At 42.2% G+C, this 71,662-nt stretch overlaps 3 protein-coding genes and 1 long non-coding RNA gene across 9 annotated transcripts; 1 reads left to right on the forward strand and 3 right to left on the reverse strand.

The window, feature by feature from the left end:
- Positions 1–11,915: 11,915 nt before the first annotated feature.
- On the reverse strand, positions 11,916–16,310 carry LOC142848906 (uncharacterized). The gene is made up of 3 exons (XR_012910486.1): positions 16,186–16,310; positions 15,386–15,508; positions 11,916–12,461 (listed from the first exon to the last, which is right to left on the reverse strand). It is a non-coding gene; the product is annotated as an uncharacterized LOC142848906 (long non-coding RNA).
- A 381-nt stretch (positions 16,311–16,691) lies between these two features.
- C4H7orf25 (chromosome 4 C7orf25 homolog) lies at positions 16,692–33,278 on the reverse strand. 6 transcript variants are annotated; one of them, XM_075970162.1, is made up of 3 exons: positions 33,122–33,228; positions 32,499–32,747; positions 27,713–29,604 (listed from the first exon to the last, which is right to left on the reverse strand). In XM_075970162.1, exon 3 carries the CDS (start codon positions 29,343–29,345, stop codon positions 28,080–28,082), a length of 1,266 nt encoding a protein of 421 aa, XP_075826277.1. In that variant the 5' UTR covers positions 29,346–29,604; positions 32,499–32,747; positions 33,122–33,228; the 3' UTR covers positions 27,713–28,079. The 6 variants fall into 6 exon arrangements, 5 of the variants coding, with proteins under 5 accessions (XP_075826277.1, XP_075826279.1, XP_075826276.1 ...); XR_012910403.1 differs by lacking the exons at positions 27,713–29,604; positions 32,499–32,747 and adding an exon at positions 16,692–16,782 and having other exon boundaries at positions 33,122–33,270; XM_075970164.1 differs by lacking the exon at positions 32,499–32,747 and having other exon boundaries at positions 33,204–33,278.
- Positions 33,279–37,761: 4,483 nt separating this feature from the next.
- On the reverse strand, positions 37,762–48,541 carry Psma2 (proteasome 20S subunit alpha 2). Its single transcript, XM_075970167.1, has 8 exons — positions 48,431–48,541; positions 46,763–46,839; positions 46,026–46,158; positions 43,807–43,929; positions 42,473–42,554; positions 39,834–39,907; positions 38,114–38,171; positions 37,762–38,023 (listed from the first exon to the last, which is right to left on the reverse strand). The coding sequence occupies exons 1-8, from the start codon at positions 48,469–48,471 to the stop codon at positions 37,907–37,909; spliced, it is 705 nt and encodes a 234-aa protein (XP_075826282.1). The 5' UTR covers positions 48,472–48,541; the 3' UTR covers positions 37,762–37,906.
- Positions 48,542–48,651: 110 nt separating this feature from the next.
- Mrpl32 (mitochondrial ribosomal protein L32) lies at positions 48,652–51,470 on the forward strand. Its single transcript, XM_075970168.1, has 3 exons — positions 48,652–48,827; positions 50,175–50,356; positions 51,035–51,470. Exons 1-3 carry the CDS (start codon positions 48,704–48,706, stop codon positions 51,287–51,289), a joined length of 561 nt encoding a protein of 186 aa, XP_075826283.1. The 5' UTR covers positions 48,652–48,703; the 3' UTR covers positions 51,290–51,470.
- Positions 51,471–71,662: the final 20,192 nt, after the last annotated feature.

Genomic DNA, 71,662 nt, shown 5'->3' on the forward strand with positions numbered 1-71,662 from the left:
ACTGGGCAATCTAAAGGCTAGAAGCCATGTGATGACAATAGAGGATGCTCCATAAATGGCAAGCAAGATCAAACTACAAAAGCTCTTTCTTTTACATTCACCTCCTCCTGTACCTGCTTAGGACTCAGTCTGACTCCTTCTCCATTGAAATGGAGTAGATGCTGATGAACTCAAACGAAGCTGAGCATGGAAAGAAGAGGGAAGTCATGGAGAAGGACCAGGAAGAACTCGTCCTAGATATGGGGCCCATATGGAAATCTTTTCAGCAGCATATTGAGATTCTTACACGTGTTGCTTTGGGAGCATGTGACTGTACATGATAGCTTTATAAACTGCATTCTGCATTGCCCAAAAGCCTTCTTGATTGTATCTAAGACAGAAACAGCCTATATTCCTGCTTGTCTGCCAGGCTAGATATTCCCAGAGATGGTCCACTCACCCACCCACTACGGGTCACTCTAGGTTTCCTGGCCTGTGTGAAGCCCATTCTAAAACCCATGTTAATGAACCACAAAGCCATCCGCCACCCCTACATGCCAGTTTATCAGTCCCCACAGCAACTCTGCTGACCTAGGAACATGGGGAGCCACATTTGTAACCCCCATAAGACTAAAAAAACAAATATTGTTCAGTTGAGCCATAACATGACAAGTTGGGGGTAACAGCAAACAAAGATGCAAATACCTACACAACAGAGACAAGTCACATATTCACACCAATGTTGTAGGAGCTGCGGGTCTCTTCCCACAGCCCGGCTCCTGGCCTCTTGGCTAGCTTATATCCCTAAATAACAACACACAAATTGTATTCTTTTAAACACTGCCTGGCCCATTAGTTTCAGCCTCTTAACCCATTTCTAATAATCTATGTAGCACCAGGAGGTGCGCTTACCAGGAAAGATTCAGCATGTCTGACCTGGTGGCTGGCTGCATCGCGTCTGCCCTGGAGAGAGCTGCATGGCGTCTGTCTCAGAGAGCAGCAGCATGGCATCTGAGCTCACTTCCTCTTCCTCCCAGCATTCTGTTCTGTTTACTCCACCCACCTATGTTTTAACCTATGAGGGCCAAGCAGTTTCTTTATTTTTTAACCAATGACCTTCCTCCATCACACCAAGAAACACAACAAATCACCTACCTCCAGATACATAGAACACATTGGAGGAAAAAAAATCACAATCAATCAGGCTAACATGCCTTCTGTGCCTTTTGATAAATAAAAACGGCACCCATAGTTCATAGGGAGTGGCACTATTAGAGATGTGGCCTGGTTGGAATAGATGTGGCCTACTTGGAGGAGGTGAGTCACTGTGGATAGGCTTTGAGGTCTCAGAAGCTCAAGTGTAGATAGACAGGGATTGTGCTCACTGGGTCCCACCTCTTACCGAGGAGCTATTGACAGTTGATAGATACTGGAGGCGGGAGAACATTCTTCTTTGAGGGTGGGTTCCCTGTGTTTCAATAGATGATATCACACACATGCACATATGGAAAAAGCTAACTGGACTTAGTGGATTATCAAAAGGCAAAGGAGGAGAAAAAGAAGGAGGAGAAGGCAGAAAAATAATGAAATATGAAGTTTGGAGAGGGACCTACTGAAGGGGAATTGAAGAAAGGAATGAGGGTTGGAAATGGTGACATTACTTTCATGTTAAAGGACTCTGTCTTAAGTCAGACAACTGTAAGTCTGTAGTCCCAGGATTCAGGATGCTGAGGCAGGAGGATTACAAGTTCAAGGCCAGGTTGGGCTATATAACAAGACCTCTTATACTTGCTCCCCAACTCCCATCCCCTCCATCCTCAGGTATTTTACAGGTTGTGTTTTATATTTTCCAGAATTTCTTTCACTCTTGAAACATTTCAGTAAATTTTGACAGTCCAATAGATAATCTGTAAATTCTCAATAATTGTTTCTCAGGCCTCCTTACTCTCCAGCCATTACTCAAACCACAAGTGTTTTCATTTTTACCTTGAACTTCCTAGCATCTTTTTCCTCTATATTCAATATTTATCAGCTAACCCAAGATTTGTCATTTGATAGTCTGTGTACTGAAAACACTGCCAATTAACTTATGTAAATGCATCTCAATTCTCAGTATGATAAAATATGTACTTTGCTCTGACAAAATATCATATACAATTAGTAGAACCTGCACATTAAAATAGGAGTTGTCAAGCATGGTGGCATATGTCTTCAATCCCAGAACTCTAGAGGCAGAGGCAGAGGCAGGTGGATCTCTGTGAGTTAGAGGCCAGCTTGGGCTGCATAGCAAGTTCCAGGCCAGCCAGGGCTACCTAGTAAGACCCCGTCTCAAAAAAAAAAAAAAAGGAAAGAAAGAAAAAGAAAAACCTATAGAAATAAGACTAAATTATCTCCAAAATATAGTGCATTTAACCAGAGAATCAGATGGCTTTATTCTGTTCTGATACATTAATAAGCATAATCAGTTATAAAATTTCTGCTCTGTATAAATAAATATGTTCAATAAATCTGAGATTTAGGGGATGGAGAGATGTCTCAGTAGTTAAGAGCACTTGCCCTTCCAGAAGTCCTGAGTTCAATTCCCAGCAACCACATGGTGGCTCACAACTCTTTGTAGGTGTGTATGAAAATCTCAAACAACAAAAAACAAAAATAAATGACTAATTTACAAAAATAATAATGGCTTCATCTTTATTACATCTCCCTTGGTTGTCTCCCAGAACTGGAAAATGAGACCCTATTGCTCATGACACACCACATACTGGGCATAAGCCTTGAAATAATTGAGGTGTAACTGACCTGGAAGATTCCTTCTTAAGGACAAGTTCTCATAGTGTCTGGTGGTGCTAAACAAACTGCCCATCATCCTTGTAAGCCCATGGAAGGCCTCAGATCCCTCTTTAAAAGACAAAGAAAAATGACATCCTGATGAGTGTTGACTTAGATGCTTTAAAACATCCCTTCTTCTGGAAGCTGTGTCTGTAGGAATTACATGAGTGCTTGCTTACTTGTGGTAGAATGAAACCACTTCACCCAGCCTAAACAAGAAACCCCATGCTGTGATCTCTTCTGATTTTACTTTTATTTCTCCTTCTTTTAGGAATACAGTATCTTCCGAGTCTCATCTTGGATACAGTGGCCAACTTCACCAACTACTCTGACCGTTGAGTTTGTCCCAAGCTACCACAACTACATCAAGAACAATTATCCCTGAGAAGTCTCTCAGTCAATACAGAGTAAATGGCCTAAGTTAAGGTCCAGTATGCAGGCTTTAAGTGTACTCTATAGAGTAGTAAGTGATCTTAGACCTAAGTGCTGGAAATAAGAGTGTCTCCTTGAAATATAGGCACACGTGAAAGAAAGGTAAGTTATTGTTTTTCCTTGACTATACCTATCCATTCATAGAAATTCTAAACATGTCCTTGCACAATTACAGTGGCACCTTGGAAATGAAGATAAGGATTCAGAGCATAAATAAGTACTATAGTCTCACTTTTCCTGTTTCCTGGAGCAACAGAATGGGAAACTACTCAATAACAGTTCTGAACTGGCCTTAGTAAGTAACAGTACCATAACTGTACTTTTTGTTACCAAGTCTGAACACCTGAGTTTAAACTCTGTGGTTCTGCGTGGTCTAAGAAGAATGCCAACTCCTGCAAATTGTCTTCTGACCTCCACAATGCTCCATAACATGCCCCACAACAAGTAAGTAAACAAGTAGGTAAGTAAATAAAGGTAACAAAAACTAAAGAAGCCCTCTAGCTTAGGTCTTGGATATTTGTCTATTAATTTTGATCTTACTAAATTACACTTTTGTTTTTTTAATTAACTTACCCTTACTTACTTTTTTATACAAAATCTATTTTGTTCATATTCTTTCTCCTCCTCTAATGCCTCCCAGGTCCTCCTCCACCTCCCTACCCAGACAACTTCATGTCCTTCCTCTCTCAAAAAAAAATAAAATAAAATAAAAGGAAAGTAAAATAACAAAACAAAAAACACGAAGACAAAAAAAAATGTCAAAACAAACCAAAAAGCATTATAGAAAAAAATTGTTTTTTTAAGGCCTTTCAGGGAAATTGTCTATTGCTTATCAAAAGTTTTACTGGGTTTATTATTGGGTTTAGCCAAAGGCAGTCTTCAGCTGCTGGTGGTAACACTGGTAAGTCAGATCTTGGGGAAAGGGATGGAACTTGTTCTTACAAAATCCAACTGAGACTCCTACCGTCTGCCTTCCATCCTTGCCAAGGGTAATTTGGTATTCCTGGTTACTTTGGAACGAGGGTTGGACAATGGTTTGGGTTCCATGTAGTAATTATCTTGTTGGCAGAAATGACAATTCCACAGGCATCTGTGACATTATAAACATGGAAAAGCATGCTACATTGCAAAGGACAGCACCCACAACAAAGAATCATCCAGATCACAAACGTCAATGATTGCAAGATTGGTAAGTGCTAGAATCAAATTGGCACAGCATCTGTTCACTAAGGCTCTTCAGCTCTGTGAGCAAACACATTTAACACCATAAGATGAAGTAAAAACAAGAAAATGAGGCTAGGAAATCACAAGCATTTTAAAGTAAACAGAGCAACTTCCTGGGATGTAAGCTTTCAGGCTATCTGGTTAATATAAAAAATGCTTCTTAGGCCAAAAGCATTGACTTAATTAGAGTGATTCCAAATGTTGGCTCTTGTTCTCTGCCCAAAGTAACCGTGCTAATTTGTCCCAAGAGAAGAAGGAGGAAAGTTTATTCTCTTATGAACCTTTGAAAAGATTCTCTAGACTCTTCCTACTAAAACATGGTTCAGAAAACAACCTCAGAAATGAAGGCATTCTAGTCCCACCCCCAGACTTTGAAATGAATTCTGTCAAGAAGATCAACAAACCAGGAGACGATGTGTGCACTGATATACTGTACAGACATCATAGCAAGCATGTGTGCTGCGATATAATTTTAAGTTTATAAATGTCCAGGGACGGCTTGCTTTCATGCTTTTAAAACTCTAACACACCAGACGTGAATTTGCAGTATCGGACACATATCGGCGTAATTTCTGATCTGTTTTGTTTATATAATGACTGTCATTTAAAGGCCAGTGAACTGAAACACAAATTAGTTCACATTCTCCCTCAGTTAAATAGTTAATGATCTGCAGAGACGTTCCCAGGAAGATGCCCTTTAGAGAAGCTCTGTGGTCCTTTCATAGCGTGAGTCATTACAGTCCTGACTGACCCGCTTTGCATGAAGGATATTTAAGGCCCAGTGGTGGGTGTGGCCACATAGAGTCCTCTTCTGCAGAAATATCTCCAGCATTCCACCCATGCACCCATATGCGTAAACAATGTACATATAGACCATACTTTTTGCCTGTGTCCTCAAAGTACAGTGCCTCTTTGTTGGGACCTAATGGAGTGCCCTACTCACCTCTCCTGTTGGTGACCTTTCTTGCCCTTGCTGTTCTGGGTTTCTGAGAAACTTGCAAGTTCCATGCTTCCTGAGTACGCATTGCCTTGGCCCTAACCTGAGGATCCGGCGATGAGGTCTCCATCCTGTTGACCCACCTGTCTGGGTTAGGTATAAAATCCCGTTGGTGATGTACAATAAAGGGCTTCTGATTCTGCAACATCCAGAGTGCGTGTTTCATTAATCCTGATGTCCTTAGCTCAGAATCGGCATCCAGGCTGCACTGGTGCGGCACCTTTTAACAACTTTGTTCCTTCGCAGACCATGTACAGATTGTGGATCTAAATCATTAATTTACCCCCAAAGGGATTCAACAAGAAGCATAGGCATATATGCCTTCACGCCCTCAGGACTGGCTCACCCATGTCCCCTGACAACAGGGTCAGCCCTAGAGTGCTGCCCAGGCAAGGTGCCGTGCCCTCCCTCCCATGCGCTACAGCTGGTGAGGGGCAGCGCCCGTTCTCCCACTCGGTGGCCCCAGAACCAGTTCTCTTACGTGCCACAGGTGGGCAAGAGGAGGGAGAGTATTTTTTTCCTCATCCATGCCACGACATGGTGGGAGGGAACTGAACACGACACACGACTAGTCCTGCTGTTCTCATGACCCACCCAAGCCAGCTCACGATTACACCCGTCAACAGGGTCAGCTCTGTTCTGCTGCCCGGATGAGGTATGGAGCCTGCTCTCCCAAGTGCTTCTTCCAGTGGGGGGCAGTGACAGTTCTCCCCCTCCCATGACCTCAGGACCAGCCAGCTCTGCCACCTGCCACAGGCAGCAAGGGGCTGAGGAGGGGGGGGGGGCGGTCATCTCTCCCTCTCCCACTCGCCACCACCACATGGCCGGTGAAGGGTTGGGCACGTGATCACCTGTGTCCCTGTCAATGGGGTCAGCTCTACTGTGTTGCCCAGCTGAAGTACAGGGCAACTCTTGAGTGTTGCAGGCCATGAGGGGCAGGGTCATTTCTCCCACACTCGAGACCCAGGAGCAGCATTTTCTGCCTGCAGTAGGTGGTGAGAGGCGAAGGGTGTGGGGTCAAAGGGGTATCTCTCCCTTGCCGGTAAGATGTGACAGACCGTGGGGCTAGCTCTCTCGAGTCTTCAGGGCCAGCTCACCGGCACTCTTGCCAGCAGGGAAGATTCTACTGTGCTGCCCTGAAGAGGTACAGGGCTCACAGCCCTATCCTCATGGCTCTCCGTGGTACCAGGAGCCAGACATCAACACAGACTGAGACTACAGCAGAGTCACAGACACAGATGTCGCCCCTGGCAACCGTGCAGGCCAGGACGACATGAGGTAGCAAGAGAAAGGGGGTGCCCCAGTCCCATCCCTTGCCTCCTGCAACAGGCAGGAGAGCCAGCCTCGGGGGCATAAGAATGGAAAAGCTGGCCCTACCCCTCACCAAGTGCAGCAATCCGGAGAGCTGGTTCTGTACCTCTCCGGGGTGAAACGGGAGAGCTGGCCCTGGTGGTGTGGGTATGAGTGAGACCGACCAGAAGGTGTGAAGGCAGAACTGGCCCCGCTCCTTGTTGTCTGCTACATTGGGAGAACTAGTTGGGGGCAGTGCTGGAGAACTGACCTACGTGGTGAGAGTGAGAAAAAGCTGGTGGACTGGCCAATCCGCAACCACCCTGGCCCAGAACCTAGGGTGATGAGTTGGCCAGCCCCAACATCCACCCCATCTATGATCCGTTGGAGCACATGAAGGGGCAGCACCTGCAGATCCAAAGCTACAGGATCTCCAGAACACAGGATATAACAGGATATCCAAGGGGAGTCCCAGTGAGTGCCCAGTATCGATAGTGTAGCAGAAGCCAGAAGCCTGAACCAGATGCATGGCCCAGTGCAACGAACACTCGCAAGTAAAGATGTATGGACTAGAGGGTAAACTGTGTGACTTACTGGGCCACACGACAGCTTCCACACCGAGACCTTTTTTTTTTTTTTTTGATTGGTTGGTTTGGCTTTTCTTTTAATTTTTGTTTTGCGGAGAGGTGGCGAGGTGGCAAGGGCAGAGGGCAGAGCGAGAGGACGGAGAGATGAGGGGGTTCAAGATGCATGATGTGAAATCCACAAAGAATCAATAAAAAGCTTTAAAGAAAAAAGTATACTATTGGCAAATGGATGTTTTTGAAAATGGTTCCACAGTTTTTCTCGTGGGTAGAAGGAAAGTAAACTACAGCATATGGGAACCTCTCTCTCTCTCTCTCTCTCTCTCTCTCTCTCTCTCTCTCTCTCTCTCTCTCACACACACACACACACACACACACACACACATAAGTCATTGTATTTTTATTTTTAGAGACTTAGCTATATAAAATTCCATCTGCAAAATGAAGAGTACTCCTAATTTTTTTAAAAAAAAAAGAAAACATCTGAAGGACACGGGAACAGATGACTAGTCAGGTGTAGTTCAGATACAACATCCTACAATCTGAGGGAACCAAGAGTGAAATGATAAATCAAATGTGTCAACAACTATTAACAAACACATAAAAATACTTACCTTAATAGTAGTCAATTAGAACTATGTTTCCACTATGCTATCATGAAAAAGCATTTAAAATTTTTACTACATTTTTATTGTGTGTTGATGTGGGATTCTCTTCTGTAAGCTGTGAATATCATTGGTTAATAAAGGAACTGCTTTAGGCCTATAGCAAAACTATAGGGGAACAGAGCTAGGTGTGCAAAACTGAATGCTGGAAGAAAGGAGATAGAGTCAGTGAGAAGCCATGTAGCCCCACCAGAGATAGATGCCAGAACTTTTCTTGGTAAGACACAGCTTCGTGGAAATACACAGATTAATAGAAATGGGTTAAATTGGTATGTAAGAGTTAGCCAATAAGAAGCTAGAGCTAATGGGCCAAGTAGTGTTTTAAATAATATAGTTTCTGTGTGATTATTTCAGGACTGAGCAGCCGGGACCCAATGAGCAGCCTTCCTACTAAAGTGCATAGAGAGCGTATATGTCCCTGAAACAACATGCAGGTGAAGGTCAAAGGACACACTGGAATTGGCTCTCGCTCTCCACCATCAGAATCCTAGGGATTAAATGCAGGCTACTGGGCTTAGCAGCAAGCTTCATTACTCCATAAGCCATATCACTGGCCCACATTTTTTTAAAAAGTATTTTCAAAAGCACAGCTCTCTGGAGCGTAATAAAATAGACAGTCATAAAAGTGTGTAAAAAGGCTCTCAGAGGATAAGATTTTATGACCAATTGGACAATATGTACAAAATCTAGGTGATAAAACAGAAATAATTAAAATAGGAACACCACATTTCAAACTTCTTTTAGGAAAATAATTTTTAAAGGCACACAATTCAAAGTATAAAACTAAAAATTATTTAAAAGACTTTCCATCAAGGAGAGAGTGAGTTACTGAAACCGTTTTGCCTACGGAACTGTTTTTCTAGGTTCAAGCACCATCACTCTTAGAAGCTTCTGCAGCCATTGTTTAAGAGGACTTGACTATTGCTCAAGTCATGGACAGACCTCAGAGCCAACTAGCCTTCTCCTTATGTTTTCCAAGCACACATAGTATATGGGTTACAGAATTGTGGAGGCTTCCACAGAGGTTTTAAAGGACGTCGGGATAACATGGTCTGATTCCTAGGAGAGAAATTTCTTTCCAGGGGAAAGAAATACATGAAACTGTAAACATGAAGTCTCAGCCACAGTAGTAACCCCAGGATGCTGGAAATGCCAGAAACATGGATGATCTGTCCAGGAAGGCTGCAGAGAAGAGAAACTTGAGCAAGTAAGCTCCTTATGAAAAAAAAATCACTTGGCACCTAAAACTATCGGAGCTCCCATCAGGACATTGAATTTCTAGGTATCTTTGTAAAGTCTCCTTTTTCCATCTCTTGTTTTAGTAATTTGAATAATATCTTTCTTTTGACTAATTTGGTTAGAGGTTTGTCAATTATTTTAATTTTTTTCAAAGTGTTGGCTACTGGTTTCATTGATTCTTTGTATTATTTTTCCTTTCTACTTTTTTCATTTCAATACTAATCCAAATCTAATTACCTATTTCTCTGTACTTTTCTGTCATTGGTTACTCTTGTTTTTCTGAGACCTTCCAATGCATTTTTAAGTGATTGATTCATATCTTGTGTTTTTGATATGGATACATGGGGCTACAAACTTCCTTCCAATGACTGCCTTCATTGTGTGTTATATATTTTGCTATGCTCTATTTTAAATTTCTTTCTTGATTCTTTCCCTCACCCAATTTTGATTCAATGGCATGCTGTTTAGCTCCTATAAGTTTGCAAGCTTTCTGTCATTCTTGTAGTTACTGTTGATATCTAGCTTTAACCTACAGTGCACAAAATATAGGATGTGATTTTTAAGTTATTTGCATTTTAGAGGCTTGTTTTGTGTCCAAATCAAGACATTTTGTGAAAATTCTTTCGTGGAAGAGTGTGATGTTCTATAGATATCTCTTAGGCACATATGGTTTATGCTGTCATTTAACTCCAGAGATTTGTGCTGTGGGACAATGGTCTGTACCCTGTCACTTGTATTTTAAATAAACAACTGATTGGCCAGGAAGTATAGGCAGAGCAATCAGACAGGAAGTAGAGGCAGGGCAATGAGAATAGGAGAATTCTGGGAGAGGAAAGCACAGTCTGCAGTTGTCACCCAGACACAGAGGAAGCCAGACACAGAACAAGCAAGATGAGAAAGCCTCACTGATGAAAAAGGTATCCAGCCATGTGACTATCACAGACAAGAATTATGGGCTAATATAAGTTATAAGAGCTATAAGAAGCCTGATCTAATAGGCCAATCAGTTTATAGTTAATGTAGACCTCTGTGTGTTTCTTTGGGGCTAAAAGGCTTTAGGACCAGGCGGGACAGAAACCTCGGTCAACATTTTTGAGTTCAGTTTTTTCTAGATGCGTTTACTTTTTCTAGTGGGGTATTCAAATCACACACTGTCTATAGTTTTAAGTCTAATATTGTTTCTTTTATGAAATCAGATGCTCTTAGCTTGGATGCATATATATTTAGGATTATAATATCCTGTTGTTTTTTTCTTTAATGAATATAGAGTCATTTTTAATCTCTTCTGATTAGCTTTCATTTGAAGTCTATTTTGTCAGATATTAGAATAACTATATTTGTTTGTTTCTTAATTCCATTTGCCTGGAATACCTTTTTTCATTCTTTCACCCTAAGGTGGTGGGAGATAATGGTAAAGGAGGAAATATGGAGAGGGACAAATAACACTAAAGAACATTTGAAAAACCATATGGAAACCTACTGCCATAGAATCTTTCTAAAATATATACATACATGAAAGAAATCTAAATGGAGATACCATCTAACGGAGGAGGAAATCCCCCAACTAGACATTTTATGCCACTAGCTAATAACCTCCAATTCCAGAAATTGGTTACATCTTATTGAATTGTTCAATAAACGGGGCCTTATGGACTGCCCCCCAAACAAAACATCACAGGCTATTGCCAAGGCTTTTTGCTACTTTCCACAGCCTAATGGTAAGGTCCTATTGCTGAAGATACAATTTTACTTATTTCAGCAAACATAGAGAAATAAATGTTGGTGTCTAACTGTGAAGCTTCATTCTTACTGACTAGCATTCATCATACTGTAAAATACTCTCCACATGATAGAAGAAGAGAAATGAGCATCAATATCATCCAGCTACAAACTCTGCAACCTGCAACACTGACCTGCCTGCAAGATATGCTGGTGTAATAGTGGCACAAATGTTATTGAAGTAACCAACCATGTTTTCATTGGATTTAAGCCCCACTCCATGAGATTGAACCCATACCTGACAATAATAAAGTCACTGACCAAGAATATGAGACTAGATAGGTTCCAAGGGTCAGCAGTAAAACCTACTACTATATTCTGATAAAGGAACATAGCAATGAAATGGCTTCTAATGACATATTGTTATGTCCATGGATCAGTGCCTTGTTCAGCCCACATTGGAAAAGCTTCTTCTTGCAGTAGATGGAAATCAGCAAACAGATTCACAAGTATACAGTGAGCAGAGAGTGAGAGACTTTGGAGCACTCAAAGAATCTTAATGGAAAGTCTTCATAGACCTATCCTCTAAAAGTTCATGTACATGCATAGAAGAAGAGACAGAAAGATTGTAATAGCCAGATGTTGTGGATGACACCAGGGAAACAGCATCTTCCAACACAAAAGGACTGATGATACACACATGAGCTGACAGAGACTGTGACAGCAGACACAGACAGGCAGAGGTTCAAGCCAGATGGGGTCCCAACACAGCGAGGGAAAAGTGAACAAGGAGTCTTACCCTAACAAGGAGGCTATCTATAATTTGTGCCTACTGGAAAATGGAAGATCAGTTTTCTTTAATAGAGTCCCACTAGATTTACCAACCATATTCCATGGCAGGCCTCATGCCCAGGGTAGCTGATGAATACAAAACAAACTCAGTGATGTTTTTGTGGACGTTTTATTTCATGTTGCTTTGTTTGGGCATATATTTTTTTGTCTTATTGATCATTTGTTTGTTTATTTTTTGTAACTGGAGGTTTCTTGCCCACCCATGAGTTTCCAAATAACCACTCTGAAACTTAATATTAATTAAAAACTGTTTGACCCATTAGCTCAGGTTTATTATTAACTAGCTCTTACAACTGAAATTAGCCCATTTCTATTAATCTGTATTTTACCATGAGGCTTGGGGCTTGTTACCTCACATCTTGTTTTCCTGGTAGCTGCTGGCATCTCCCTGACTTTGCTCTATCCCCTCTGTATCTGGGCTACATCAATAATCTGTATTGTTTTCAGTCATTTGAATTGTCCTGACCAAGCATGCAAAAGAAAATTCTTTGTACCTAACTCTGATGGTTGCCTCTCAGGAGTTGAGTGATGGCTGCTTTTCGTTGAAGACACTTTACACATAGGACGCAAGACTCAGATGATATGAGCTGGAGCTGACATGAAAGCCTTTTTCCTATGATCTATCTTCTGTTCCAAGCATTACTATGCAAGCTGCCAAGGGAGAGAAAGAATTAAACAATCCCACCCTACCGCAACATCCACAAACCACAACAATTACCAGCACGGCAAAGTATGCATAAAGGTGCAAAAAGTGGCACTCGCCTGATGGTGGCAGCCAACAGGCGTCTAATTGGACGTAAGGCCTACTCAGCAGGAGGGAAAAACATTCCTGGTACTGGAAACCTAACCACCTTCCTGGGACTAGTTTGATCACAATCCTTAGTAAAGAATTTACTACTGTCACTTTGCTAGACTAGCACAATTGCTTAGTACATTCTAAATTTATATTATCCTTGTAAATGGAGACTGCTCGTTCGTTTCCCAGCCACCCAGACCCGAATAATCATACAAAACTATATTAATTAGCACACTGTTTGACCAATTGCTTAGGCTTATTCCTACGTAGCTCTTACATATTAAGTAAACCCATTTCTATTAATCTGTGTACTACCTCAAGGCTGTGGCCTACTGGTAAGTTTCCAGTGTCTGTCTCTTTCATCAGATACATACTGTCTCCTTGACTCTGCCTACTCTCTCTATAATCCTTATACCCACAGATAGTGGAAGTAACAACCCCTCGTCAAAGAAGCCTCTCTTTACAGTAAATGGATGCCATCAAAGAAAACCACAACTGGTCAGAATGCAGAGATCAACAGATCATGGGAAGTCTAGCCCCAAGGGATCCATCTACATCAGTTCCTGAACATGAATCATATTGTAAAAACATCCATCCTACCAAAAGCCAACTAAACATTCAATGCAATCCCCGTCAAAATTCCAACACAATTCTTCAGAGAAACTGAAAAAATAATCTTAAATTTCATATTCCAACACAAAATCAGCAGGACAGCTAAAATAATCATGAGTAATAACTGATGGAGATAGCCTCATTTCTGATTTCAAATTATAACACAGAAATAAAGTAACAAAACAGCACAAAAAAAGATTCATTGAAGAATAAAATAGAACTGAAGATTCAGACACAAGGCCAAGCACCACTCGCAGATGATTGTTTTACAAAGAGGTCAGCAATCCACATTTAAGAAAATACAGACTTTCTAACAAATGGTGCTGGTCCGGCTGGATATGCCTATGTAGAAGAATGAAACTGGCTTCATATCCATCATCCTAAAAACAATTCTAAATGGATCAAAAACCTCAGCATAAGACCTAATGCCTGCTAAATCCGATTAAAGATAAAGTATGGATTACACTTGAACTTATAAGTCTAAGTAAGGAAAGGGCTTGCTGAACAGGAACTAGCACAAATCATGTAAAATTAAAAAGTTTCTATACAACAAATAATATACCTAAGTGAACAGTCTAACCGAGAGCTGGTATATAGACTATGCAAAGAACTCAAAAAACCCTTAGACATAAAGAGAACAAATATACAAATTGAAAAATAGGGTATGGAACTACATCGAGAGTTCTCGAAGGATGAAACACTAAGAAATGCTTCTTAGATGTTCAAGACCCTTTGCTATCTGGGAAATACAAATTAAAACCACTTTGAGATTTCATTTCGCCTCAATCAAAATGGCCAAAATAAAAAAATAAATAAATAAAAATGACAGTATGCTGGCTAGGATGTAGTAGAGTGGTGTGCAGTGGCTTACCCGAGAATGGGGTCCATGTGCTCAGGTTTGAGTACTGGGGTCCCCAAAGTAGTGGCACAGCTCGGGAGGGTGCGGCCTCATTAGAAGTACACCACTGGACAAGGGTTTTGAGATTTCAAAAGACTCATACTATTCCCTGTGTGCTTCTCCCTGTCTCCTAAGATGTGGGGTGTCACTGTCCCTGCCACTGTGCCTCTGCTCTGCCATCAGAGACTCCAACCCTCTGAAACCATAAGGCCAATTCAAAGCTTTCTTTAGTAAGTTGCCTGGGTCGTGGTGTTTTGCCAAAGCAACAGAAAAGTAACTCAAAGTACTAACTGGAATGGGCACTATCACGACCAGTGTGGAAGTTTCTAAAGAGCTGACGGGAGAGCTACCACACATCCAGCTTTACTTTCTCTTTCGTACTCACTGCTCGCTCATCACAGTAGCTAGAAAGTAAAAGCAGGCTAGATTTCCATTAACTGATGAGTTAGCAATGGAAATGCGGAACATTTAAATAATGCAATAGTATCCAGCTGTTGAGAAGATAAACGCATGGAACGTGCAGGTAAATGGACAGAATTAAAAACAATCAACCTGATTGAGGTAAGTAGAAGTCAGAAACAGCAGATTCTTTTCTCGTTTGTAGATGTTAGCTTTTAAGTTTTCACTGTGGTTTCTGGGTATTTAGAATGCTCGAGGTTAGGTACAAAATAAGGGATCATAGTTGGAGGAGATGGCCTTTCATGTCAAGGGAAATAGGAAGAAACGATCAGGAAGGATTAGATGGCATGGGGAATCGGAAGACAGCAGAGGAGGGCAAGTGGACGGGAAAACTAACAATAGAGGCCTTCTGAAAACCCACATGCAGATCTACACTGTAGAAGTTTCCATGGTTACTCTATAATGAGATAGCAATATACTAACGTCTCACATTACCAAATAAAAAGCTCAGTACTGGGACTGGGTTAATGATTTCGGAGTTGTTGGTCACCGGGGTCGCTTAGAACCACATCCCCACCAGGCAGTGGTGGCGCATGTCTTTAAACCCAGCACTCGGGAGGCAGAGGCAGGTGGATCTCTGTGAATTCGAGGACAGCCTGGTCTACAGAGTGAGTTTTAGGACAGGCTCCAAAACTACACAGAGAAACCCTGTCTCGAAAAACAAAAAAACAAAAGACAAAAAAGAAAGGAAGGAAGGGAGGGAGGGAGGGAGGGAAGGAGAGAGGGAGGGAGGGAAGGAAGGAAGAGAGAAAGAAAAGGAAAGAACCCCTGCCCCAAACCCTATAGAACACTGGCAATGTAGTTAGTTACCCTCCAGACTTGACAAAGACATTGCTGAAGATATCATATACTCGAGTCATATTGTTGATGGTAGACACGGATAAGCAGATTCACTGTAGTATTTTCTCTGTACGCATTTGACATTCTCACCAACTGAAAAAATCAAAATGCTCAAAGTCCCCTCAAGACTGAAGAGATGGCTCAGTGGTTCAGAGGACAGGCTGTTCTTTCAGGGGACTCAGGTTCCATCCCCAGCACCCACGTGGTGGCTCAGAACCATCTCCAGTTACCATGGATCTGGTATCGTTTTCAGACTACTCCCAGGGGGGACAATAGGCACCAATGCAATACACAGGCATGCATGCAGACAAAATACCCATACACATAAAGTACAAAGGCTTAGACCTTGGGCAAGAGGGGGGCCTAGAACAACAGATTGCCCTAATAAAGAAATTATATTAACTGATGTTGCAAAATAGAACAAATGATACTTATGTTTTTTTTTAATTTTTGTAAATTCGATTCTTTCTTTAGCTCCAGGGATAACCAGTTACAAACAGCTCTCACAAGATAACCTTGTAATGTTATCTGCTCTAAATTGACAGAGATTTTGGTGACAAGGTCTACCTCAGACCACCGGGTTTGATGATGCTGTCAGAACAGGGCCATTGGTCGGAAAAACGAGGCAATGACTGGCACAGACGCTGAGTGTGTGCTAGGACAGGCGACTAAGCTATACAGAAAAGGCTTAGAGCGCCCCCATGTGGTCAGTCAGGGTTAAGGCAAAGCCACGGCTTCTCAATATGTAAAAGTGATTAGTGCTTCCTGACCTCTTTATTCCAAAGGGCAGCTACATCTGCTGGTTTTTCAAGACCATTGCTCAGTCTCACACTCTTACAGATTTATTAAGATCTCCGTCCTCAATGGTAATAAAAGATCAGTTTCCAAGACATCGTTTTTGAAAAAGAGTAACAAACAGCCCAATAATTTTCAATAACAGTGTTTCCAAAGCGATTGAATAATTTCTGCTTATGGTTTTTATACATTACATTTTTGCAGATAGTAGAGTTTATAGGATAGACACAGACTCAATGACACACAACCACCATTACAGTGGGTGGCAGTGTTAAAGGGGGATGTGAGTAGGGTTAGGAGAACAGAGAGAAACATTTTTAATTAACTACTTATAATTAAACAAAAGAGTTTGATAAAAAAAAAAAAACTAGCAAATCTCAGTGTTTGAGCTTCAGAGGAAGGGACAACATGGCAGGAAGCAGAATCAGGAAACACCCACTTCCACGAAGGGGAAGACCTCCTTAGGGAAGAAGGGAGGACTCACCTGAGCTGCTGCTGTAATTACCCAATGACTTAACATCTGAAAAGCACCAGGAACGCAACAGGATTCTGATGTCAAGGCTATAAAGTAGCTAGGAGGAGAATTAGGAGGGGGTTACTCCACAAATTTTAGAGATTGCTAAAGCTGCGGAGATTTTAATTACATAGCAAAAGTGGCCACGAAAAGGACAAGAAAAAGATGTATGGAGACAAGAAGGGGTTAAAAGAGATGTGGCTGAAAAGTATAGTACAAAAACAAAAACAAAACCCCCCTAAAGTATAACTGAGCAATATATAAACAAAAGCAAAACCGTCATAAGACATAAGCAGGCATGGACATTAAGGAATACAAACTAAGAAGAGAAGAGGGTACTGATGGAGGATAACGCTGAACTGACGTGTGAAGTGCTCAGGTCCCTCTGGCTTCAGGAGTTTCCTCATGGTCCTGGGTGGGAAGCCAGTGGTCTCTGCAGTGTCAGTGTTCTTGGGGTTCTGATGCGAGAGAGAGGCCTAGGGAGCCCTGCACCGTCTCGTGACTTCTGCTCCTGCAGGTGTGTGCAGAGCAGTATTTCCCTGCACCGTCTCGTGACTTCTGCTCCTGCAGGTGTGTGCAGAGCAGTATTTCCCTGCACCGTCTCGTGACTTCTGCTCCTGCAGGTGTGTGCAGAGCAGTATTTCCCTGCACCGTCTCGTGACTTCTGCTCCTGCAGGTGTGTGCAGAGCAGTATTTCCCTGCAGTTTCACTGCTTCCTCCTGGTAGCTTCCTTCAAACCGTGCAACACAAACACACTTTGACAGTTGGTGTTGCAAGGTGAGAAGGATAAAAACTACAATTACGCATTGGGGGGCTTTTCTGTGAACCTAGTTTTCAAATAACAATTTCAGCTGACCCTAAGAAATGTGTCCAAATTAAAGCATCACATAAATTTGGTCAGCTGCACTGACACATCTTTAATCCCAGCACTCAGCAGGAAGATCTCAGGAAGTTGGAGGCCAGTATGGTCTGCATAGCCAGCTCAAGGCCAGTGAGAGCTACACAGTAAGACACTGTCTCTAATAATTAATAATAATAATAACAACACATTATACTTCCCCTCAGTCCTTTGTCTGAAATTCTCAGAACCACAAAGCACTTGGAATACATAAAACCAGTCATAAGCATGAAGAACTGAAGCAGACTGACTAATTATTCCCACTCTTTAACTCACCACAGTTATTACAAATACATGTTTTGTTGCTGATCTATGACTATGGTCCCCAGATACTTTTAGGAGTGTATAATACATTCTATCGTTTTCCTAAATCCAAAATGATCTGATTTCCAAAATATATCAGGCTGCAAAACTTTTGAATTACAGATTCGTGGACATGTTCTAGCAAAAGAATAAAAGACATTATTACCTACATTCTTTTGGCCACTAACTATTCTTTATTACTTGACTGGCACTGGATTCTTCAGGCTCCTTTTAAGGAATTTGATGCCTCCTAATCATCAAAGACATGCTTCTTGAGTTCACTGTTTTTATTTTGTTTCGGGTTTGGCAGCACTGGGGACTGCACTCAGGGCTTCTGGCTTGCTAGGCAAGCACTCCGCCACTGATCTACAACTCCAGCCCATGGAACCCCGTTTGGAAATTGCCTGATAATTAACTCCCTTTGTTTGGCTGACAGCCCATCAAAGGGATGCTTTCAATTTCTTTTTGCTGTCTAATAGAACTTTTTCAACATTGTTCCCAGACCTTAAAAACTTCCTTGGCATGCTGGGTGGTGGTGGCACATGCCTTTAATCCCAGCACTCCTAAGACAGAGGCTGGTGGATTTCTCTGAGTTCAAGGCCAGCCTGGTCTACAAGAACGAGTTCCAGGACAGCTAGGACTCTTCCACAGAGAGACCCTGTCTTGAAGCCCCTCCCCCAAGAAAAACAAACAAACAAACAAAAGCCTTCCCTGGCAGAAAGATCTTTTATCAAAGTAGAAAAACAACCCGCTGCCCTCCACTCCTGCCAACTCATCAACAGAGAACTAATGTCATCTGAAGCCAGAGGCCTGGTCTGTAGGGAAGTATAAATCAAAACACGTTCTCCTCTCCAAGTTGTTGGGTTTTTTGTTGTTGCTCTTTGGTTATGGTGTTTATCACCGCAATAGAAACTATAAATAAGACTGTGTTTAGACATAGTCATAAAAACAATAGAGCATTGGAACAATGAGACAGTAGATCAGTAGAACAAACCTGAAGACCCAGATATGAATACACATTTAACTTCAGCCATTAACATTTGAAAAGGTGCCAGAAACATATGCTGGAGAGAAGAAAGCATCATCGACAAGTGGTGCGGGAAAACTGGATGTCCATCCACACACAGAAGAGTGAGATTAAACCTGTATCTGTGAACCTTCACAAAATAAACACCAACTGACCAAACACTTAAACCTAGAACCTTAAACAATGAAACTGCTAGAAGGAACTACAGGCGGTGCCCAACATGATACAGTTGTGGAAAAGCACTTTCTGAATAGGACTCCGTTTGCCTAAAAATTAAGGCCAATGATCAACAAGTAGTACTTGATAAAACTAAAAATCTTCTGCGCTGCTAAAGAAACAAGCAACAGGGTGAAGAGGAAGCCCACAGAATGGGTTAAAATCTTGGCCTACTGTACACCTGACAGAGAATTATATCAAGGGTATATGAAGAGTTCAAAAGACAAGGAATGAATAAAACTGATGACCCACTCAAAAAACGGACCTGGAACATGCACATAGAGTCCTCAGATGAGGAAAAGAAATGGCTAAGAAATAATTTCAAAAATGCTCATCATTGTAGTTAGAGAAATGCAACTCAAAACAACTTTGAGACTTGATCTCACCCCAGTCAGAATGGCAAAGATCAACAATGCCACCAGGAATAAATGCCGGCGATGATGTGGAGGAAAAGAGAGCCCTCGTTCGCTTTTGCTGGGATGGAAACTGGGGCAGCCATTATGCAAATCAGTGTAGAGAATTTTCAAAGAGGTGAAAATAAACCACATGACCCAGCTATACCACCCCTTAGCATACGCCCCCACCTTTGCACCGTTAGCTGCCCTAAGCAAGCCGCTTCATCTGGTACACACCCTGGCAGCTATAATGCTCTCCCAAAGGCCTGAAGCAATGCTGCTAGTAAGCACACACTGAAGCTTCAGAAACGATGAGCCGAAATATCTTCCCTCCTCTCAGATTGTTCCCAAATATTTTGTCAGTGACGGGAAGCCAGTGCCCTGCTTCTTAACGATTTATTCAGAGCCTCCCATTTCAGAAATCCTAATAAGTGACCTTTCCCGTGACAATTTCTTTGCCTTCTTTTTTTCTCATTGGGTTTTTTTGTTTTGTTTTGTTTTTTGTCCAAACAAGGAAATGCTTTCCACACAATGACTTTTTATTCAAAGGAGGACATGGGAGATTTTCCTCCACTGCAACTCATTCCGAGCCCTCCTCCCCTTCTCGCGCACCAGAGAAAATAGTTGGACAGCAAATCTGAAAGAACACTGAGCTTTGCTAGGCTTGTCTCTGTCCTTTTCCCAGCTTTCCTAGGGCAGCATTTTTCACATCTCCTTAAGAAAAGTTCTTCCCATTGCATGCCCTATACAATGCCTGCCTCAGTCTGGAGTTTAGAGTCTGGAAATGCACTAGCTGTAATGTGACCTGCAGGTTCCCACTCAACCGCATGCAGTGTTTGCTAAATAGTGTTGTAACCAATTTGAATATTTCTTTTTTTTTTCAAATTTGATGGGGACTACTTCAAAACTCCAAACCCATTTTAAAATTTTGCTATTGTATATATTTTATATATAAACATAATTATAAATTCTATTGACGTGGGATTCCCCTCTGTATGCTGTGAATACGTTTTATTACCATTGGTTAATAAAGAAGCTGCTGGCCTATGGCAGGGCAGAATATAGCAAGGTGAGGAGGAAAGAAGGCAGAGTCAGGCAGATGCCATGTAGTTGCCTAAGGACAGCAGAACCTTACCGGTAACCCACAACCTTGTAACAATATATAGATTAGTAGAAATGGCTTAATTTAAGATTCAAGAACTAGCTAGACATATGCCTGAGCCATTGGCCAAACAGTGTTGGGATTATTCTGGTCTGGGCATTCAGAAAACAAAAGCGCAGTCTCCGTTTACAATAATTGATGCGCAATTAATAAAAAATCAGAGAGGGAAATTAGGGTTCAACCTGAAGGTCAGAAAAGCAAATTAGCCAGCTCTTACCTCAAACTCAGTCCAAAAATGGCGATCCTGCCTTCAGAAATCTCAGAATAAGACTGAGCCTGAGAATTGTCTCCTTCCATTTTATAATCCTTTCTAGTTCTGGGATTAAAGGCATGCACAGCCCGGTTTCTATGGCAACAAACTAATATGGCTACTGGGATTAAAGGTGGATGTTACTACTGCCTCATGTGTAAGGCTGACCAGTGGGGCTGTTTTACTCTCTGATCTTCAGGCAAGCTTTATTTATTAAAATACAAATGAAATGCCACTACATCCTATGCATATATGTAGTCTTGTGCCAGCTCTCTCTCTCTCTCTCTCTCTCTCTCTCTCTCTCTCTCTCTCTCTCTCTCTCTCTCTCACACACACACACACACACACACACACACACACACACACACACAATCATGCATACCACACACACTGCATAAACTACCTCTCTAACTGGTGGTACCAAGTGTCCTATGCTTCTCAATTGGAATTCAGCCAATCAAAAGCATAATCTTATTGGAATCGGTGAGGTTTGGGGAACAAGCATTCTCAAACTATTCATGTTTCTGACACACAACTGATAGCGATTGCCTGAGTCCAAGTTTTACAAAAGTTTTCCTTCGCTAGGAAACTCCCACGGGCCTGTTAGGATTAGGTCTCTGGAGAACACCGCTGGAACTTGGGTCTCTCTTGGGTTTCTTTTTCTAGCATTCGAAACGCTACAACCCAGTTTCCACGCTGTCACTGGACAAAAGGATGCTGGATCCCCTCAGAGAGGCCACAGGCTTTCTATGGCTCTGGTTTCAAGAACACCACATCCTTGCACAGCCTCAGGGATTGTGACCTGACTGGGGTGTTGAGGGAATGAAGACAACACAGAGACGCCCAGAAAAGCTGGGTTTGAGAGGACTGGGCTCTCTGATGGTGAAACTGCGGCACCTCGGAAGCTCAGTGTGTCTATTACACGGAGCTGAACAGGCAGGCAGAAGTCCTGGAGCAAGACGAGGTTTAGAGCAATTAGGGGGCAGGGCTTATGGTGAGTGGGGAGGACCAAAGCCAGGGTTTTGGTATGACCGTGTCCACGGCAACCAACACACATTCACTGAGAACTTCCTCTGCTCCCTGCAGGGGGCCTTAGGTTTCCACAAGACTACTCTTATTCTAACTCAAGCTAAAGGCTAATTCCTGCTTGGTAGGATTAGCCAACTGTTAACGGTGGGTAGCCTGCCCTCTTTCTCCCAGGAACAAGACTCCCATAGATGAAGTTTTTTACTTTGTTTTGCTTCTGTTATTTTTAATCTGAGATGTGTATTCTCAAAAAGATAGTGTGTTACATTTTCTGTTTTATACTATGTTCTCAGATTTGAACATAAGACCTATGTTCACATCAGAGAAATTAAATTTGAAAGCATCCACAATTCAGGGATGCTCAGACAACCAGCCCACTAAAGCAGAAGCTAAGCCAAGCCTTCCTTCCACGTGAGATATTGCAGCTCCATTTAAGGGGTGGATCATAAACCAAGAGCCAATTGATATTTAAAACTAACTCTTACCTGATGAAGCTGACTCGACCAGAAATTTTCTTTACTCATATACCTCATTTGAAATTGATTCATCTTGATTTACTGTAGCAGTTACCTTTCTTTCTTTCTAATGTGTGTGTGTGTGCACAGAAACATGCCATTGTGCAAGGGTAGAGGTCGTAGGGAAACTCCTAGGAAGAGTTGCCACCTCCCACCCGGTGGGGTCAAGGTCAAGGTATGTCTTGCTGCTTGGGCCACTGCACCTTACTCCAGTCTCGTTGGCCTGTGAGTTTCCATGTTATTTTCCTGTCGCCTTTTGTCCTTCTGTAGGGGGGTCAGGATTCCAGGTGTGTACTGCAGCATCTGGCTAATGTAGGTTCTTAGATCAAACTCAGATCAGCAGCCTGCACAACTAGCAAGTTTACCGGCTGGTCCACCCGCCCCCCCCCCCGCCCCCAGCCTCAAGGAAGTTTATTTCTTACTACTTAAAATTACGTTGCTTTACTTTTCCAAAAGCAGATTTTAAAGCTATCTTTCCAGAATAAGGAATTTTTTCAACATATTTTTTTCTCTGCCTACTGAAGTAGAATAAGGTAGAAAAGTCCAATTATTAGATACTGGTTTATTTATTTAGCAATTTACTTCAAGCACTACTTGTACTGCCCATTTGCCAAGTCTGACTTCAGCGCTACCTGGAACAGAATGACCTGGAGGACCAGCTGAAACAAGGAGCCTTGGCCCTTTACAGCTGCTGATTGCCACCCTGCCCTGTAGCTTTAGAACAGCACTTCTCAACCTGTGGGTCGCGACCCCTTTGAAGGTTAAACAATTATTTCAAAACTGGTTGAACATCAGATATCCTGCATATCAGATATTTGCATTAAAATTCATAACATTAGCAACATTATAGTTATAAACTAGCAACAAAAATAACTTTATGCTGGGGGGGGTGTCACCATAACACGAGGAACTTTATTAAAAAGAGTCGCAGCATTAGGAAGATTGAGAGCCACTGCAAACATAAAATGAGAACGCAGCTGGACCTGGCACCCCAAGCCTTTCAGGAGCTGTCCTGGCTTCCGTCCACCAGTGACATCTCCTCTCTTCCACTATCGTTGGTGTCAGGGTGCTCATCCCAGAAGGACCCCCGAAACACTACCACTTTTCCTGGTACAACTGTAGGTTGTTTTTGTTTCTTTTATCTTCAATCTTCGCAATGCTTCAGACATTATGAAGACATTTGCTTTAATTTCTTCCTAACATGAGTTGGCAGTTTTTAGCTGGGATCTGAGCATTCCTGTTGGAATTGTCATCATTTTTACACTGTGAATTGATCTTGTTTGTCAACCTGAGTAGGCCTTTGGTGTATGAGGTAAGATGTAGGGAACCGTTCCAGAGAGAGCAGTTTGCTCATTCTAGGACCAAGGGCCTCACTAAAGGACCACATCTAATTCTTGCACTTATTATATTGTTAAAACTGTAGCCGGGCAGTGGTGGCGCACGCCTTTAATCCCAGCACTTGGGAGGCAGAGGCAGGCGGATCTCTGTGAGTTCGAGGCCAGCCTGGTCTACAAGAGCTAGTTCCAGGACAGGAACCAAAAGCTACGGAGAAACCCTGTCTCGAAAAATAAAATAAAATAAAAAACTATAATCTCTAGATGCCAGGAGAGAGACAAGGGTGTTCAGCAGGGTCACAGATGTTGTGGCCCCTTCAGAAAGCAGTGTCTTTAGAATGCCGTGGCTCTTCACTTTCTAGCTGGCAGAGATTCCAGGTTCTTAGGACCTGATCACCAGCAAACAGAGACAGCAATCACCCTTCTGGAAACCAAGTTTTTCTTTATATTCCAGCCCTTCCTCTATGCCTAGCAGCAGATGGCAGGCCCTCAACGAACACCAAATGAAGTTAACATCATGTCAGTGCTGCTTCAGACACAGCACATGTCTATGTGGTCCCTGACTCACTCCGGTCTCAGCTAACCGTCATATCTTCACACAGAGCACGTGTCTATGTGGTCCCTGACTCACTCCGGTCTCAGCTAACCGTCATATCTTCAGACACAGCACGTGTCTGTGTGGTCCCTGACTCTCACTCCGGACGTGTCTATGTGGTCCCTGACTCTCACTCCGGTCTCAGCTAACCGTCATATCTTCAGACACAGCACGTGTCTGTGTGGTCCCTGACTCACTCCGGTCTCAGCTAACCGTCATATCTTCACACAGAGCACGTGTCTATGTGGTCCCTGACTCACTCTGGTCTCAGCTAACCGTCATATCTTCAGACACAGCACGTGTCTGTGTGGTCCCTGACTCTCACTCCGGTCTCAGCTAACCGTCATATCTTCACACAGAGCACATGTCTATGTGGTCCCTGACTCACTCCGGTCTCAGCTAACCGTCATATCTTCAGACACAGCACGTGTCTATGTGATCCCTGACTCTCACTCCGGTCTCAGCTAACCGTCAGATCTGCAAACACAGCACGTGTCTATGTGGTCCCTGACTCACTCCGGTCTCAGCTAACCGTCAGATCTGCAAACACAGCACGTGTCTATGTGGTCCCCGACTCTCACTCCGGACGTGTCTATGTGGTCCCTGACTCACTCCGGTCTCAGCTAACCGTCCTATCTTCAGACACAGCACGTGTCTATGTGGTCCCTGACTCTCACTCCGGTCTCAGCTAACCGTCCTATCTGCAGACACATCACGTGTCTATGTGGTCCCTGACTCTCACTCCGGTCTCAGCTAATCGTCACATCTTCCTTAAAATATTTTCTTTGAACTACAGGTTTTTGCTGTTTTCCTGAAAGAGATCTGATATGCCAAACTTACCTACCTTTTATAAAACTTCCATTTTTGGCTGGAGAGATGATTCATAGGTTAAGAGCATTAACTGCTCCTCCAGAGGTTCTGAGTTCAATTCCTGGCAACCACATGGTGGCTCAAACCCATCTATAATGGGATCTGAGGCCCTCTTCTGGCCTGCAGGCACACATGCAGACAGAACACTGTATACATAATAAAATAAATCTTAACAGAAAAAAATAAATATATATAATAAATATAATTTACTAATATATATACTATAATAATAAAAAGAATAAATTAAAAAATAACCTTCCACTTCTCTGGCCTGGTTTTCTACCAGGCCCTCACAGTCATTCTTTGATCAGACATTTTTGATTTACATACTTATAAAGCTTCACCCCTGAAATAATCAAGCATCATTCCTTCTTGACTTCTGACCCCAGATCAAGAATTACTCCCTTACTACACTCATAGTATTTCGGGCATAAATTAACACATGATATATTTACCTTTTGCCTCCATCCTAAGCATTCCTCATAATTATATGCTGTTTTATACCAAATTATTCCAAATTATTGGTACTCACTAGTGCTAAATATTTTAACATCTTTAATCAATGGTTTTTAACCTTCCTAACACTGAGACCCTTTAATATAGTTCATGTTGTGTTGAACCCTAACCAGAAAATTATTTTCATTGCTACTTTGTAACTGTAATTTTGCTACCTTTATGAATAGTAATGTAAATACCTATAAATACCTGTGTTTTTTTTTTTCTTGGATTTTCGAGACAGGGTTTCTCCATAGCTTTTTTGGTTTCTGTCCTGGAACTAGCTCTTATAGGCCAGGCTGGGGATTAAAGGCGTGCGCCACCACCGCCCGGTAATACCTGTGTTTTCTGATGGTCTTATGTGACCCCTGTAAAAAAGTCATTCAACTCCCAATGGGGTCAAAACCCACAATGCCTTAAAGAGGTACAGAAAATTGTAAATTTTATTTCTAAAACTATGCAACACCTCCCCGCATTAAACTTGAGACCTAATTTTCAGCTCTTCCTGAGGGAAATATGTTTAGTGATCTTTTTTCCCAGAGAAGCGCCACTCTAAATTTAATTCTGTATTCATATCAGTGTTCCTAGATCCTGAGAACGAAACCTCATCTCGACGTGGTTGCTTGAAATCGAGTTCCTCTCTTGTGAGTCAGCACAGCTGGAACAGACCAGCAGTGAGGCTGCCAGATCAAATGCCAGCACTGATGCCTACCGGTGCTAAGGACAATGCTACCCTCAGATTCGCAGTTTTTAAGAGTTTTTAGGAAAAGGATAGGCCTACTCTGTTAACCTGTTTGATTGTAAATGATAAAATATTGAGCACACTGTAGTCACAAAACTTATTTTTAACTAAAGGCAGCTACCACTCACTACCCTTGCCACCATTTCTTTGTTTTTTCCCATCACCGTTTCAGGAGGGAGGTGATGCAATGATCACGTTGCTACCTATCAGCTAAAAGAATAAGGTAGTTTTTATAATTCAAAATACTTGCAACGTAGGATTGTTTGGACTTAAAAGTAAACTGAGTTTTAAAAAATACATTTTTCAAGTTGCCCAAATTAATACTTCCCCTTCAATGTTCTCGTTTAGGAAGACAGTTGCCTCCCTTCCCTCTTCACAGCAGTATGCTGGCGAGTTTCAGGTCAACTTGATGCCACCTAAAGCCATCTGAGAGGAGGGAGCCTCAACTGAGAAAATGCCTCCATACTATTGGGCTGTAGGCAAGTCTGTGGAGCATTTTCTTAGTGATAATCAGAGAGGACCTAGCCCATTGCGTGTAGGGCCACCCGAGCTGGTGGTCCTGGTGCTGCCCAAGCTGGTGGTCCTGGGTTCTATAAGAAAGAAGACTGAGCAACCATGGCCTCTATATCAACTCCTGCCTCCAGGTTCTCTGAGCTCCTGCCTTGGCTTCCTCAATCAACGGGACTCAGGATGTAAAAGCCAAATAAACCCTCCTTTCCTCTCCAACTTGCTGCAATAGTAATCCTAGCTAAGACAAGTGGCACATCATAAATAGATTTAATGGATCAAAGTTCACTTTCATGCCCGTGAGTTATAAACTAGAGAAACGCCCACCAGACTGTGTCGGACGCAAAACAATTGTTTTAAAAATTAAATATTTTAAAAGTATTCTCTATTTCCTATAAGAATTTTAGTTTAATTTTTAAAGTTTTTTTCTTCTCCCACCACCCCACCTACCACCCCATACTCTCTATCCACCCGACTTCTAATTTCTACCCACCCGACTTCTAATTTCTAAAATTTGTAATAGTATTAGTTTTAATTTTTTTTTAGCATTTTCTTTTCACTACTAACAAGCAGTGACTTTAGGATCTGCAATAACTATTACCTCCTACTTCCAATCGACGTAATTGATAAATAAATATAATGAAAAGCAGGCCTCGGAGTTTTCTCCAGATTATTTAATGAATTCAAGAATCAATGTAGCCATATTCCATGAAATGCAATCACCTGTAGTGGAGGCTGAGGCAAACAAAAGCATCACAAGATCGCTAAAAGCCTACGCAGCCGCAAGTCTGTTCTTCCCTGCTATAATGGAGCTTGTGATGGAACGCAGAGATAAGTAAGATTGTCTCTTGAGTTTTTTCTAATTCATAGACCTTAACCAGACAAAACACAAGAAACTTCTACTTAAACATGTGAGTTCTAAATATTATTTTTACTATAAACTTTGTTCTCTCCATATAGACGGGAAGGCCAGCCTTTGGTATAAATAATGTATTTCCACGACAACATGTAAAGGAACCACTAGCGTGCACTGTCACTGCGGAAGTCTTTCGGTACGGGCACGGCGAAGGCCTCTTTGCTCTCAGTAAGCGCTCTGGGCTGATGGATGAAGACGCTGAACTTGACACCCTGGTTGTTGGCAGCTCTGACAAAGCCGCTATTGGCAGTCATCGTGATGGCTTTCAGGGTGTCTCCTGTCCCAAAAATCGTTAATGAGCGGCTGTTAATTTTTGAGCTTGCCACCAGCCTCAAGGCGCGCTCAGAAGGCTGGTCTGGGACCACGGTGACTCGCTTTATTAGCATAGCGGCCCTCTCTCTCTCTCCTGGGCCCCCTAAGGTGTCTAGAATAGACTGAAAATCCTTGACAGCAGATTCACAGGCAAACAGCTCCTTGTCCTTCATAAACGCTTCCAGTTGAGGCAAGACCTGCTCCTTCCTCTCCTGCTCGGCTTGCTCTGTGAGTACTTTCTCTTTGAAGACGAAGTGGCAGCCTCCATAGCTCATGGCAGATACATACGTGATTAAAGTAGTGATGTCCAGGTTGACTCTTCTGCACACGTCCACCTTGATCTCCGTGGGAAATGCAACGCGCGCCAGGACGTTGTCTCGGTCCACTCTCGTCACCTGCAGAAGTTCTTCGTCCTCATCGTCGGGCTCGCTCTCGCTCAGCTGCTGCTCTTCAGGGTGGCTTAGCAGAGAGTTGACTGCGACGATGTCCCCTCTGACAGAGATGCCCATATCTCTCAGCTTCTCTGCCATGGGACTAGAGACACTATTGTAAAACGCAAACACGATGTGAGGGTTGCTATACTGCACCGGCTGCTGGCGGCTGGCCTGCAGGAAGTCTTCGGCCTGCTCAATGATGCTTTTGTCGCCATACTGGCCCCTGCCCAGCCAGATGTTATGCAGCGCTTCGGCCTTCCGGCCAATAGCTTTGACCCACGTGTGACCGCCATTCGCTACGACATCCACCACAAGAGTCTGCTTCTCTCCCAAGGTGTCTGTGTAGCCAAACACACGGAGAACGCTGACAACTTCTTCCAGGTTTTCTGCCGATTCCACGATGGCTTTCAAGTGTGTTAGGTTTGTGCTCTGTAAGTGGGATTCTTTAATAGCTACCTTCCCAGCCTCTATTTTCTGTAAGAATTTCAGCTCGGCCTTCAGTTTGCTACACAGCTTTGCGCCCCCTTCTATGCCACCTTTTCTTGATCTAGAAAGGGATTCTGCTCTCTTGATCAGTTCCTTGGCTATGGCAATTCTTTCAGAGAGCATGGAGTGTGAAGACATGCTGACAGCATTGTTCCTTTCATCGAAGACAACAAACAGGGAAAATCTCAGTGTTCTTCCACCACAAGCATGATTAAAAAGTCCAACCTAGCAACAAAGTTTATGAAGATTGAGAATATGAAGCTTGGCTTTTGAGAGAGGCTCCTTCCTTTGACAGCTGAAGAAAAAGCTGTAAGCCTGAACTCTTCCTGGAGTGAGTTGGATTCTGACACTTGTTCAGACCTTCATTTCTTTGAACTATGAGATCCACAGCCAAGTCCTATGTTAGGATAAAAAGCAGGAGTTTGGCAATGTGTTTTATATCTCTATCAATAACTAGTCTTACTATTCAGCTACTGAAAAAATGTAAAGGTTCCAAGCACCAAGATTAAAAGGTGAAAATAGCTTCCCTTATGCTCTTTCAGTTAAAGAACCCCTACCACCCTCCCTGCCAAAAGCCCTTGCCCCCAGGAACCTAGACTCTCCCCACTCCAGCCAAGTCCGCTCCCTACTGCCGACAGCTGGTCTCTTTTCCAGAGGGACAACAGACTGTGCCTTCAACTACAACCATCCCCACTATCCAAGGATCCACACCAACAATTCCACCCATTCCTGCAACCTCTAAGGAGCAAGTGTCCTGCTTGCCTCCCAGCACCTTTCTCCATATTCCTTTCAGGTAGGGAGGCAGCAACTCCTGCCACGAACCACATCCATCCATTTCCACTGAAAGACCTTGTCCCAGTCCCTAGCTGGGTAGCCTAGATTCGCCCACTAGCTCAATTCTGCCCATCCCAGCCAGCTCTGTATATCTCTGATGTGCATACCTGGTCCCTTCTCTAGGCAGACACCAGACTCATGCCTCCAGCTCCACCCATCCCTACAACCTGATGACCCCCTCTCTATAGGGAGGGGCTTTACCCCCAAACCAGCAACTTCACTTTTCCCTGAGACTCACCTAAGGATACTGAATGCCTGCCTTCTGGACCTCATACCAGGCAGCAATCCAAGACTCACACTGCCAATTCCAGCAGCACTCACTGCCTGAGGAAAAGTACTGAGCACCTCGCACAGGCTCCTGAAGACCAGCTGTGAGAATCTGCTACCTCTACAGAGACAGACCGCATGCGCAAGACCTCCATAAAATCAAGTCAGAGAAAATATCCCAGCATAGGGGAGGGGAAGTGGGCACAAAGTTTCACCCCTTACCAAGAAACTATCTGTAATTCATGACCACTGGGAGAGGAAATACGAGTTTCCTTCAGTGGAATGACACTGTATAATATCATCCGAACTCCAGGGCAAATCTCATGCTCAGGAAGAGCTGGCCAACACAATATGGAGTCCGTGTTTTTCGTGTGCTTTGTCTTTGTTATTTTGACAGAACATGAAGTCGGGTGGGAGGGGTGGGAAGGCATATCTGAGAGGTAAAAGACTATAATAACAATATAGTGTGTGGGAGAAAATATAAATTAAACAAAACAAAAAAGTTTCCAACATTGAAGAAATGTATTGAAGAAACTGGGAAGACCACTCATGGGTTGGGAGGATTAATACTGTAAAAATGACCATCCTACCAAAAGCAAATTCATACTATATTCAACACACTCCCCATCAAATTTCCAAAACAATTACTTACAGAATTTGAAAAAACAATCTTAAATTTCACATGGAACAAAAAAAAAAAAACCACAGAATAGCAAAAACAATCCCAAACACAAAAGAACGGCTAGAGCCATCACCTCAGATGTCAAGCTATGCTACAGAGTTATAGCAACAACAGCATAGCACTAGCATAAAAAGCAAACACACTGATCAATGAAAAATAAATTGAGGGTTTATATGTGAACACTCCTAAAGCCACTTGATTTTTGACAAAGATATTAACAATACACAATGGAGAAAACAAAGCATCTTTAACAAATGGTGTTGCTCAAACTGGATAGCTAAAAAGTAGAAGAATGAAACTTGATCCTTATCTCTCACCTTACACAAACCTCAACTCCAAATGGGTCAAGGACCCCACCCTAACATGGGTGGTGGTGGCACATGCCTTTAGTCCCAGCACTTGGGAGGCAGATAGATGGATCTCTCTAAATTCGAGGCCAGCCTGGTCTACAGAGTGAGTTCCAGGATAGGCTCCAAAGCTACAAAGAAACCCTGCCTCGAAAGAAAAAAAAAAAAAACAACTCTGATATCCTAACTCTGAGAGAGGAGAAAGTATAAAACATACTAGAACTCACTGGCATAGAATAGGACTTTCTAAACAGGACCTTTATGGCACAGACATTAAAAACAACAATTAATAAATGAAACCTGAAACTAAAAAATTTCTATTCAGCAAAAGATGCCATTACTTGAGTAATGAGGCAGCCTATAAAATGGGAAAAAACTATCACCTGTACACCTGACAGAGGGTTAGTGTCTAGAATATATAAAGAACTGAAAATATAGCCATAGAAATCAGGACATTACTAAGGGGCCGTGGGGAGGGGCTTTTAAGGAAGAAGAGATGGATACACTGGTGTGAAGGGTTAAGTGTTAAAATGGATCGGGAATGGCTAAGCTGGAGTGAGAGGGGAGTGTAGGGTGTGTGTGTAAATAACACTAAAGACCTTTCAAAATAGACACAACCGGTCAAGGTGCAGGGAATATAAGGCTGCATCACTCTGAGCCCTGAAGGGAACACAGGTAACCCCTCCCTCCTTGACTCAGAAGCAGTGGATGGCTACAAGGACCCTCCTCTGGACACAGCAGGGCAGCTGTGTCTATGAACTCACACTGGCTGTGATAGCATGCACTTGTACAAGCAGGAGCTAGACCAAATACCAAGCACGGAAAGCGGAGTTAGGCCCAGAATCCCTTCACTAGCCAGGCAACTACTGGAATTTTTAGCTGCTGGGAGAGGGAAAGAGCATTTTCTCTAAGAGTACATATAGCCCCAGTATGGAAGCCACTCTCCAACGGAAGATCACACGTTCAAGACTATGTGAAGGGGGGGGGCGGTGGATGGGTAGGGAAGGTGGGGTAGACCTGGGAATAGTTGGGGGAGTCAGAGTGAATATGGCAAAACACATGATATGAAATTGATATTTTAAAATGTAAAAATAATCGTTTAAAATGGCACAATTTGTCATAAGCAAAAGTCTTTCCTAAACTGGTACTAGGGTGTCTCACCTTTTACGCCTTCCTTGTTTCCTTGGTAGGGTTTTCCTTGAGACAGTGTTTCTCTATATAGCCCTGGCTTTCCTGGGCCCACGCTGGCCTAGAACTCAGAGACCTGCCTGCCTCTGCTTCCCAAGAACTGTGATTAAAAGTGTGCACCACCACGCCTGGATGGATGTCTTTTAAGAAGTTGTCTCTTGATTTCCACAGGGTACAGATGCGAAGGAATCGAGACTGCGTGATTTCTGCATGTGATGTCAGCTGCGTGTTTTAAAAAGAACAAAGGAGACAACCAACTTGCTCCCGTTGCCATTCTGAGGGAAGCGCTGGAAGAGGGACTCAAAAGAGCACGCCAGGGTGGCCAGGCTGGCTGTTGGACTATAGCGAGGTGGAAGGGCCAGGGGTGAGGTGCTTCTAGGGGGTTATGGTTCCCATCTGGGTCCGTCCACCTGCACAGCTGAGCCTGGCCCAACAGGTCCCGATCAAACAAACAGGCTCCTGCTGGCCCGGGGCTTAAAGGCCAGAATAGGGAAGACGCAGAACTGACCCTTCCTGCCGGGACACCCGGCCCAGTCCCTCCTCTCTTCCCACCTCCCTCTCTTCCCCACTCACTCCCTCAGTCTCCGGATCCTCACCAGCAGCGCCACAGGCCCCGCGCGCACATGGCGAGGGCACACAGAGGCAGTGCGCAAAGACAGCTCAGCAGCCAGCCCTCACCTTGCTCTGCTGAGACACTCTCCGCCCGCTGAGCCCGCCTCCGGCATTACGTGGTTCCGGCCGGGTGAGTTTGAGCTCGAGAGTCCCAGGCGGCGACGAAGCGGCCATGTTTGTTGAGGGCATCAGGCCTCCGCCACCAGTGTGACAGCTGAGCTGCCAGCAAGCAGAGGCGGGTCTAGGGCCGGGCCGCATTCCCATTGGGTCCTGGATGGTAAAACTTATTTGGGCCTCAGGTTTGGTTATTTTTAACAAAATAAAAACGGGAGAGCCATCAGAGGCGCCAAACGCCGCTCGGAAGCACTTTGAGTTGCACCATCCTGGCTCTCCATAGGAAACTTTAAATGTGCTGTCCGACCAACAGGGCAAAGTACGGCTTAGCTTCTGAGGGCTGGGAATATTTAGCCAAGTGGAGTGTTCAAACTTACCCAGAAAAGAAATTGAGAAACAAAACTAATTGTAAATACTAGACATGTTATCTTTTTCTTATATCCTGCTCTTTGTCCCAAGTGCTACTTGGACGATAGAAATAATTGCAAATTACACAACCTAAATCACTAAGAAAGGAGCAATGTCTCATTCAGTGCTTACCGTGGCCAGCGCTATTCCAAATACACCACGCATTATTTATTTAGTGCTAAACTGACGGGTAGATAGACGAACTTTGCAGCTGAGCCACAGACCAGTTATTTAAGCCCAGGCAGCCCCTGGGGTTACATACCTTCAGCACAGCCTAAAACACCTTTATCAATTTATCAAGTACAAACTGCAGAAGGGCTTTGAAACTTCAGGTGTCTAGATGGGGGACAGAATTAAAGACAGATTCCTTAAAAGACTTTAAGAACACACCAGAGTCCTCTCTTCCAACCAGCACAGCTGGCTCGTTCCTCATCCTTCCCAAGCAATAAGTTCATGGTGATGAAGGTAAACTAGGGTGTCAGATTAAATCCCAACAAAAGGCAGGCGCCATTAAGTGGTGTTTTTCTGACTCAAACGGTGCTCCTAGCCTATTTGCTCCTCCAGTGCGCCCATCTTCCAGTACCCACCTGCTCCACCTTTCCCCTAGAAACTGTAAATAAGAATAAAAACCTCCAAAGACATCTAATATTCATGGTGTACAACAAAGTAGGTAGGTCCCAGACTCATTCACACACTTCCGAACATTCTTCTTGTGAACATTCTTCTGTTTGGACAGAGATGGCAGAACGAAGTGGCTTTAGAAAGTATCTCATAACTGGAACCTTCAAGTGATCAGTTACTCTGAGCCTCAAATAAGAAGTTTCTTCATTTAAGAGAAGGCACAGCATAGGAAAGAGCTCTTCAAAGATAAAGGCCGTGTCTCAAACCTTAATTATCAGTTGGCTAGAAAGTATAGTAAGGTTGACAACAGCAAAGAGCAAGTGTCAGATATTCCATTGACAGAAATTTTAGCTCCTTAATCAAGAAAATTAAAAGAAAAAATTTTAAATGTACTAAAAAATTTACAAAGAATTTAATAAATAAATCTTTTTAAAATTTTAATTTTTATAGTAAAGACCCTACTTGGGTGTTCAGTGCACTGAACATTAAGTATGTAGCAGAAGTGCTTGCTTTGGCAGCACATAAACAAACATTAGCCCAGAGAGTAGCATGGCCCCTACAAGAGAATGACACACAAAGTCATCCGTATTTAAAGTATCCTTATTTAAACAAACATTTGCAAACTCATCCAAGGGCAAATAAAACCACTGTAAAATTCCAGAGGCCACAGAGAGGACAGTATTTTGCCAGACAAGAACTGCAACTAATCAAAGGGCCACTGGACCGGCAGCCAGAGAATTAAAATTCTACTCCCAGGAAAACGCCAACCCCTCCCACTGAGTAACTTTAAGCTTCTTTAGGGTTGGGGTTTTAGGGTTGCACACACTGGCAGGAAAGTGGGCGAGGTTAAGTACCAAGTTCAGCAATTTCTGTCTATAACTACTGAAAATACACTCCACCATAAAGCAGTCCTCCATACTCTTCCTTTTCCAACTCCCTCTTATCCCCCAGATATGCAAATGTTAGTAACATCCACGTTTCTCTTCTAGACACTTTGCACAGCAAAACGTATGATAAGGGATTAGAGACAAAAGTCTATCAGATACAAATTGAACCAAATGTTGGGAGAAGCTATAAACTCTGGGAACATTGTAATACACAAAATTAAAAGAAACTAAAATCCACAACCCAAAATGATTTGAGAGTTTAAGAATGTTTAGAAAAGCAATGGGTTCCTACATCAAAGAATGGGTTTCTGAAATAACTGGTACAAAAAGGAAACAATTTAGTTTCAAGGACAACGAAAAGGATTATTTTGTGAACAGAATGGAGTTGTAGGCAGCTTTGCACTTAGCTGAGGCAGAAGCAAAACTAACCATGAACTTAATCTGCTTCAGTGATGTCACCTCTTCCTTGCTACTTCTGCTGCACCTGTTTGCACCCCCATCTTAAATTTACGTACCTTTGCTTTGCTTTTTTCTTTGATTTATAAATGTTGGCATTCTTCTGGGTTTTTTTTTTAATATTTATTTATTATGTATACAATATTCTGTCTGTATGTCTGAAGGCCAGAAGAGGGCGCCAGACCTCTTTACAGATGGTTGTGAGCCACCATGTGGTTGCTGGGAATTGAACTCAGGACCTTTGGAAGAGCAGGCAATGCTCTTAACCTCTGAGCCATCTCTCCAGCCCCCTCTTCTGGGTTTTTTAAGACAGGGTTTCTTTTGTGTAACCCTGGCTGGCCTAGAACTGTGTAGACCAGACTAACCTCAAACTCCTGATCCACCTGCCTCTGCCTGCAGAACATTGGGATGACAGGTATAAGACACCATCACTGAGCATCTTGTTTTGTTTGGTTGGTTTTTTCTTTAATATTGGTCATGAGAGGTCTAACAGAAATCCGTCTTTTCACCTACAATATTAAGTTTAGCCAAAAAAGAAAATCTAAGTCAGTGATTCTCAACCTTCCTAATTATTTTCATTGCTATTTCATAACTGTAATTTTGCTACTATTATGAATTGTAATGTAAAGATTCGTTTTTGAATGTCTTAGGCAACCCGTGAAAGGGTCCTTCAACCCCCAAAAGGGCCCTGGCCCAGAGGTTGAGAACCACTGCTCGTATTTCTTTGCATACTCAGCCAGGTAATAAGTTGACTTTAAAAAACCCTTTTTAATATTATGATTATTGTGCTAGATTCACCAAGCCCAACTAGAGATATGATGCTCTCAAGACACATCTTTTATTTCTTGTGTTTTGTCTGCATGTATGTCTGTGTACATGTGTGAGCCTGGTGTCCATAAAAGTCAGAGGATTTCAGCTCCTCTGGAACTGGAGCGATGGATGGTTGTGAGCCATCATATGGATACTGGGAGCTGAATGGAAATTCTCTGCAAAAGCAACAAGTGCTCAAAACTGATAAGCCATCTCTCCAGCCCCTGAAGACATATCTTAAGACAGAAGGGCAGGGCAGAGGCTGAAGCACCTGCGATGCAGGTGTGAGACCTGGAGTTTGGATACAAGGTACTCACAGGGCAAACGCGGCAGTCGTTTAGTCCCAATATTCAGAAGGCAGACATGGGTCTTCCAGAGCGAACTAGTCAGTCACCAGGCAAGCTCTGGGTCTCAACACATCAGGTGCAGAGTAAACCAACACCGACCTCTCCTTCTCCACATCATTGCTACCCACACAAACTCACGGGCCCATATACACACCATACATAAATAATTCCAGAAGGTCAAGGTGCCATCTTTCCATCTCTTAAAATGTTACCACCTCCATCAACAACATATGGACGTATAGTGACAATAGGTAGCAAAACAGCACACCCTGTCTAAACTTTAAAGGTCAAATTCTCTTCAATTACATTTAAGTCACTGAACTGCCTCCCTGTTCATATTGATGACATTCATAAACAGTCTGTTCTGTAAGTCTTTTATCCTAAGATGCCTGAGGGAGGAAACCCGATTAAAATAATGTGCCACTAACTACTTGCTCACTGCTAAGGACCTACCTCCAGTGAAGGTTCTTCTCACACTAAGGAGGGAGCTGCAGTTCTGAACTTAGTATTTGATATCAATACTAATATTTACCCTTAAGAGAAGTGCTTCCATAATCTAGGGAATCCTTTTAAATATGTTTACTACAGGAGATGGAGAAACACATAGCATCTAGCACACCATGGTTTATTTAGTTACGTATCTCTAAGAGGAGACCACTGTTGCTTAACACTTGACTGCTGTAGTACAGCTGCAGAACAGTCCACGACCTCACTGATCCACACCCAAAAGGTGCATAACACAATTTGTAGCCTGTCTCATGAATGTATCAAAGTATAGATTCTCTCAGTTTAAAAGTCATTATGAATATTAAAACCCAGAACTGTCTTTTAAGGAAACGTAGGGATGTTTGGTAGTAAAAAGGGCAATGAGATCTAATAACAAAAATATCTGAAAATTAGAGTGATTTCGTAATGTAATTTCCAAAACCAATTATGGTAAAATGAGAAGTATGTTCAAACTTTACTCTTAAAAGCTAGAACTTGGTTTTAACAGTTTATTATGATTCTTATTTTAAAAATGTGAATCAATTAAGCCATGTAGAAATAAGTCTGCACAAACAAAACATACTTTAAACATGTGTAAGTGGATAGACTGTGTGATCTGAGCTGTCCAGGCACATCTCCATCACGCTATGGCCGCTAAGTAGTCCTTCACTTCCGCTGGGGTGAGTCTCCTAAAGCCAGCTTCGTTGCAGATCCCAACTTCTATGTTATCTTCTGTCATTTGCCCTTCGAAACTTTCCTAATTGAGGAAGATAGGAAATGGTCAATTTCACAAGCAGTTCATTAGAAAAACTATCCTTTTAAAACCATCGGTGGATACTGAGCTAACCTTTAGAGTTAGGATGGCTGTATGAATGGCATCTTCCAGTTCTAGGTCTTCATTATATCTAAAGAAAAACATTGAAAACACTGCTGTTAGGGCACTGCTTAGATTCTTCATGGCTATTTTAAATAAAAGGACAGTAAAAGCGTTAAGTCTTTTAGAAATCTAACCCTCTTAAAAGTACTAAGTTGTAGTAGAACTGCAGAACAGTCCACGACCTCACTGATCCACACCCAAAAGGTGCATAACACAATTTGTAGCCTGTCTCATGAATGTACCAAAGTATACAGATTCTCTCAGTTTTAAAAGTCATTATGAATATTAAAACCCAGAACTGTCTTTTAAGGAAACGTAGGGATGTTTGGTAGTAAAAGGAGCAATGAGACCTAATAACAACAGGCTCCAAAGCCACAGAGAAACCCTGTCTCGAAAAACCAAAAAATAAAAAGCACTAAGTTGTAAGAACATTCCCTAATCATCTCAGTGAGTTATCCTCAAACTATAAAGTGAGTGGCACAGCTACTGAACTTCTAACACCATGAAAAAGCATCATTAAAAATATTTTGCTTTACCAATACTACAATGTCAGACTATTGCTAAAATCCTTTATTATTGGTTATAACACAGCACTGAAAACTCATTACTAAGTAAAATTTAAAGTGCTTTTTATGAAGATTGAGATTACAGTGTGATCAAAAGTCTAAGATCTTTAATAACTATAACATGAATATTACATGAAAATTGTACAAAGAAGAGTCATCTGTTAGACCTCAGCCATAAAACTTCCTATCCAAAATACCAGAGACAACGGCGACACTGAATTTGGATATAACTGTAAGTGAAACAGCTTGTGTGCACAGCACTGACAGCGAATTTTACACAGCACACCATTCTTAGACATACATCACGTGATCTTCTCAATGCCAACCACTAGGCTCACAATTTGTTTTGTTTATAGCACAGCCTGAAGCACAGCCCATTCTGCAGTCCAGGCTGGCCTGAACTGGAAACAATCCTCACAACTGCTGGATCACAGGCATGGGCCTCCACACCCACCTATCTCAATTTTTAATTTTCATAAGTCATTATTAAACATCCTTTTTTGTTTGTTTGTTTTTCGAGACAGGGTTTCTCTGTAGCTTTAGAGCCTATCCTGGAACTAGCTCTTGTAGACCAGGCTGGCCTCAAACTCAGAGAGCAGCCTGCCCCTGCCTCCTGAGCACTGGAATTAAGGGTGTGTACCACCACTGCCCGGCTTAAACATTTTTCTACTCTAAATATAATGGCTTTAAAAAAAATTGATGGGGGAAATGAATTAAGAAGTAAATATTTAAGAAGCAACCAATGACTGGGCATGCTGGCACACCACTCAGGAAGCAGAGGCAGGTGAATCCCTGTGAGTTAGAAACATGGTCGTCTACATGGCAGCTTAAGAAGAGCCAGGGCTACCTAGAGGAATCCTGTCTCAGTCACCCCCAAATCCCAAAAACATAAAAACTTTAAAAATGAAACAAGGTTGAGCAATACCGTTAAGAAAAGAGTAATATTACCACTAAATACACCGAAGATCAGGAAATCAAGATTCAGGGCATTTTCTCCTTTATCTTTAACTAGACTCAAATACAGAATGATACACTGAGCCTGTTAGACTCATGAATTAATCACGTAAAGAGATCTGACATCTGTAAGATCAGTCTGCCCAGGAATCTGATCCTGGGAAGCCTACCTCTTTTCAAGGAAAGTCTTCCCGTTCACGTAATTCTTCCCCATTGCTGTGGCCTTCCAGGCAAAGTAGGCTCCCTAATCAGGAAAGACAAACATTTTAAAACACTCAGATAACTCTATTCCTCTTACATCTGTAAACTGGTCTCTAACATATAAAGTCATGATTATTTATTCAAATTGAGTGGAAATTTCATAGAAAAGATTTTGTTTAAAGGTTATACAACAGATGACAAAGTCATGAAGGAACTCAGACGTTAATTTTGACTTTGGTAATGGTTTACTCAGGTATGTATCTATGTACATAATACACACATACATATCAAAACTCATCAAACAGTGATGAGTTAGAGAAATTACTGTAAATAAGACTACTTTAAAGGCTAGATAAAAGGAAGTAGGAGTTAAAGTAAAATACCAAGTAACAGTTCAGCTTAACAGACTGCACGAATCTAAAGCTGTGTCACATTATCCTGAAAACTGGTGGTCACTCATCTTTAGTGGACAGATGAGACAGCTTTTCACTGAAAGCTCCGCAACCTTTAAATATTGTAATGGGGTTGTAAAAAACCTTGCAACAGTAAAAGGTTTCCAAATATTATTATTATTTCCAAAAAAATAATTCTAAACGATATGTAAAGAATCCAAGGTGTTTTTGGCAGCTCTCTCCCACGCTACATAAGTGACTTCACCACAGCTTTGGCTCTGAATACGCACGTGCTTTCTGCACTGTTTATTCCATCATGCCACACAACACTTGTCAACACTGACTTGAGACATACATGTCAGGGAGAGGAGTTGCTTTTACTATGCTTAAAAAATGTTTTCTACTTTTATAGAAACATAATGATCTAATTATAAAAAAAAGGACAATGTTTTAGTATCATCATTCCTCAGCCTAGATGCCACTGTTAGAAATTTAGTTGTTGTTTGAGTTGTTGAATTCAGTTTCATAATAAGAATTATTAAATGAATTTTGGATTGGGATTAGAATTTCCAACAATTTTTGAAATGGCCCTAAGCATTTCCTGCCATTTCTATAGAGTGTTTTTGTGAAGTGGTATCTTTAATCACTGACAACTATAAAATCGAACTCTGAAACTCGAAGGGCCTGCAGATTCAAGTATTCTATGACTTATTCTTTCTGAAAAAATAAAGGAGCCTATCCATCTCACACTAGTATGCAAACTTGCTTCTGTTTTTAATAAAAGGTAAAATTATATGCATACCAAAGAACTGTTTTTAGCTAGGTTTCTTTGTGACTGTGAGTCAATATTTGGCTTCTGTATGCATTTTATATTTACCATAGTTACAAATAACTTTACCAGGTGGAAAGGGGTGGCGAGTGGAATGTCTAAGAAGCCCTATATTTAACAGCCTCACCTGAGAAAAACAAAGACATGCATAGAGGAAAACTCATGGCGAGGGTTAGACAATGCCTTTTTAGTCAGCAAGGAAAGGAGAGCAAGGGGTGAATGCAGTTCCCACACTGTCTTCCTCTACTGGCTGGGAAGGCAGTGTAAGGCTTATATTGAGAAAACTTGCAATGATCTAATAATTTATAAACAAGAATTCACTCCCTAATCTTTTTCTTAGGCTTCTCATAGCAAATGGAACAACGTGGAAAAAACTCAAATATCAACCTTATATCAGTGCTTTTGCTTTGAGAGTCATACTCAAGACAGCCCCAGCAGCAGACTGACGGCAAAGATTCTAGCACTGGCCTCCTGTCATGTATCTGACTTATGTGCTTCCCAAAACAACAGCTCGAGAGGGCTGATGGAATTCCATAGTGACAGCAGCTCATTCTAGTGCACGCTAACAAACGTGACCCCAAAAAGGGCAAAAACTAACGTGGCACACACTTCCTGATGGAAGAAAAGTGCCTCAGAAGTGCTGAACGCGCAAATGTGCACTACTTTATACTTTCTCAGAAGTGAAGGGCTTGAGCGATGGCTTAGGGTTGAGAGAATGCTTACAGCTCTTTGAGAAGACCCAAATTCTAGTCCCTGCACAAAGTCAGGTGGCTCTCAACTACCTGTAGCTCCAGCTTCAGTGGGACCTGACTTCTCCGGATTCCATGGGCAGCTTCAGTCACACACATATACCCACACAGACACATATGTATATGCTGGGAGATGTCTTTCTGCACACTTGAATATGTGTTGCTCTCACTGGTTAATAAATAAAGCTGCTTCGGCCTATGGCAATGCAGGATAGAGCCAGGAGGGAAAATCCAAGCAGAGATACAGGAAAAGAACAGCAGAGTCAGGAGACACCAGCAGCCACCCAAGGAGCAACATGCCAGAGCACCAGTAAGCCACTGGCCACTTGGCGATACACAGATTAACAGAAATGGGTTACTTTAAGTGTAGGAGCTAACTAGTATAAGTCTGACCCATCAGCCAAACATTTACAATTAACGTAGTCCTCTGAGGGATTACTTTGGAAGTGGCTGCGGAACCAGGCAGGACAGAAAAACCTTTTTACATGTACACACATAAATAAAGGTAAAAACAGATCATTTAAAACAAGTGGGGGGAAAAGGAAATGGTGAATTTTAAACTTTTATTGTTTCAACTTTTATTAGATATATAAAAAGCAATTCTAATTAATGCTTCAAATATATGTAATGATACTTACAGATGGATCTGACTGAAATAAATATGGTCGTCCCTCATTCCACCCACAAATAAGTAAAGAAACACCAAATGGACGAACACCACTGTAGAAAGAAAATGAAAAAGATTTATATATACTCGCAAGTAAAGCAAATTACTAAGTAAACTGAGTTAGACTTCTTAACTTTAACTTCTAAATGAACCAACTTAAAATGAATTCTTTTTATTATAGCTGGGAAGAGCAGTAAGCCTAAACCAAATGATGTAGCACCTTGCTTCCCAAAAGTTCAGGAGAAAGTAATTCTCAGTGTAACATCATTACAGAACTGTATCAAGAGGCAGAACATGGTACCATCCTGGGAAAGGGTTAATAATGCTTGTTTCTCAGACGGGTTAAGTCTGAAAGAAGTGGATTAGTTTCTATGGAGGTCACTGCCTGCTCTTCTTTTACCGTGTGACATCTGTCCATGCAATGCTATCTGCCAGAAAAACCTTACCAAAACCAAATTACCCGTATAAGTGCAAACCATGTCCTTGGACCCACAGAGCTCAGATATTTTGTTGGAGCAACACAAATTAGAGTGAGACAAACACCTATAAAGGTGCCACAGTCTAAGTTAAGCATGGAGAAACACACCCTAACAAATCTAGTAAATACGTCTTCCCCACAAGGCTTGTGCATCAGCAATTACTTTCACACCATCTTATTCACCATATATTTAAGGTGAGAGCTGGAGAGATGGCTCAGCAGCTGAAAGCCCTGACTGCTCTTCTTGAGGTCCTGGCTCACAACTGTCTAATAACTGTAGTCTCATAGAACTGTCATGGAATCCAATGCCCTCTTCTGGTGTGCAAACACACAACACATCCATATACATAAATAAAAACAAAATAATTCTTTAAAAAATAAAACTGGTATTAAAATGTTATTGCTGTTTTATATGCTCACAATCACTTTAGGTTGAAAAGCTAAGTACAGAGGCACTGAAGACTGCCTATAAAGAATCACCAGCAAAGGGCCCTTCTAAAAATCAAGATGCTTTATTCTGCTGCAGGATAAGAACCCACTCTCTTTTCCCCTGTTCTTCCTTTTGAGACAGCATCTGTGTAACCCAGATGTGACCTCCCTCAGTGTCCCACGTACTCAGCTCACAGGTGTGCACCACGGCATACAGTCACATTTTCATCTTAATTATTTCAAATCAAAATCAGAAACATTTATATCACAGTGATTTTCTTCGTTTGTTCAGCAAATACAGAAATAATAAGACTCCTACTCATTTGTTTTCTTTTACTATGTTTTTTCTTCTTCTTCCAATTCATGATACATGTCTTCAAGTAATAAGAACAACTTACCCTGACTGGGTATACTCCTGCATCACAGAGGCTACTCTCTGTACCAGCTGGGCTGTGGGGATGGGTTCTTGGTAGACAAGATAGTATTGCTGGGCAAGTTTCCGAGCTCTGTGCACAAGCACTCTAAGGCAATAAGAAAAATAGTTATGACACTCTACTAACTACCCACAACTTTTGTCTGAAAGCACACACAACACAAGCTTGGCATGCATCTCTATCAGCTCAGAAGAGTCTCTTGACACCTAAGAAAAAGAATGAGAAGCAGGGACTAGAGTACAGATAGTAACACATCTGGGAGTTGGAGAGATGGCTTAGCAGTTAAGGGCACTGGCTGCTCTTTCTAAGGACCCAGGTTCAACACCCAAGACCCACATTGGTGGCTCACAACCATCCTAACTCCATTTTCAAGGGATCCAATGCTATCTTCTTGCCAATGGGGGCAGTATCTGCACATGGTGCAGAAAAACCTACACTACACACTGTAAAAAGATGATATTTAATTTACAAAGTAAGAGCTTCATTTCTCCTTCTGTGACTTCCACCAAACTGCTCTCCTTATCTTGAGAACAGTCTATTTATACTTTACTCAGCCATCCCAAACTTAGATGCATATGAGCATACGCATTCAATTCTGGGCATATTTCTTTCCCTCAGCCTGTCTTTTCTACAGTCTACCTTAAGTACTGCCTACAATTTAGAATAGCCTTCAAAGATTAAACAAACAGTAAATAAGAAGCTACATTTTACATAAGGTATGAAAATCATACCATTGTGATGGTAATCTTGTCAACATGACTACAATTGTAATTTACTAGGATTCAAGGTGCTGCAAGGGCTTTTAAAAGTCAGATTATTTGAAGCAGAAAGACCCACCCTAAATATGGGCTATGTTTTCTGATGGCAACCCAGACACAAAGGTCACAGGACAAGGAAACTGCTCTTAGCCTTCTTGCCTCACTCTAGCTGGATAGTATCTACACTGGAGCTGCCTTCAGTACTAAACACAGCTTCTTCAGGATTCTAACACAGACTGGAGACCAGCAGCTCTGAAGAATCCTCCAGGACTCCAGCACTAGACTGGGACTGCTTGTTGTGTGATATTTTGATCAGATTCTGACAATAAAGCTTGCTTGAAGTCAGAGGGCAGAGCTAGACACTAGCTGACCAAAATGAACCATAGAGGAATGAGGACAGATAGGATACAGGAAGTAGGAAGGTAGGCTGAGAGAGTTCAACCCTTTTTGGATGGAGGAATGGAAGAGGTAGGTCACTGGTGGCTTCTCTGATACCTGACTCCCAGTTTTTTATTGATAAAGAATAATTAGATAAACGTCTTAACTGCTGAGCCATCCGGCCTCATGGACTGAATAATAACTACCACACTCTCTGCCTTTCTGCCAGCATGCAGCCAGCTAGACTATCCCGACCACAGCCTACATTGGTCTAATAACCCCATGGTGTATGTGGGAGGAGGGTGTATGTATCTTCTATCAGTTCTGTTCCTTTAGAGAACCCTGACAAATACAGCTATACAGAAATGAAATACATTCAGACAGATTTATCCTCACCCCCTCAGGCCTACTTCTCTGAAATATACACATTATCTCTCGCGAAGACACTCATGCCCTTCCATCTGAAGCGTATTTGATCAGCAGCAGTCCACTGCGGTGTCTATTCTACATGGCGGTGGAGAATTTTCCACAACAGAAACGCAATCATATTCTGGTAACCCTGTTGGCTTATAATTCCAAGTGAAACTATCTTGTTTCATAAAATTCTTTTTCTTTCAACTTACTGGTACTCCAGTGAAATAAAAAGGGAGTGATTCTACAGGCCTAAGAATCCTGGCTGGCCACTCAGAAACCTTCAGTAGCCTTAAACACATTTGTCCCTTTGATAAGAGCAAAAATAAACAGAATGAGGCTAACTCTACATGGTCCATGCTCTCTCTTGTTGCCTGAATCACCTTAACAATATTTTATTATAAATGAATGCATTTTATCATTTTTAAGGTGAATCAGAACACCAAAGCCCTTCCTACCAAGACCTTGGAGAGAATGAAATAATGATGAGAAAAAATAGGTAGTAGGTAATTTATCACCTCACAAGATCAAGCTCCACATAACCCGTACAGGCAAACCACATTTAGCTAGGACTAAATGAAACAACCACAGAGGAGGAGCGAGGTGATGAGAAAACACTGTGACCGGCTGTGGTACCTGTAGTCTGGGCCCATGCCACTATACACCAAACCAATGTGCTTGGTGATCGGTTCCACTTTGTGGACGCTCCTTTCATCATACAGGATGGATTTCTGTTTTTTCTCAGTGGCTAATACTACACCATTTGCAGCTTAAAAGAGAGGGAAAAAAAGACAAATATTAGAACATGCTCTTCGTTAGCTTTCCAGCTACAGATGCATCCAACAAATGTGCTGCTTTCTCTACATTATGAAGCCTTTTTCTGGATTCTTATACAAAAATTACCTGACAAATAATAAATCATTTTTCTGTCACTGGTCATTTATACTGCACAAACAAACAAATCCAAGTCTTTCGCAATATTTTCAGGTCTACTGGTTTTAAAACAATAAACTTGGTAACTCTTCTAGTATAAATGATAAGAAAATTTTCTATTAGGACACTAGAACATATAATAATTTTATCTTTAAATGTTTTACAGTTAGCCCTTTATAAATAAGATAAAACTTCCAGAGAAAAATACTCAGTTGAAAAATAAAATAATAATAGTTTCCTGAGAAAAAAACTACCTATGGAGTATTACAATATACTACAATGACATGTTTGCTATGAAATTTCAATTACTGGTCTGAATGCTATTTTCTTTAAACTTCAAAATTCTCTAACAAAAAGACTGTTGAGAAGTACGCACTTACATCTACCGTATCTCAGGTACGCAGTAACAAGCATAGGCAGTGAACAAAACATTTACTTGCCTTTAATTCCCACTGAAGGGGCCCCTCCAGCTACTGCAGCCAAAGCATACTCGATCTGGACAAGTTTCCCAGACGGGCTTAAAAAGAAACAAAGGTCTATGTTCATGCACTTTCGAATATTTACTCGCTTCACTTCCTATCCCTGGCAACTTATATCATTAATAGTTTAATACTAAAAACAGTATTTCTTTCCTAAACAGCTAAACCTTATCATGTTTTTTGTTGTTGTTGTTTTTAAGGTTGTTACAGTAAAGAAATCCGCTGTACAAATATTCAGATGCTTGCTATAAAAGATTCAGGGCTGAGGATGTGGCTACTACGGTAGGGTGCTTGCCTAGAATGCATGACACAGCATAAACCAGGTGGTAGTACACCTGGGGAATCGGAGGCAGGAAGAGCAGTTGAAGGTCGTCCTTAGTAACTGGCCATTTTACTAGCCTGGGCTACAAGTGATTCAGTCTCAAAAGGAAATTTTAAAAAATTTCCAGTCCCTTATGGTCTATATTCATTTGTTTCAGCTCCAGTGAGACCACATTTGGGACCATATCTCTTTTGTTTACAAATATAAGTGACTACCATGCATAATTAGTCTCTGCCACAGTATGTGATTAAATCATTTGCTAAGGAATTAAGGGGAAATCATTCAAAGTTTCCAAAACAAATACAACAAAATTGCATACCACAGTTATCCGGAACTACAAAAAGGCAATTTTCAAAAGAAAGACAATATATTGTGACAAGAAGTATGTTCATTTTTGTTTTCAGAACGAACAACGTTTGAATATCCATTTAGCTACGAGTGGACAACTTTGAAAAAGCTCAATTGTTTAGGCTGTGGTTAGCTCATCCCTAACTCAACATACATATAGGTGGTAGTGGAAAACCAGGTACAGTTAAATTCAACAAGTAGATCCTGGCTGCCTTCAGTCGAATCCTGAAGACAATGGTCAAACTACAGTCGTTTGTCTAATTTCTTCCGTGATGAATTTTCTTAAACAGGGAACGATGAGGAAATAAAGTACACATCGTGTGTGCCTTGAGAAAACGCATTTAACTCTCTCTCTCTATCCCATAACAGCAAAGTCTAAAATCTTTTTAAAGCAATTTTTCGTGACGAATCAAGCTCATCGACTTTAGCTTATCAGTTTGAGCGCTCCACGAAATCCGGAAGGGAAATCTGCGCTTTCATTTTGGAGTTATAGTCTCTAGCAGCATAGTAGAAACCGAAAGCAGAGTGAGCTTCGAAGCACACTGGCGCTAAACGGGAGACTACGACTCGGACTTAACAGTACAGAACGATTTCCCAAAGGAAAATGGGCGTCTCATACATCTGAGCAGGAATCAGTTTCCGAAGCTCCCTATCTGGGCCAGGAAGGAAATCCTAGTCCTGGATGGACCAGCGGAAACCAGGCTGTCCCATAGCGCTTTCTCTAAGCTAGAGAGGGAAAGCCAGCGCCTGGCTCGGAGCCTGCAAATCCTCAGCCCCAAAGGCGGCGGGCCCCTGCATGGGCCCAGGCCTGGCACCGCACATGACTCTGCAAAGCTGCGAGTCCAACCCCATTCCCGCGCGCTCATGCAGAAACACCAGCCAGACCCAGGACACGGGGGCCTGGTCCGGGGCGCTCCTGGGACCTGTGATGCGTGGAACCTGAGGGGCCACCAGGGTACCTGAATGTAGTCAGCGAAAAGCTGTAACCGCGCTCTGCCATCTTTACCCAGGAAGTCGGGAAACAGCCACGCCCATGCGCGGTACGTCTGTTTCCTTTAATGTTCTATTATCTCTGATTGGAGGAGAGTCGGATGCGCTCCAGGGGCAGCTGGGAGTTGGAGTTTGAGGATCCCAGGCAGGGCGGCCCTGCGCATGCTCTGAGCAGGGAGGCGGGGAGCGGGGGGCGGGGGCTTGCGCACGGTCCCGGCAGGCATCTCTGTCCCGAGAGAAACATGGCTGTCTCCTTGCTGCTGCTGTCCTTTCCGTGGCCGGCGCGTCCCGGACCGCTCCGCAAGTGCTGGGAGCTGCTGCAGCAACTGAGGCAGAACTGGAACGGCCTTGCCAGTCCCCAGTGGGGTCCGTAAGGAAAGAGTTCGTAGGAAGTGGGTTGGCGGGGGCTTCCGAGTTGTGTGAGAGAAACAGCGCGTGCTTTTTTTTTTTAGTTGACTTGGAGGGATTGGGGAGAAGCTGTTTCTGTAGCTCAGGAGGTCTGGAGGTCTGGAACTCACTGTGTAGCCCAGCCTAGCTTCGAGCTACTGGTATCCTGGATGTTAAAATTTAAATTGCTTTACCTTTTACAGCATATCCCAGAAGTGATAATACCTAGACGATCTGAATAGATTTATTCCATTAGATCATAAATGCCGTGTGATAAATATTTGTCTCCATGTGCTACCTGAAATAATCATTCCAATCGATTCGGTGTCCGGTAGGCCAAAAAAGTCCCCAATGTCACGCAGGCAGTCCAGAGCTGTTGTAACGTCTGGGCTCTATGTAGCAAAACATAAGGTCTGTTGAGAAAGAATGCCAATATAGAAAACTTTATGTATTTTTTTTATCTTTTAAGCTGGGGGGGGGGCGGGGTGAGACAAGGTCTATCCATGTCCAGTCTGCCCATATGTGCCCGATCCTTCTGCTTCAAGCTCCCGATTTCTGGAGGTTTGTACCTGGGCAGCTTATGTACTGGTAAGAAGTCCAGAGAATAGAGCGAACTGTTGCAAGTCTGAAGAATAAAAGGAAGGACAAAGGAATACTTTCTAAGCAGTTTAGAAAAAATAATTGAAATACTTGATAGGGTCATACATAATAAAGTTCCTTTTCTTAGCACACAGGTCAAGATTAAGGAAGAATGTAATGGCTTTAGAAACATATAAGCTTCCTAAAGGAGCTAACTGGGTCAGAATACTATGGTACAGCTGATGGCCAGCGTAGTCATCTCAGTGCTGGTCAAAGTATATGTAAGGAATCTCAAAATTAAATTTACTTGTACGTTATTTACTACTAAACTACAGCGTCCAGCATTGCATAAGGCGAGAAATGCTTAATAAACCAGTTGCTTCATTAGGCTGGACTAAGAAAACATTCCATTTGAATTATTTTAAATTGCGTTTTGTGTGAACTTTAGTATTTTAATAGCTGGGGTTTATTAATATCTGTTTACTTTGACATTCTAAACTGTGCATGTCAGGCCAGCCGCTTGGTTCAGTAGTAAAGGGCCTTGGTGCCACAACCTGAGTTCTAGCCCCAAGACCTACACGGTGGAAGGAGAGAACTAACTCTGAAAGTTGTCCCCTGACCTTCACGTGTGCATACATACACACATACTTTACAGGTGTGTATGTCTAATGACGTGTTGATTGTTGAAGAGATGGTATCTATAAGTAGTCGTTTAGAGATTGATTCTGGTATCTGTTCTGTTTTTAGCACCAGCATTAGCTGTCCAGGGTCCATCCATGCTCACAGACCCAGCCCACGGCACCAGTGGAAACAAAGAGGATTCCAGCTTTTTAGATAGTATCTTTTGGATGGCAGCTCCCAAAAACAGACGCTCCATTGAAGTTAACCGGTGTAGGAGAAGAAACTCCTGGAAGCTTATTAAAATTAAGGTAGTGTGTGTGTGTGTGTGTGTGTGTGTGTGTGTGTGTGTGTGTGTGTGTGTGTTTTGGGGGTGTGTGTGCACACCCACTCTTCCTCAAGCCTACCATTGATAGACCTCTTATTCATATAGCAGAGGAATTGGCTTTATAATAGTCTTGTCATCTTGTTTGGCTCACTGTAGATCAAAAAGTAATTTAACTCTTCCTTGATGTCCCGCTGTGTTGATGGCTCCTTGTTGATTATTTATTGTTTGAAATTAGAGAACTGATAGAAGTCTTAATTAAAAAGTCACGTGGGATCCTCACAAGCAATTCTTATGTAAAAGTCTCCCAACTTTTTCCTCTGCTATTCTTAATGTGGAATTCACTAGAGTTACATAATCAAAATATTCTCCTCAGGCCAGAGGGTAGGTAAGAGAATCTGAGAATAGTTTATTCATAGGCCATACAAATAAAAACATACTAGATGGGTAAACTTGAGTTCTAGCCCTGATTTTCTTCCTCATTTGAACTCAGTGTTACTGTTCTCTCCGTTTTACTGTTTTTTAAAGTTGAACGAGATAGTGTATAACCTCATATAGCATGAGCGCTCTCAGAAAGATGCAGTGTCAGCATCTTACGGCTCCTGCTGGCTGGTGATTGTGTAGTATATTTCCTGTCGTTAATAGGTTTTTCTTTGTTTTCAAGAACAATATAGACGTTTGCCCTGAATGTGGCCATCTGAAGCAGAAACATGTTCTCTGTGGCTACTGCTATGAGAAAGTACGCAAGGAAACAGCCCAAATCAGACAACAAATATGGACTCAAGAAGGGGGCCCCTTTAAAGCCCCAACTGTAGAGACTGTGGTACTGTACACGGGAGAGAAACCCTCAGAGGATGATCAGGGCAAGAGGATTATTGAACGAAATACGAAGAGGCCATCCTGGTTCACCCAGAATTGATACTGAAGAAGTTAAAAAAATAATAATTTCATAGTCTCTAAAATCAGGAGTCTTTGTTTTTATGTTGTGCCTGTTTTCATATCAATGTATTTTAAAAATTGACTTTATTAGCTGTTAATTTTAAATGAAGTATATCTCTTTGAAGAGTGTCTCTTGAATAAACTCAAAATACTTATGCAAAGGCATAGTGGATTAATATGTGTGTTTCTATAATGCTGTTGAGTCTTAATTAAACCTGAAATTTCCCCAGACCAAAACATAAAAAAGTAATAAAATTCATAGCTAATTATATGGACTGTTTGAATTCTTTCAGATTTTTGAAATGATAGTTGTATCAATGAGAAAAGGTTGTAGGCCAGGCCCATGGCACACTTCCTGAATCCCAGCATTCAGGAGTAGAAGCAGGATCTCGAGTTCCAGGCCAGCCAGGGCTACAAAGTGAAACCCAGTCTCAAAAAAAAAGAGAAAGAGACTTTCTTCTTTGTTGATTTAGCAAAATTGTCTTTGAAAGATTTGCTTTTATGGAACATACTATGGTAATTTCCTTAAATAATAGTAATAATTCTTACTTTACATTAATCAAATCACATTCCAGTGTCATTGTAGATGTTTGTGAGATTGTTTGGAGAATTTTTTTTAAATGAGATTAATAAATCCCAGTATATAAAGAAATGTATTATGGATATAGATTCTACTTTTCTTCCACTATATCTTTTTAGTTCACTTCATAGTCCAGTATTTTTACTAACTTAGAGCAATAGCATCTTTACATTCTCCAATCCGTTTATTTTCACTTGAATTTCTGAGTCCCTCTGTAGTCCATGACTTGCTAGCTCATTTTTTCACTCCAAGTACAATTAAGATAGTTTATTGAAGAAAGGGAATTACAATTAAATGAACAACAACAAAATTCTTAACAACCACAGTAAATAACTTGGAATGTATCTAAAACAAAGTATCTACTATGATAATATGAACATTTACTAATTGGAAATAATTTCAGCCCTAAACTTATTTGAAGAGAAGGAATATTCAAGAAGTGTCTCTGAAGCCAGGAAATGGTGGTACATGCCTATAATCCCAGCACTCAGGGAAGCAGAGGTAGGCAGATCTCTGTGAATTTAAGGCCAGTTTGGTCTACAAAGCAAGTTCCAGAACAGCCAGATACAGAGAAACCCTGTCTCAAAAACTTAAAAAAATAAAAAATAAAAGGAGTCTCGACACTAAACTGGGGGAACACTTTTCCCATGGGACTTCCAATCAGGTACTGTAATAAGGTCATCCATGTGCACATTTTACAGACAAACGACCAATTTCATGGAATATATTAAACTGCAGTTCAATAGAAGCAAATCTTTTAAAACCTAGGGAGCATAGAACCAGTGAACAGCTCTTCGAAGGACTGACTCACTCCAGGAAGGAAAGAAAAAACAAAGGAGTTGGTTATGGATTTTGGACATTGTTAAAGCAGCCCACCACAAATGACTTTTTTTTATTTTGGCAAGTCAGTAATGTGCTGTATGTCAAATTTTTAGTTGAATTTACTAGAAATTAAATCCTTGGTTCAGAAAACCGAGGCTCATCTGTTACCTCCTTGGTATCAACTGTTGATTGACAGACTGCAAAATGAACCCTAGGTAACAAATCCTCCAGTTGAGAGGCAGCTCATAAGGGTCGAGCCCTTACACACGGGACTAATGCCCTTGGAAGGGTATTCAATTTTTAAAAGATCCTTTTAAAATAGGGATTCTTTTTTTGTAGTTTTTGTGGCAAACCCAAGATAAACCTTGTAAGTAATGCCTAGAGTAGGCCTTTAAGGTACCAATTGGTGAGAATTCGATTCTCTCTTCAGGATTGTCTTATACGGCCACCCCCACCCTTCTATATACATTATATATTATGTACTATAATATGTATATATATTTTTTACTGCCTATGATTATCATTTCTTGGTACATTAAATAAATAGGCTCTATCTTCAGTTACAGTTCCTAAGTGGCATCATTTTAGGGGCTGTGTTTTGAATAACTTCATCACCACTCTCTCCCACAGAAGTGTTTTCTAACTGCTGTTCTTTACTGATTTCCAAAGCCAAGGGCGTCTAGATAGCAGGGTGCTCACTGGACACCATGACCCACTCACTCTTCATGGAGTAGCTCTCCACTGAAAACACTCCTTAGAAGGCACGTGCCTTTGTATTACTGCCAGGGTTACACAAGGATCCCATCGACCTGCACATGCACCTTTTCCAAGTTTGTGAAGTCACTAGTACGAGTTATGGGTGCGATTTGGAAGAGAATGGGAAGAAAACTAGAGGTCCAACTTACTCAAGTCTGCTGGACCCAGGTAGTCGGGCTTAGGGGTAGCTTTATGGTTCCTGCCTTTAAACCACGTGAGGAACTGCCGTGATTTAGGTAAACACTATGCAGCCACACTGTAGGACCACAGCTAACTGCAGGGTCTTCTCAGTAACAAACTGTCAAAGCCTAGCCGTGCTAGAGACACGGCCTGCCTCTATCAAAGCCGGACTAGCTGAACATAGAGGACAATGAGGAATACTTAGAACTCAGGAACAATCGCAGTGGGTTTTTGATCCTACTGCACGTACTGGCTTTGGGGGAGCCTAGGCAGTTTGGATGCTCACCTTAGGAGACCTGGATAGAGGTGGGCGGTCCTTGGGCTTCCCACAGGTCAGGGAACCCTGATTGCTCTTCGAGCAGATGAGGGAGGGTGACTTGATCGGGGGAGGGGGAGGGAAATGGGAGGCGGTTGCGGGGAGGAGGCAGAAATCCTTAATAAATAAATAAAAAATAAATAAATAAAAAAAGCCACCAGCCTGGAGCTAGAGAGCAAGGTGACTTTGAGGAAGAAAAAGCAGTCTGTGGTGTTGAGTGAAGGCCACCGACAGAAGATACAATTGCGTCTCACATAGCTGTTCGGGGCTTCTCTTAATCCTCCTGGGAGTTAAACACTACTCTCTCGGTCTCTTCCTGCCCCACATTCTTGGGTACGTGCAACCTGCTTAGTGTAGGTTCCTTGGCATGAGCATTTTTCAGGATAAATACTGTTTTTCTTATAGTGAAATTTTAGGGGCTAAAAGACACCTTCTCATCAATACTATTTGAATTCCGTAGTTCTAATCAGGATCAGTTCCCTTTCTGCATCCTTGTGATATTTGACAATATCTGTAGACATGGGTTACAGATTGGTAGGGAGCTACTGGATTCTGCTGGCTAGAAGACAGGGATGATACTCATTATTTTCCCTTATCTGACTCAAAGTTAATTCTATTTTGATTTTTTGTAATGTAACAATTTTTAGCAGGCCTCACTGTGCCAACTACTGGACCTTTTTGTGGGGCCTGCTGGCTCCCCAGTAATGACAAGGAGACTTACTCATTATTAAAGCTCAGCTATAGCTTAGGCTTGTTTCTAACTAGGTCTTAGAACGTCAATTAACCCATTTCTATTACTCTACGTACTGCCACGTGGCTTGTGGCTTTCCCGGTCCTCCAGCATGTCTTGTTCCTTCTGTGTCTCCTGGCACACTACCTTTCTTCTTCCCAGTATCCTCTGTGTTTGGCTGTCCTTCCTTTACCTCCTGCATAACTAATGGCTGTTTAGCTTTTTACTAAACCAATAAGAAGGTGCCTTAACTGGGCCATGGTGGTGCAGGCCTCTATTCCCAGCATTCTGGAGGCAGAGGCAGGTGGATCTTTGTGAGTTCGAGGCCAACCTGGTCTACAAAGCAAGCTCCAGGACTGCCAGGGTTGCTACACAGAGAAACCCTGTCTCAAAAAACAAATAAACAAACACAAAGATGGCACCTTGGCAAAGACACATCTTCACAGTATACAAAAAGGTTATTCCACAACGGCCATCCTCTCTTTTCCATGTTTTAATCTCAGTGATAGCTTTTGTGTCTGTGCCTCCAAGTCTAGTTTTCCTTTCAACTCAAGACTCAAATATCCAAGTAATACTACAAGTTATCTATTAGAGTATCACTTAAACTTTTAACACATTGCAGCCTCAACCTTCCCAGGTAGCCTAGCTTAGCTTACTTATTCAGTAAGTACAACTACTTTACAGACTAATATTTTGAGGTTAGAACATTAAAAGCACTGCTAATTAGACCCATCTCCACCTGTTAGTCACACCCATCTCCACCTGTTAGTCACACCCGTCTCCATCTGCCAGACAAACCCATTTCTACCTGCTAGTCATACCCACCCCTACCAGCAATCTGTACCCGACTTTGCCATTTTGAAAAGAATCAAGTTGCTTCAGCAAAACTCTAGTCAATATGTTGTTTTCTCTTTTCCTTCTCAAGCACAGCAATTAATGAACAACACCTTGACTCTATCCTCTGTCTCCAACGGGTGTTTGATTTAGAGAGGCCAGAAGGGGTACAGTAAGGGAAACGCATTGGAGTGGGGACAGGCCTGGCAGTCGCCTGGACCAAGTGATGTGGTATAGACCATGATGGTGATAAAGAGAGATATAATGGAATTTGTAGATACAAGTAATGGGATTTGCCACATTTCAGAAAGAGAACAAACTAGATTTGGTGGGACAGAGGTCAGAAGGTACACATGTCAGGTAGGTAGTCAGTCCCACACTGCTCCCAGCAGTCTGGAGAGCTGCATTTAGAGCCCTCACTCAAGTAACACTCAAGGGTCCTTGAGTCTGACCAGATGGCTCAGCCCGGTGATCTGAGTTGAACCCCAGAGACCCACATGGTGGAAGGGAGGAGTAGCTCCCAGATGTTTCCTTCTGTAACTGATCTGGCAGGCACAACTGTATCCTAAAGGCATATTTCAGCTGCCGGACTATTAAGACAATGAGTACCGAGAAGTTGAAATTTCCCCAGCGATCCCTTGGTGGAAGAAGAGAAACACTGAAACTTCATGCCAGACAGAGGAATATCTTGGCTCCCAGAAGAGATACTTCACACAACTCTTAACAATTTGTCAGACTGCATTGCGAGTTAAGAATGAAGCCCAGATGGCAGGGCCACAGCTTGAACAGGACTGCTAAAATGTGCTTATTCCTGGCCCTCTCTTTAAACCTTAATCTCATTTCAGGGCCCTGAAGATGGCCTGCTGAGGGGGGGGGTCTCCCTGGATCTCTTGGGGCTTTTCCCAATGTGAGTTTTAGTTTATGTAATTTTTCTTAAAAACTTCTTGGATGGGGGCTGGAGAGATGGCTCAGTGGTTAAGAGCATTGCCTGCTTTTCCAAAGGTCCTGAGTTCAATTCCCAGCAACCACATTGTGGCTCACAACCATCTGTAAAGAGGTCTGGCGCCCTCTTCTGGCCTTCAGGCATACAGAAGGAATATTGTATACAAAATAAATAAATAAATAATTTTAAAAAAACTTCTTGGATGGCTCCACCCATGCACATATGCCATTACTAACTGGACCTAGTGGTTGATTGGTTCGTTTGTTAAGATGGGCATGGTGATGCATACCCTTAATCCCAGCACATGGGAAACGGAAATGCAGATCTCTATGAGTTTGAGGACAGCCTGGTCTTTATAGCGAGTAACAGGCCAGCCAGGGCTACACAGTGGACAACAGACTCATGCCTGAGAACCTGGTAATTACTTGGTCCTGGAGATTGGGTTACCTCAGCAGTCAGATTGACCCAACAATGGCTGTCTCTCACTGAGGGGTAGGGCAACCACAGGTAGCTGCTCAGTCCTGGAGATCCCTGGAGATCCCTGGGTCCCTGGTCCACAAGGAAAGCTTGGAAATACTGGTTCTGATATAAGCATAGGAACCACCAGCAGCAGGCCGATTAAGTCCTTGTTTCTGTAACTGGTCATGTGGCCCTAGCGTCTATCCTGTATTTCTTCAACCCTCAGGAAGCACTTTAGCGGATCTTGGTTATTTACCTGGACAGGTGGCCTGCAGGTTCTGGTCTGTTTGTCACCCTTCCTGGATGTGTTATACTTTCATACTAGCTGTGATCACAGGACATGGAGCACGAAGAGTTACCCCAAAGGCTCTCCTGTCTTCCAGACACACTTCCTTAGCTGTAAAATGGGTACTATAGTCAGAGTAATGCTATTTGAAATTAGTTTGGGTGAAGTACCACATGCAAAAAGGCAAACTCATGACCAGCATAAGCACTCCAGTAAGGACAAAATGTTGACCCCTCCATTATGGAAGTTGTTCAGTGTAACCAACTTGCCACCAGGGTACGACTGACTGGTCACCCTGGGTTAGAGCGCCATATCAGGAGTTCAGTGTTGTTCTAAGACTGGCAGATTTGACACCTAGCAGCAGCTGTAGCCCAGTCAGCCTTAGTAAGTGGAAGTCCATAACTTCTATCTCTGCCACCATGGTCACTTTGTTCATGCGCCTATTGAACAGGATGGTCTGGGGAAGAGGCTCTCCACACACAGGTCATCTTGTCTACTGAACCCTTCTGGAGTGGCTTTTAATGAGCATTTACGTGGTACACAGGCATTTTCACAGCCTTCGTCATTGGAGAGGTCTATCCATGTGCCCCTTGCCCAAATGTCTTTCTCGCCAATTTTCTAACCATGCTCCTTCCAAGTCCCTGGCCATCCAATCAAACCATTGACCACAGCCCATGAATCAGTGAACAGTCACACATCTGACCATCACTCCTTCCAAGAAAAATGTACAACAATATCCATTGCTTGAAATTCTGCCCACTGTGAAGATTTTTCTCCACTAAGGTCCTTCACAGTTGGTCCAGAAAGGGGCTGTGATGTTGCAGCCAGAGGTGGTGCCAGCATAGTGTGTAGAGTCATCTGTGAAAAAGGCCCTAGTTTTTTCTTAGTCAACTCATCTTAGAGCATCCTCCATAAAGTAAATTGTCAATGCCTGGGTCCAGAAGCTATTGTAACAGCAATAGGAACCATAGACATCTGGGCAACCTCTTTGTACAATTTGCTTGTGCCCCATCAGGACCTGCTCAGGCCCAATCATACATACTATTTCCATTTGATGATGGATTGCTGCTGTGATCTTCTAATGTTGTGGCTTGGTGAATCAGGTAATACCCAGTTCATAATGGGCACTTCAGGTCACATGGCAGCCTGGGGACCCATTTTCAAATGTTCAGTTTCTACTAAGAACCTATAACAAACCAAGAACTGCCCATCAAGTACCAGTGAGTCTGCTAATCATACAGGCCAAGTGACAGAGCAGCCTGGTTGTTTTGAAGAGCCTTTTGTTGCTCCAGGCCCCACTCAAAAATAGCAGCTTTTCTACTCACTTAGTATAGGGGCCTAAGTAACAGGTACAAGAGAGGAAGATTCTGTCTCTGAAATCCAAAAATGCCCAGTAAGTGTTGTGCTCCTATGTTGGTGTCTGGAGGGGCCATTACAACAATGTATGTTTCCCTCTAGAAAGATTAGCTCTGTGTGTTTGCTGCACACCTAGAAATTTCACTAGGGTAGAAAGATCTTGAATTTTGGTAGTAATTTACCATATAGTGCACATATGTTTTATCAGCAAGTCTAAAGTGCTTACTACCCTTTGCTCATTTGGTCCTTTCAACATAAGGTCATCAATATCGTGGAGTGGTATAATACCTTGTGGAACTAATTTATGACAGGGCTTGAGACTTGATATACCCTTGAGGGAAAACTGTAAACATATTCTTCAAGGCCTCGCCATCTGAAAGCAAATTGTTTCTTGTGGTCCCTATGGATGGGCATAGAGAAAAAGTATTTGCCAGGCCAATAGCTGCATGCCATGTACCAAGTAATGTGTTATTCAGCTCCAGCAAAGAAATCACACTTAACACAACCACTACAATTGAGTTTCACTTGCTAATTTTCAATAATCACTATCATTCTCCACGATTCATACGTCTTCTGCACAGGTCAGATAGAGTTTAAAGGAGATGTGTTGGAAATGACCACCCTTGAATCTTTCAAGTTCTCAATCGTGGTACTAATTTCTATAATCCCTTCAGAGATGCAGTATTGTTTTGGGTTCACTGTTTTCCCTGACAAAGATAACTCAAATAGCTTCCAATTGACCTTTCCTACCATAATAGCCTTAACTTCACAGGTCAGGGAACCAATGTGGCAATTCTTCTAACTTCTTTTTTTTTTCTTTTCTTTTTGGTTTATGAGACAGGTTTCTCTGTAGCTTTGGAGCCTGTCCTGGAACTAGCTCTTGTAGACCAGGCTGGCCTTGAACTCACAGAGATCTGCCTGCTTCTGCCTCCCGAGTGCTGGGATTAAAGGTGCGCGCCTCCACTGCCCAGCAATTCTTCTAACTTCTAAGTGTACTTATTTCAACTATACATTTGGGGACTGGGGAAATAATCACAGAATGAGTTCCGGGACACATTGGCCAAACTGTGAGTCAGGCATTAACTAATACTTGATCAATTATTAATCAAGAAAATCAATAGACTAATAGTAAATCTGATGGAGGTATTTTCTCAACTAATATTCCTCTTCCCAGATAACTCTGTGTTGAGTGACAAAAAACTAATCAGGACAATTGACTCTTTCATGCCTTCCAAATGTGTACTGCATGAATAATTCTTAACATTACCAAGTATGGCAGTCAACATGAGATGCAGCCTTTGCTTTCTCTGAACCGCAGGTCCTATGTGTTGATCCTAAGGAAAACAGTAGATTTCCCCTTAATGTTGCCGGTCTCCTCTTAATCATGGCTGATTTCAGCCCCAGCTGACCAGAAACCACATATCCTTAATTCAAAGTACCACATAAGCATCTCTGACAGTCTTTGTTTCCTGTAAACTTCACAAACCAGATCTCCATTATCTGCATCTCTTTCAGCATTCCTACCTTCCAAGCTCCCACACCTTAAGCTCTGAGTTTCCAATGGCTTTTTCTAGCCTAAAGTTTCAAACACACCCAAAATCAACATGGCCAGCTCTGCCATACCAATACCCCATGATCCTGCTACTAAGTTCTGTCCTGGTTTGCTTCTTTGATTGTTTTGATCAACACTATGTCCAAAAGCAACTTGGGAAGAAAGGGTTTAATTCAGCTCACACATACACTGTTGAATTTAGGAATTCAGGAATTTAGGGCAAGAACCTAGAGACAGGAACTGAAACAAAGACCATGAGTAGAATCTGCTTTCTAGTTTGTTCTCCATGGCTTAACTGGCCTACTGTCTTACACTATCCAGGACTATCTGTCCCTGGGTGGTGTTTATCACAATAGAGGAGCAAAGACAGGAATGGGCTAGATATTGAAGCTTGAGGAGAGAAACAAGCAGTCCCCAAATCATAACACAGAGACTGACTATTAGTTATGAAAGCTTGGCCTTAGCTTAGGCTTGTTTTTCACTAGTTCTTATAACTTAAATTAACTCATTTATATTAATCTATGTGCTGTCACGTCCATGTCCTGCTTCCTCTCCATCTCCTCTGGCATCTCCCTTTTCCTAGATGATGATTCTCCTCATCTCCCTCCTCTTTCACCTCCTCCTCCTTTTTCTCTTCCTTCCTCTCCTCCTTCTCCTTCTCCTTCTTCTCTCTGCCTGGAAGTCCCTTCTAACCTATTCCTCCCAACTATTGCCCATTCAGCTCTTTATTAAACCAATCAGAAGGTGCCTTGGCAAAGACACATCTTCAGAGTATACAAAACAATTATCCCACAACACAACACAAGAGGAGTGTGTGTGTGTGTGTGTGTGGTGTACAAATGAATTCAACTATCAAGAATAAAGCAAATTTGTTTTTAAAACTTTTTAATAAATCAAAGTACTCAATGGTTTTATTACTCCATTTAGATTTAAGGGTAAGTATGGAGTGTTAATTTGGTAAAACTTAAGGCTATAGACATTCTGTTCCTGATTAAGAATAATTCACTTGTTTTTAGCATCTTTGCTTGAGATCAATTTCCTCTGTAGACAATCTTGGCTTTATCATGTTTAAGTTTCTTGACTCTCAGCAGGAAAGGCAAACTAGATCCCAGGGTAAAGGGCTTTGTCTCCCCACCCCCACTTCCCCTGCTTTATTTTACCTATCTTTCTGCCCTGTCTCAAAAGCATGGCTTTATTCCCAGCGTTTAGGGAACGTGATGAAGGCAAAGGCAGGTTATAGGGTGTGTTTATGTGTGCGTGGAGGGAGGGGGAGGGATTCACATCTCAACAAGCCATTCAATCAAGCTGAGTGTCTGCATTTGAAAGAGCTGGTGCGGGGAGCTTAAAGCATGAGACTGAATAAGATTATCTAGGGCTGGGGTTTACTGAAGAGAGAAAATCCTACAGGCAGTCCCAGGGAGGGGAGCTCAATGAGGGGGTATTGTCCTGTGCTGCTGCAGTGCCAAGAGAAGGGCTTCTCTGGAGCATGTGTCCAGGGGCTGCTGGGAAGTGGAGTAGGCAGGGTTTTAAAAGCACCTAGTGGAGAGATGGCTCTGCAGTAAGAGCACCTGCTACTCTTTTAAAGGACCGGAGTTGGGTTCCAAACCCACACCAGAGTTCACGATGCAACTCCAGTTCCAGTTCCTGTCTCTGTCCTCCAAGGTCACAGGCACTCATGGGCACACATCCTCTCTCTCTCTCTCTCTCTCTCTCTCTCTCTCTCTCTCTCTCTCTCTCTCTCCCTAACCCCCACCACACATATAATCAAAAATGGGTATTTTTCAAAAGCACCTAGGGATTGTAGCAAATGGAATTCATTTGTGACAGTGACAAAAGCAATTTCATTTCAGTGTCGGTGGCAGATGACAGATTGGAGTGGGCTGGAAAATAAATGTTTGCTCAGTTGGTAGAGGCAGCGTTCCTAGAGAGAACTCTCCAGAAGATTTTCCTCTGCTGAGGAGTGAAGCAATGAGATGAAATCTAGAGGAGAGGAGGAATAGAGGAGGAGATGGGAGATGGTGGATGGTGGTGGGACAGACAGAGAGAGTTGTAAATGCATTTTATTGATGATGGTAAAGGGACACATCCATACAAAGATGGTGATGGCAAACAAGAAGGAGAGCGCGCACGTGTGTGTGTGTGTGTGTGTGTGTGTGTGTGTGTGTGTGTACCAGAGAGCTCAGCATGTATTATTACCAGTGGGATTTTCCAGAAAAAGAGGAAAACATAAGTACAGTGGTGATGATTAGGAGTAATAAACAGAGTAAAGAGGAAAGAGAAAGACAGGAGCAGCCCCTCTCCCTCCCTAGCACAGGGAAAGGAATCACATTTGCTTGCATCGCAAGAGGAGCTGTGTCCTCTGTTGTGACTCCTGAAGGTCAGACTAGAAGATCTAGGCCAATGCCAAGAAGCTGGAAGAAACGCTTTGCTTCTGAGAAGTCTGACTCACTAGCATCCTTTTTGGGAACTTATCTAAAAACCCAGGTCTCTGAATTCATCTTCACTACAGCACCATGTAGAGTTTTTCTTCTTCTTCCCCCATCCTGATATTATATTTAGATAAAGCAATTCTATCCAGTCTAATGTATTGATGGCTTAATGGCCAGCGTCATGTGTTCTTCCAAAGACTTAAATCGTTATTTTTGTTGACATGGTATGAAGGCCAGGACCACCCAAGGGTGTATTTTAATTTAGTACAGAATGTGTTTTGCACGGTGTAGAAATTACCAATAGAGAAGACAAATTTCTAAAGTTTTGAAAAATTAGTATTTGTAGTAAATATTCTCATTTAAAAACCTATTCTTACTAATATATGTCATTATTTAATATCTTAAACCTGTTTATTAATAAGCATATTGTTTACATTGAGTCAAATCATTTTCTTCATTAAAGCAAGTGTTAGTGAATGTCTATTACATGTCTAACAGTCTACATAATGACCCTTAAAATAACACCTGTGGGAAGATAGTCAAAATCACTTTGCTGTTAATGCAGTGTTTGTATAGTTCAGGCACAATGCCAAGCATTTTACATAGATTGTTTACTAAGTTTGTGCAGCATAATACAACGTTTGGCATTGATTTTCTAAGATATTTCTTTACATCGTTTGTCTTGCATTTGCCTCAGAAAGTCAATGTGTTTTATTCATTTCCTAAGGGAAGGAAAGGCAGGAGAGTGAGTTATATTTTTTTTAAAAAAAATATTTTTCCCAAACTTTAGCTCTTCAGCAGGTGACATACAGAAAGACTGACTGTGGGGATGTGGGGGGACCTGTTGAGAGGAAGACTCCGATGAGAGAATGAGGGCTGAAAACAAATGAAATTCATTCCATGAAACAGAAAATGTCAACAGTGAAAAATAACTGCTTTGGGAGAGAAAAACCAAGCTAACCATGAGTGAATTTACTACTAGCTGGGCTTCCCTGTCTCAAGAAACAGGTAAGCTAGGCCTGTGTGCCAGAGGAGAGGAGAAGCAGTCCTATGAAAATTCCTGGTAGATGAACAAAAGGAGACCAAGGAAGTGTCCCTGCAGTCTACCTCCTTCCCAGTCATCCTCTGGCCTTTGAAAAGAGGCTTGTGATGGTTTGAGTGAAATGTCTCCCATAATCTTGGGCTTTTAAATTTTGGTCCCCAGTCGACGGCATTTTTTGAGAGGTCGAGGAGGTTGGAGGGAATAGTCCCTGGAGGTGAACTTTATGAGAGCTGAAGACTTGGGCTATATCCAGGTAACTGTCATATCTGCATTCTTGCACTTCAAGGAATGAGACCTCAACTTCGCCAACCACCATGTCTGCTGTCTGCTTCCACACTTGCCCACCACAACAGACTCTGGAACTGGGAGCCAAATCAACCCTTCTAAAAGTTGCCTTGGTCATGGTGTTTCCTCAGCCATATAAAGCAGACTAACACAGGGCTGGTGACCCTCTAGTATGATGTACATAAGCTAAGCCAAGAGCAGGAAGCTAACTTCTTAGTGGGTGCCAGTGTTACAAGGGTGATTAAAGCACCATTAATCTCACTAATAAAATAACTGAATGGACTCAAACAGAAACTCAAGATCAATTTCTTTCATGTTTAAATGAAAAACCCTGGGAGGCAAATTGTAAACTTCAACTGCTGCCCAGTGGGGAACGGAGAAGGGAAAAGGCCATGTGACTGAAGCAGGCATGAAGATCAGACACATGGCAGACAAGCAGCCACATGGTGGGAGGGAAGCCTGAGAAAAGCGAAGGAATCCCAAAGCACTAAGGAAAGGCAGAAGGGAAAATTATTGAACTCAGCAGACATACAACCTTTACATGCCCGTGGCCTCTATGCTTCTGCACTAGCGTAGGGGTTCTGGGAAGGAAAAGTTCAGTATCTCATGAAAGAACTGTCTGTCTCTTTAAACTGAGCCCACCTTGCTAGGAGGGGCCTGTTACCCAGAGCGACTGAAGCAGCCCAGCACGAATATTGGTTTCCACCTAGCTCAGAGCTTCTTCATCTTGTTCTACTCTATTCTATTCTAGTAGATTCTGCTCTAACACCAAAGCCAATATCAGTCCATAAGGATGGTCCTCCAAAGAGTAACAGACATTAAAAAGCAAAAAAGGCAGAGGCTGCCTGGGTGAGCGTTACTTTACTCTGTGTCTGACCCAGATAAATATGGATTATTCTAGGCTCCCAGGAGAAATGAAGTCACTGTGGGAGGTAACTTGGGAGGAGAAGCAGAACCATGAGGGGGGGTTAAGATTTGGGCCTAGGCTGACTAGAAGTTTTAAACATTGTACAGTGGTCCCCTCCCCTGTTTTGAAGGTTAAAAGTACAGAAGAAAGTCGTTCTGGTGATCAGCCTCAATCCTGAGGCCACCTAGGTACCCAGAGCCACATCATTGCCCTAGCACCCTGTTTTCACTCTGGAGAGGGTTTATGGAGGCAGACAACACATACACATTTCACATGCCATAGGTGCCCTTTGAATTTCGCTTTCACCAATAAAACGTGAGCTTTTAGGAGGCAGGATAATTCCCTCTTCTCTTTCCAGGGTCTGCACAACAGAACCCAAAGTCAGGATGATGACAGCTCAAAGCAGCTCCTAGCTGACTGACAGGAGAATAGGAAACAGTGTGAAGCCAGATTTCATAGATTAATATCTAAAAGGAACCAGCAGGGGAAAGATAGGATGCTCTCACTCACCTGGGCTTCAGTCATCCAGAGTAGCATGCTCAAAACCTTCCAAGTTAAAGCCAGGGCCCAGAAGCAGAGGCTTTTAATCCCAGTGATGAGAAGGGAAAGGCAGAGGCCAGGTCTACATATTAAGCTCCAGGACATTCAAGACTATGTAGAGAGACCCTGTCTCAAAGAAACAATAGAAACAATGGCAAAAATCCAAGTTAGATTTGAGAAAGGTGGATGCTACATAAGTGGCCTACAAAAGGTCTTGCCTACCTCTTTCTCTTTCGGATCCAGGTCACAGGCCAGGTCTGAAACACATTCAAGTCCCTCTATAATGCTCCTTCAGTGAGCTATCCCCTTCCCTTAATCTTAACTACACTACAAAGCCTGAAACATGACATAAAGGAATAGGGCAGGGGAGTCTTCCAGACAACTGAACTTACACATGGAATCAATGATTCATCTGTATTTGGGGGTCCTGGGAATCAAACTCAGAGCAGGTACTCTGCCACTGAGCTATAGAGAAAGATAGACGGTCCCTGGGAGGAAAGTCCTATCAAAGTGCTAGTCTGAAGATGTGTGGCAGAGACTGGGGAAGCTTAGAGAGGGAATGGTATGGCCAGTCCAGCTGGCACAGCCATAGGTCTCTAGGTCCCCTTTCTTGTTTTCTGCTAGGTCCTCAGAATTTCCAAGCAAGGCTGAGATAACAAGGAGCAAGGAACCATGACTCTCTCTGGCTTTCCTGGTCTCCTACAAGGACATTCTCAGAATTGCTCTTTTGGGGTACCCATCCTATCTGAGCAGTTTTCAGTCCCTGTTCTTCCAAATGTGGACCCTGGTCTACAGGCAGTTGGTGTGGCAATGTAAAACAAAGTTCTCACCTCGAAGAAAGTAAGGAACAGTTCATTCCAGAGCCAACCATGAGTGATCCTGGCCTGGGAACACAGGTTGAGTTGCCCCAGATACTGGGTTCCGATATGGAGACACGAGGTTTTTATGGTTGTAGAACAAAAAAAGTCACAGCTCAGGGCATTTTCCAAATACATGGGTGGACCTATCAGGTAAACCAGTTATATCAAAGCAGTGATGCCTCTTCTGTAGATTTCAGACACTATCTTGACTTCCTTAGTTTTCGCATTGGTAGAGACTAGGAGCCTGTACATTCCAAAAGGATTTACCTAATAGTCACAAGGGTGTTGGGTCAAACAGAGGAAGAAAATCAATGACTATTAAGGGAGCTAAAAATAGCCCAAGACAAATCTGGTTCCCAACCCTTAGTATCCCATGTCTCCACAATTATTGACGTTTCAGTCGGTCAAATAGCCCTGTAGAATGCTTGATGTAGCTACAACTCCTCCCCAGTCCCTGGGACTTCAATCAGCAGAACCGTATGTAAGAACCTACTGTGCCTGGCTGTCATCTGATGTGAAGTAAGGGACAGACTTGAGAGGCTAAACCCTCAACCTGTAGGATTTGATGCTATCTCCAGAGAGTGTCAGAGATTGTAAGAACCTACTGTGCCTGGCTGTCATCTGATGTGAAGTAAGGGACAGACTTGAGAGGCTAAACCCTCAACCTGTAGGATCTGATGCTGTCTCCAGAGAGTGTCAGAACTGACTATGTTAGAGGAAACCAGCCAGAATCCCATGCAGAACTACTTTGTGTGGTGAACCATTCTGTATCCATCTTCTGTTGACAAAAGTGGAGGGTCGAATGCCTAAGTGTTGGTAAAAATGTCTTATATTCTTCCTTTCCCTCATCAGAAGGGTGCACCCCCACATTTTCTGAAGGGACACACGACTACTACGGTGGCTGTCCTGAAGGCATTGTCACAGCATCGTCACCTTTCTGGCTGGAGTCGCACAGGGAGGCCTGCTCTATCACGTGGCTAGGCCCTGACATCCGACCTGTGGCTGTGGGGTGGGCACTGGGTTGTTAGCGTTTGTTCTGTACTGATGCCATTATAGATGAATACAAATATAAATAAACTGAATATAAATCATTCTATATTGTGGTAATGGATCTTTGATTTTTAACCTTATAGTATTTTGTTATTTTTTTATTTTAAGTAGTATTTCTTGTTTTCTATTATTCCTTGCTATATAGTTTATTTCCTAACTTAGATGAGCGATGCTTCGTTTCTCTCACACTCTCTGAGAAGACTCCTAGGAAGCCTTGACCAATACACATGAAGGATTTCATGGGATGGCTCTGGTTAGAGATACCGTTCCTGGCAGTTTCTTTTGAGGTGGGTAGTAGAGGAAGCTCTGGACATACAAAATATGACCCAAAGAATAGGAAGGGGGAGATAGAAGCATAGCTCAGTGGTAGAGAACTTGCTGCATCGCAAGGCTGTGAATTAAATTTCTTGTCATAGACACAAAAATAAAGCCAGAAAAACCTTTTGGGTAGGGAAATAGTTCAATTGATAGAATACTTGGTTAGCATACATGAAGCCCTGGGTTTGATCCCTAGCACCACACGCACTCACATACATACACATGCACAAACACATGAATGCATATACATTATATATACATACACCATATACACATGCATACACAAACACATATGCTCACACACATAAATATATAAGAACACATCCATACACATACAAACACACATACATGCACATACACATATACACAGAGACATTTACACATAAACCTGCACACATACATACAAAAAGACACACATAAACTTGCACACATACACGCACACACTAGTACATACGCATTCATCAAAATGCACACACACACATATATGTAGACAGACCTATGTACATGCATACATAATGCACACACAAATACTCATGCACATACACATATACATGCACACAAACATGTACACATATTCACATATGTACTAATATACACAACTCATGTACCCAATCATACACACAAATGAACACATACATGCACACACACACACACATAACATGTACATTTTCTGGGAAAACCTATTACAGGCTCCTGTTTTATATGACAGTTTCCCAGACTGTCCTTATTTCTGATGTTCCACAGTCTGGGTCTGTGTAATGTTTTTCTCCCATGGTTTATCAGACTCAGAAAAGAAATTCACTAAAGACATGTAAAGTATATAGTTGAAAGATATCAAAAGATAGTTTTGGATGGTAATCCAAATTAGGATAGAAAGTGAATTAGGTACAACACTTTGGACTCACCAAGATAGGATGGATAACGGAGTATTTTCTCTGAATTTGTCAAATGCGAATAGACTAGACATTGTTGATGTATTTATTGCCTGTGTATAGAGTATATAGCTATTGTACTTATTGTGCGTAGTTTTTCTTATGTTAGTTATGACCTTTTTTATTTGAGACAAAAAGGAGAAACCAGTGCTATTTTGTTTGTGTTTTAACAAATGAAGTTTGGTTAAAGATCAGAGTGCAGAGCTAAGCTACCAGAGGCCAGGGAGTGGTGGCTCACAGTACTGGGGAGTTCCACTTTAATCCCAGCACTAGGGAGGTGGAAACAGGAAGGGATATGGCTGGGCAGAGAGAAGAATATAAGGTGGAAGAGACAAGAGCTCATGCAGTCTGAGGATGCAGTCTGAGCATTCAGTATGAGGACGGGATCACCCTTTTAGTCGGAGGATTCAGTAGAAGTAAAGGCCTCTCTAGTGGCTGGCCACGCTGCTCTTCTGATCTCTCAGTTTTCACCTCCTAATATCTGACTCCAGGTTTTTGTGAAGACCAATTAGAATTCGTGCTGTACAACACGGCTAGCTCAGTTGGTAGAGCATGAATTACTTACATTCTCCATTCTGGAAAGAGTCCTGAGTAAGGCATAACCAAGGGAAGGTGCTAGGTCCTTGAAGGTTAAATGTCTACATAAGGCACAGGGAGCAGAGGCAGGCCCATCTCCTTGAAGGTTGTGCTATTCAGTTTTGTGTGTCAACTTGACACAATTTAGAGTCAAAAGAGAGGAAGGAGCCTCAACTGTGGAAACGCCTCCATGAGATCCAGCTGTAAAGCTTTTTCTCAGTTAATGATCAATAGAGGCAGACCCATTGTGGGTGGTGCCATATGTGGGCTGGTATTTCTGGGTTCTATAAGGAAACAGACTGAGCAAGCCAATAAACCGCACCCCTCATGGCCTCTGTATCAGCTCCTGCCTCCAGGATCCTGCCCTGCTTGCAGTCCCGTCTTGATTTCCTTTGGTGGTGAACAGCAATGTAGATGTGTAAACTAAATAAACTCTTTCCTCCCCAACCTGCTTTTTGGTCATGGTGTTTCATCACAGCAATAGAAATCCAAGACAAAGGTTAAGTATCTACCAAATGCACAGGGGCCAGCAGCAGGTCCACTTCCATGAGGGTTAGGTAAGTATCTACTTAAGGCATTTGGAATTATTTGATGTATTTGCACATCATTCTCATTTATTTGTCTATTAGAACATTTTTTAAAATATTTATTTATTATGTATACAATATTCTGTCTGTGTGTATGCCTGCAGGCCAGAAGAGGGCACAAGATCTCATTACAGATGGTTGTGAGCCACCATGTGGTTGCTGGGAATTGAACTCAGGATCTTTGGAAGAGCAGGCAATGCTCTTAACCTCTGAGCCATCTCTACAGCCCCTATTAGAACATTTTTATATCTGAATAGAGTCTTAGATATTTATTTTATAGTTTGAAATTTCATTATATTATCATGCTTTCCCATTTTACCCACTGGGAACCGCTTCAGACTGCCTTCTCTTTTATTTTAAAGAAAAGATCCTGTCATATTTTTACCATGCCCTTTTAAGCATTACTATTAATCATTAATCAATTTTAAATGCTTGCATTCATTCATCCTCTTCTTTATTTATTTGCAAACTTTTGTAAAACTGTTATTTCCCATTATGAGTCATGTTCTATGATTAGTGTAGGGACATTCTCACAGAGGCTGTTGCCTAGCATAAAATTAAAAATTCACTCATAAAAATATCCATTGTCAGAAACTAGAATGAGGTACAAAGAGAAATGAAAGGTATTTAATGAGAAAATGATGGGAAACACATGCAAGAAGAAAACAGTTCTTTACCAAAATGTGATAGAAGCTGAGACTTGAAGGTGGTCCAAAATAGAAAATTTTAGACAAGGTCGGTTTATTTCTGCCAAAGTAATTACAAGTATAGGCCACAGATACTTAATATTTTCAAACTGAATTATCCCAATATATGTTTTCTTTGAAACAGTATCTAGGATGGTTAAATGTTTTCCTTTATTAGTTCTTCGGAATTTGATAGAATGTGATTTGGTCATAGTCACCTCCTCTTCTTAGATACAACCATCTTTCTCCACCCATCCGACTTCTTGTCCTCTTCTCTTAAAACTACATAAAACATAATGGATTTCTTCACTGTAAACTTGACTGATTTAAAATCACTTAGATTGATCCACACGCCTATGTGTCTGGATGTTCTTAGAGAGTGTAGAAGATCAACCTCAAATACAGAAGACACTACCCACGGGGAGGGGCAGGGGGCTCAGATAGAATATAAGGTGGGAGGACAAAGTCAGTTAAAGATTACAAGGTGCTGGGGAGAAAGCCAGCTATGAATTACAAGGGGTGAGGAAGGAGAAAGCCAGCTATGAATTACACGGGGTGGGGAAGGAGAAAGGCAGCTATAGAATACAAGGGTGGAGGAGAAAGGCAGCCATAGATTACAAGGGGTGGGGAAGGAGAAAGGCAGCTATAGAATACAAGGGTGGAGGAGAAAGGCGGCCATAGAATACAAGGGATGGGGAAGGAGAAAGGCAGCCATAGATTACAAGGGGTGGGGAAGGAGAAAGGCAGCCATAGATTACAAGGGATGGGGAAGGAGAAAGGCAGCCATAGATTACAAGGGTGGAGGAGAAAGGCAGCCATAGATTACAAGGGTGGAGGAGAACGGCAGCCATAGATTACAAGGGTGGAGGAGAATGGCAGCTATAGAATACAAGTGGGGAGGAGAAAACCAGCTGAGCTCCACATTCTTCTGCTTGCTTTCTCACTGACCACATAGTGAAAAGCTTCCCTTCTTGCAAACTCCCTCACTCTGACGCTCCGCCCCAGCCTAAATGACCTTGGATTGAGACCTCCTGTCAAAATAAACTCTTACTACTTTAAAGCTGTTTGTGTCAGGCATTTTGGTCACAGAAACAATAAACAGTTACTATTTTCTTTGCTAATCAAAAATACTCTTGGTAATGGCCTATATTGATTGGAAAAATTAATCCTAGTCACTGTACTACAATCTACAAAAGTACCTATGGCAAATTGCAAGGGTCTATTTTCACACACAGCACAACCAGGATGAATTTTCAGGGTGTCTGTATCCTTCTGCCTTGTGCTCCTCAATACTTATATATTTATGGTATATATAAATATATATAGG

The sequence above is a fragment of the Microtus pennsylvanicus genome, chromosome 4 (assembly GCF_037038515.1).
Source record: "Microtus pennsylvanicus isolate mMicPen1 chromosome 4, mMicPen1.hap1, whole genome shotgun sequence".
In the NCBI taxonomy this organism is placed as follows: domain Eukaryota; kingdom Metazoa; phylum Chordata; class Mammalia; order Rodentia; family Cricetidae; genus Microtus; species Microtus pennsylvanicus.

Bases quoted from the DNA above. Each gene is read 5' to 3' on its own strand.
- C4H7orf25 (XM_075970164.1), bottom strand. From the start codon at position 29,345: ATGTCTTCACACTCCATGCTCTCTGAAAGAATTGCCATAGCCAAGGAA.
- Psma2 (XM_075970167.1), bottom strand. From the start codon at position 48,471: ATGGCAGAGCGCGGTTACAGCTTTTCGCTGACTACATTCAG. The intron at 46,840-48,430 runs GTACCCTGGTGG...TTTCTTTTTAAG, and splicing joins TTTTCGCTGACTACATTCAG to CCCGTCTGGGAAACTTGTCC. The intron at 39,908-42,472 runs GTAAGTATCATT...TTTCCTGATTAG, and splicing joins TATTTCAGTCAGATCCATCT to GGAGCCTACTTTGCCTGGAA.
- Mrpl32 (XM_075970168.1), top strand. From the start codon at position 48,704: ATGGCTGTCTCCTTGCTGCTGCTGTCCTTTCCGTGGCCGGCGCGTCCC. The intron at 48,828-50,174 runs GTCCGTAAGGAA...TTCTGTTTTTAG, and splicing joins CCTTGCCAGTCCCCAGTGGG to CACCAGCATTAGCTGTCCAG. The intron at 50,357-51,034 runs GTAGTGTGTGTG...TTTGTTTTCAAG, and splicing joins GGAAGCTTATTAAAATTAAG to AACAATATAGACGTTTGCCC.